This window comes from Nelumbo lutea, chromosome 5 (genome assembly GCF_056320005.1).
Source record: "Nelumbo lutea isolate HS-2025 chromosome 5, American lotus-T2T, whole genome shotgun sequence".
NCBI classification, from domain to species: domain Eukaryota; kingdom Viridiplantae; phylum Streptophyta; class Magnoliopsida; order Proteales; family Nelumbonaceae; genus Nelumbo; species Nelumbo lutea.
The window spans coordinates 18,233,734-18,297,141 of NC_142688.1; the positions used below are offsets into that span (position 1 = coordinate 18,233,734).

Genomic DNA, 63,408 nt, shown 5'->3' on the forward strand with positions numbered 1-63,408 from the left:
TCCGGCCCGAATAGAGCTAACTTCGCTGGTTCGCTGATTTGCTAACGTTTTCGGTCCACCCGGCCCGAATCTCGCTCGCTCTTGCAACTAGGACTTCAGACAGGGAATGAATGAATGATGTCTTAACTCGAAAAGCAAGCCACTAGTTCAGGATCTGCTACAAAAATGTTGTGTACAATAGGCTACGCATCCCAATCACAAATAAGCACGTCAGCAACATCCGAGCCCACGGGCCACGTTGTCTACACACTACAAAAAGTTACTCTCGCTAGTAAATAGGTTGACCCCACGGAGTAACGGTCGGGTCTTACGAACGGTCGTATCAAATTTCAAATTTGAAAATGCCATCTAAGATATTAGGAGGAAAAGGAAAAGGGATTTTCTCAGCTTTACCGTCTTGCTGTCTTCTTCAAACAGAACAACTCAGTAGTATTGCCTGAAAAGAGCTCCGCCATTCTAGATCTCGTCTTTACAACCACTCCAAGCCTCGGTTATCATGGAAGAAATTCAATTCAATACTTTTCATCACGACCTGGAAGCCCCAATTTCGACTTCTTCGCTCTCTAGGGTTTATGACTGGGATCAGGATCTACCAAAGATCAACTCCCCGTTTGTCAATGCCGGTTGCAGCCTTGAACACGAAGGTCCTTTACTGGAAAACGATGATGTAGTTTCAGTAGATTCAGTGCTCTGTCTTTGGGGTTCTAGACTGGTTTCTTCGGGGTTTGTGCGGGCGAATTGCGCAGGTTAGTGTAATGTTTCTTCTTCTTAGTATGAACGTGCATTTTCAATTCTTGAACTTCCATCTTGATTTCATTCCAGTTATGGTAACCATTTTCTCAGTATGTAATTATTTTATCTGAACAAGTCAAATATTGGATTTGTTAGTTTGAACTGTTGTAATTCTCATATGAGGCGTTCTTTAATACTGTTTAAAGGTATCCATTTTCTTGATTTTATCGTCGAAGCTAATTTGAATTGGTTGTTGTACATTTTGAGGATTCCTGGTTGGCTTTATTAATTGTCTTCCATGTTACTCGCACCCAAGCATTTGACTGATTGCATTTGGTGCTTGTCCTAGTACGATTGGAGGGTTTCACTGATTAAAGGATGATAAAACTTGTACTTAATAGTTTCTGTTCTATTCGGTTCAGATTCCATGGGGCTTTCAAGTGTTCATTGACCCTTCTCTTGTACCAGAGGATCTTGTGATGTTTGTGAATTGTGGCGGAGGCACTTTACGGGAAGCAGATGCCACTATGAGATTCGAGCCTGATATCTGTTTCGAAGGAGGGGATGTTTTAAGAACAGATGAAAGCATACTTGACGGTGGGGATTATCCGTCCATTTACCAGTCAGCACGGTTTGGTAACTTCTGTTACCGGTTTGACAATCTCCTCCCTGGAGATTATTTCGTTGATCTTCATTTTGTGGAGATCATAAACACAAATGGACCTAAAGGGATGAGGGTCTTTAATGTCTTTCTTCAGGAAGAGAAGGCAAGAGAAATCTCCATGAAGCAAAATATTTTACTATGATTAATTTTATCTTAATTAATCTTTTTTTTTTTAGTTCTCATATGTTCCATCTTGTTTATATACAATTGCCAGGTTCTATCTGAACTCGATATTTACTCAATTGTTGGAGCCAAAAAACCATTGATGTTGATTGACGCCAGGGTCTCTGTTGGGGAGGATGGGGTACTTGTAATCAGGTTTGAAGAGGTCAATGGAAGTCCTGTGGTTAGTGGGATCTGCATTAGAAGAGTACCTAAGTTACCAGGTACTCTTTACCTGTTTAATTCATTGTCAAGATAGATCTAATAGTTGCAAAGAAAACTAATTTGTGCTGTTCTGGTTCTTGAATCCAGCTCCAGAGGTGAAATCCAAACATCTCATCTGTAAAAACTGTTCTACTGAGATAGAAATTTCTTCAGTTCCGGTTAGTAATCAACTTAAAATTCAGAATAGATTCATGCAAGAAAAAGGATGCACCCGATTGTTGTTCATTCAGTTCATTATTGCTGGACTTTGCAGAATAAAGTCATGCAAATGAAATCCACTATCAAGTATGAGAAGAAAATTCAAGAGCTGACTACACAGTGTCAGCGCAAGACAGATGAATGCTATGAGGCTTGGATGTCCCTGACAGCAGCAAATGAGCAGCTACAGAAGGTCAGGATGGAACTTGATGATAAGACGTTCCAAACTCACTCTCTGGGTAAGATGAAATCAAATAATGCAAGCCTTCCACTAAAGAAAATGCTTGATATCTGTTAACTAGGGGATTACATTACCTTTCAAAAAGAATACAAAATCCAATATAAGATTGGTCTAACAGAATGCTCATACCCATCACCCAATGAAATCCCGTGTGGTAAATTCTATTGGTTATTTGCCATAATTTTTTGGATGTATAGTTGAAATATGAAACATCCATGGAAAAAATCTCTTTATAAGTGAACCTTATATTCCGGGTGAATTCTTTCTTCTCAGAATATCTCATCAGTGGATCCACTGAATGGCAAAATCCTTTGCTATTTGCCCAATTGGTAGCTTCTGTTTCCTATTTCATGAAAAATTGAGCTCCTGGACGTGCTTTGTATTTTTATTAGATCAAGCTATGGAGAAACAAGAAGCAAAGCTAAGGGATATTTCTAGTAGGTATGAGCGAGATAAAAAGTTCTGGGTTGCAGCAGTTAATGATTTAGAAGAAAAAATAAAGGTAAAAGGATTTTCCTTTATGAATGCAAATATATTGTTTGATTAGCTCAGGAATTCACTTTCTCTTGTGGCACATTAGAAAGACAAATATATTGTTTTTTGCAGGTTATGAGACAAGAGCATTCTCAGCTCTCTCATGAAGCACACAAGTGTGCTGATTCAATTCCTGAACTGAATAAAATGGTATTTGCAGTTCAGGCCTTGGGTAAGTTTGATTCTGTTCTTTATTTTGAAATATTTATCTAAGTTTATGCTTCTTATGAATTATGGCTATATGTTAAATTCCTTTACAGTCGCACAGTGTGAGGATCTTAAAATGAAATACAGTGAAGAGCAGGCGAAGAGGAAAAAGCTCTATAACCAAGTCCAGGAAGCAAAAGGCATGCGTTTTTTCATTGTTCAAATAACTTAATTGATTATCTGTTTAATGCCATGCTTGAGAATTGGAGTGACTCAACTTCTTTGTTTCACTATACTGTTATATTCCAGGGAATATAAGGGTCTTTTGTAGGTGTCGTCCATTAAACAAGGAAGAGATATCCTCAGGATGTGCTTCAGTGGTTGACTTCGATGCAGCCAAGGATGGAGATCTTGGGATACTGACAGGAGGCTCCACAAAGAAGACCTTCAAATTTGACAGAGTATACACCCCAAAGGATGGCCAAGGTATTTGCACATTGTGATTTTACCAGTGAATGTAAAATGACCTGGAAAAATAGTAATTGACTGTGGTTATGTTTTGATGAAACAGCTGATGTGTCCGCAGATGCTTCACCATTGGTGATTTCAGTTTTAGATGGCTATAATGTCTGCATTTTTGCATATGGACAGACAGGAACAGGAAAAACTTTCACAATGGAGGGTACTGAGCATAACCGAGGAGTCAACTATCGCACTCTAGAGAAGTTGTTCAAAACTGCCAAGGAAAGACGTGAAACTTTCACATATAATATTTCTGTTAGTGTGCTTGAAGTCTACAATGAGCAGATTAGAGACCTGCTTGCTACATCACCAACACAGAAGAGGTAAGGTTTAGTCCTTTTTTTATAAGGATAATGACTGCAATAATGTGTGAAAAGAAGGGCAAAGCCCTTATGCAAATGAAAAAAAAAATGCATGGCCTTTGACTATGATTCACACATATTGATGCAAATTGTGATATGAACCAGAGATGATGCTATGCCACCATTTTTTTAATTGACTGGAAAATATAAAAGAAGAGAATGTGCTGAGCTCTTCTTCTTCCATAGGCTATTCTCCAATTAAATGGTTATGCATGAATGGGTAATGAAATGGTGACTGTAGTCACCAAATGCAGGAAATCTTGACAAAATGCTGTCATGCTTTATAAGATAATCAAGGTGGAACAGGATGGTGGAATACTGACAGCAGAGGAGCATAATAATAAGCACGAGTTTCTTATAGCTCTCTGCCTTCAATACAAATACTGACTCAGCAAGAAATAGTGTTGCATTATGATACCTTCAATGCAAATGCTGATGAATGCTCAACTGATTTCAAGTGTTTTGTGCCTTAGAGAAGTAATCCGCGTTCTTGGATTGAGGAAAGAAAATGACTTGCCTTGAGTGAAAAATATACTAACCAAAGCAATTGCTTGTCTAAATTTGGTTTTGCGTTGTTGTATCTAGATTGGAGATAAGACAAGCTTCAGAAGGGGTTCATCATATTCCAGGACTAGTGGAAGCAAAAGTTGAGAACATTAAGGAGGTCTGGGACGTACTACAGGCTGGAAGCAATGCTAGAGTTGTTGGATCAAACAACATAAATGAGCATAGCAGTAGATCTCACTGGTTAGTGGCAATATCAGCTCCCTGTTCAATTTTGCATTACCATGAAATGGTTCCTTTTGCTTAGTTCATTTTCTTTGATTTCCTATCAGCATGCTATGTATAATGGTAAAAGCAAAGAATTTGATAAATGGAGAATGTACCAAGAGCAAGCTTTGGCTCATTGATTTGGCGGGGAGTGAGAGGCTCGCAAAGACAGAGGTACAAGGTGAGCGGCTTAAGGAAGCTCAAAACATCAACAGGTCACTTTCGGCTCTTGGAGATGTCATAAGTGCTCTTGCAATGAAAAGCAGCCACATTCCATACAGGTCTGCAATGGTCTTGCCTATCTAGACTAAATCCAGGTTCCTGACTTTGTATTGTATCCTGATTCATTCTTGTGGATTTTGCAGGAACTCAAAGCTGACACATCTTCTTCAAGATTCACTAGGTAATACATTTGTATTAGCTATATCATTGCTAGTTAATCCAAGTCCCTTGTGGATTTTGTATTAGCTATACCATTGCTGGTTAATCCAAGTCCCTTGTCCACAGGAGTCATCTTTGACATGCCTTTGTTGCTGATGCTCATGTAATTTAGAATGGCTGAGTCATTCTCCATTTCTGCTCTACAATGCAGCATGCTCTCTCTCCATCTTACTTTGTCCATTTTTCGCATCCATTACTTTGTGTAAATCAGCTCTTGATTCTATGCAGGAGGTGATTCCAAAACCTTGATGTTTGTACAAATCAGCCCTTCAGAACTTGACTTAGGTGAGACCCTGAGTTCCTTAAATTTTGCAACTCGAGTTCGGGGAATTGAGTTGGGCCCTGTAAAGAAGCAGGTTGACACAAGTGAGCTTCAAAAAATGAAAATGCTGGTATGTTTAACCCCAATAAGTTAGAACATTTTTTAAGGGAAAATTCCCGATACTTTTGGCCTAGTGCCACTTTGGTCCCCGAACTTTAAAATGCGACAATTCAGTACCCAAACTTTCAAAACGTGTCAATCCAGTACCTACCGTTAATCAGCTGTTAACCAACTGTTAAATGGTATTTGAAAAAGACACAAATGCCCTTCAAATGTCATTTAATTTTCTTTATCAACCATCCAAATGTTGACAAAAAATTAACAATCCCATATCCTTGCTTCTTCCATTCAAGAAAGTTGGAGTCACGTCTCGGTTGGCATTTTAGACCCCAACTTTCCTGAATAAAAGAGTCAAGAATTTAGGACTGTTAATTTTTTGTCAATGTTTTGATGGTTGATAAAGAAAATTAGATGATACTCAAAAGGCACTTGTGTCTTTTTTCAAATGTCATTTAATGGCTGGTTAACGGTATGCACTGGATTGACATGTTTTGAAGGTTCGGGGACCAAAAATGGCACTAAGGGTACTAATTGTGAATTTTCCCATTTTTAATTTAGTAAGTTCTCCTCTCTAATTTAGTATTTCCTCTCTGATAAATTTAATCCATCCTAACTTCTTTCTCTTGTTTTTTCCACTTTTCCTTGAAAGCTTGACAAAGCAAGGCAGGAATGCAAATCCAGAGATGAATCCATAAGGAAGTTAGAAGAGAACTTCCAAAGCTTAGAAAGTAAGGTCAAGGGCAAAGATCAGATTTCTAAAAACCAACAAGAAAAGGTAAAAGAACTTGAAGGCCAACTTGAACTGAAGACTGAATTACAGAGCCAGTTGGAGAAGCAAAACTGGCAACTGGCAGAGAAACTGAAGGGGAAGGAAGAAAGTTGTACGGTCCTTCAACAAAAGGTCGCTCTTCATTTCACTTTGTTCATTTCCTATACCAACTGCTGATGTTTTTTTTCCTAATACCTGAATTATGTTTTGTTTTTTAAGGTCAAGGTGGTTTAATTCGTTTATTTCCTATACCAACCCTGATTTTTTTTTTCTAATACCTGAATTCTGTTTTGTTTATTAAGGTTAAGGAACTTGAAATCAAGCTGGAAGAGAGAGAAAAAGATTACCTGGAATCCATGACTCTCCAACAGAAGGTCGCTGCCACAAACAAAAATTTCTCCATTTCATCCACAAGAAAGAAAAAAGTGTCTAGAGTTCCTTGTGCAACAGAGACAAATGTTATATGTGCTCATGAAACATATTGATCTCCTCTATGTCAGTTCAGTTGTTTGTCTTTGTTGCACCTGGTTGTAAAATGATTGTAATTATCTATAAATCAGCTATCTCAACAATCCAACTCATAAATTTTGAGAGCAAAAAAAGATACTACTCCATTGATTCAAAAAGAAATCATTATTTCTCAAACAAAAAGCCCAGCATAACATATAAAATAAAAAAGAAAAAAAAATCTGGGAAAAGAAACTACTACAAACTTCTAACTGCTTTCTATGTGTTGATTTAGGTCAAGGAGCTTGAAAACAAGCTCAAAGAGAGAGCACAACAGTCTGAGTCGGAGTCTTTTATCCTTCAACAAAAGGTTGGGCATCAAAGTTGTCTTTCACTGTTTAACCAGCAATTGTATCTTATGGGTACTAACTTCCTCCCTCTTTTGTTAATATTTCACAGGTAAAGGAGCTTGAGAGCAAGCTGAGAGACAGAGAAAACAATTCAGAGTCTTTATTCCTTACTCAAAAGGTCTTTCCTTTTAAAATTATTGTCATTGTAGTATTTGCCTTGGGCTGACAATTGTAGCAGAGTACAAACATGCAGAAAAAAGGAAAGAAAATGGAAAGAATGTTGCAAAGTCTGCATAGTTTTAGGATTTGACCAGAGAAATAACTTCTCCTTGTATGCAAATGCCACTTCTTATACACGATTACATTTTATTGCAGGTGAAGGATCTAGAGGAGAAGCTGAGATCACGGGAAAATGAATCACAGTCCATGCTACATTCACCCAAGTCAAGAGATAGCCCAGATGAAGGAAAATCCTGTTCAAGGGAAGAATCTATCAGTGAAAGTGATTCCCATATTCTAAGGAGTTCCAATTCAATCCACCGCCCCATCAGTCAGGAATCTATTTTACTAAGGGGGGCTGACTCCCTCCGTGAGCTAAGAAGGAAAAGAGAGGTCAGGAATGGTGAGATTGAGAACAATTATGTTGTACCCATTCCTTCACTCGAGAAGAGGATGCTTGCAACTGAGGCCAAGAATGTTAGGCAAATTAACCCCACTAAAGCATTTGCAAGGATTACGAAAACAACAAAGCCAGTTGTTACCCAGAAGCTCTTCACTCAGAACAGAATCAACAGAGATCAGGTTCAAGGAATCAAGGAGAGGGATAGGACAAGAGGTTGGTCAAGATAGTAAAGCGGAAAACCAGTGTTCTTTTCCTCTGTTTAGGAATTCTTTGTAATGATATTATATGCCCTTTCTATTGATAAATATACACTGTACTGTGAGTGTATCTGAGGCTGCAAATGAATAGATTGGCCATTTTATTATTGATGGCAATCTCAAACTGTATGTAGAATAGATGAAAATCACTGATTTGAAGGATCATGGAATTCTTTGTAATGATATTATATGCCCTTTCTATTGATAAATATACACTGTACTGTGAGTGTATCTGAGGCTGCAAATGAATAGATTGGCCATTTTATTATTGATGGTAATCTCAAACTGTATGTAGAATAGATGAAAATCACTGATTTGAAGGATCATTTCATTATAATGAAAATTATGCACAACATTTGCTGAAGATCTTACATTACATTGGCTGAGTTACAAATATCACATTTTTTTTTCTCAATGCAAGTTTAATTCTCCTTAACAATTTTCAAGCGTTTGACGGAAAAGCGATCTGCACAAATTCCCAAGCTTCATTTGTTTATTTGAGTTTATTAGGAGAGAGAGAGATCAGTGCCTCACTTAAATAAAGCATATCAAACCGTTCATCTAGGATATTTGAGATTTGAGATCCATGTTCAACTCATGACAACATCCCAGATGGAGTTGCTTGGGTACCTTGATTTCCCGACACCTAGGGATAATCTTGGATAACACAGATGCTCTACTCTGCATCTGGCAGAGTAGAAACTGAGGATTTCCTCTTGGTTTCTATCAAAAAAAAAAAAAAAAAACTGAGGATTGTCATAGACAGGGGTAACACAGACGGGTTTCCTATGACCATCTTTATCAATTTTTAGCTCTGGGACATTTTGAACATGTTCCTTCTCTGTCTCCAAAACATCCAAGGTATCTGTCCGTCTGTCTGTCTGTCTGGTGGCCCACATAAATCCTGAGTGGATTTGGATGGCGATAGCTAATGGGTTGTGGCTGCAGTCTTTACTCCGTAGAGCCAAATGAACGAAATAGAAAATAAGGATGCTTTTTCCATTTGCTCAATCCAAGCCACCCATTGCCATTGGCAATGGCTTTGAAAACCGGACCGGATCAGACTATCTGACCAATTGACCCAAGAGCTGTTGATTTGGTCAGTGACTCGCTGGATCAGGGTGGCTGAACCATTAATCCTTCATTCTAGATAATGGTTTTTGGTCATATTTTATTTTATTTTTTAAGTTAAAACGGACTATCTATTAAATTGGACAATTGGACTGTTCAACCCAAGAATTGGTCCTCAGAACAGTTTTGGGTTTGGTCCAGTTTTTAAAACCTTGGTGTTGGGACTAGTGACTTGGGATGAATCGGATATTGCTTGGCCTGATTCGCTAAGACCCAATATGATGAGATTATATAAATATAAATATATATAATTTATTTTTAGTATTATAAAATTATATTAATTTTATATAAATTTATTGATATTTTAATCACAATTCAAAATAAAACAAAAACGAAGTTGTTTTGATTGATTGAACTCGGAAAATAGTGCAGAAAAAATAAAACTTTCAACTGATGACGGTGGATTTGCCATTATGGATGGCAATGGGTAGGGCATCTAATTAAATTTCCTTCAACTTGGTTTTATTTCAAAAAACAAAACTAGATTCCAGAACATATTTTTTAGTTTTAATTTTGGAAACAAAAAACACATATACAATTGTTGTTGCTCTAGAAACAGTTGTTTGGAACTATTTGTTTGAATCCTGGCCCCGGAGCTAGAATTTAAGCATCTGTTTGGTATTGTTGCCGTTGCTTCAGAAAACGATATCACATCAGTATTACATTGGAAAAAATAGTGCTCCAGGAAACTGTAGTTTGTTTGGAATTATTTTTCCATAAAAAATGATGCTCCAAACCACACCTTGAATATCGGGAAAGTATGGCTTTGAGTAACGCTAAATGTGATAATTTCTGGAAGTACAATTCGTTGCTACGAATAGGAATGAGAGGTGGTAGTGATGTGGCACTAGATAATGGGTATCAATGCTGAAAACGTTTCCCGAAGTATTGGTGCCAAACAGAAAAAGTTGATATTATTCCATAAAACATTCTACTCGACAACAACAATTCTAAACAAAAAAAAATAAAAAACACTATTTTCTGATAAAACGGTGCTCCCAACCCACACATCTGCAAACGGTAATGCAGCATCGGTGCCAATTGCCAATTTGCCAAACATATACTAGAGAATCTCTCTCTCCATTTTATTTCGTACCTGGTACATTGTTCTCATCAACTCTTCGCCGGAATGGCCAGAATACAGAACACCGATCGAACCACTATGCCACCGGATCCTATTAGCTATTACTATCGTTTTTTATTGTTAAGAATTCAATGATGGGGTGTGAATGTGATCGGACAGGTTTTATCCGGTGGCAGAGCGAAATTGACCTGAAAGTTGCCACGTGGAAAGATTTAGGTTCACTTTCACTAGCTCAGCAGATCCCACTTAGCAAGCATAAAAAGCTAATGATGGGGCGTGATAGGACAGTTTTCCCAGGTGGCAAAGCATCTTGAGCCGAAACTTGCCACGTGGATAGTTTTAATTTCATTTTCACCGGCTCAGCAGCTCCCACTTGGCAAGCATAAAAAAAAGTAGGATTCCAAACATGTTGGATTCAAAGTTCAAACAAAGGAACCGCCCTCTTGAAATGATTATGGAAGGAAACAAACAAGACTTCTTAAAAAGCGATGAAAATAAATGTTAAATTATGCCACCTCCCACCAACAAGGTCCAGGTTGTTTGACCCATTACTGTTCATGTGACCCCACTATCCGTCAATCTGGACCACTCGATCGGTGGACAATCTGTTCGATGAGTAAAAATCCCAACATGGTTCTCTCTCTCTCTCTCTCTCTCTCTCTCTCTCTCTCAAGTCTGGTATATTTATTTGATGAGCCATGAGCCCACAAGGACTCAGAGTGGGGCCATCCGCAAGGTGGGAATGGTTATGATGAAGAGAAAGACAACGTGGGATGAGAGTTGAGGGATGAACCTATGAAGGCGATCACAACCGATCAAAACTTCAAAACCAAGAGCCAGTGTCATGAGCTTCTCGCAGAGTGGCAGTCGACCATTGAAATTTGACAGTGAACCAGGTCATCCTGCTCACCAAAAGCTTTCTAGCTCCCTGAGTTACTCACGTAAATCACGCGTTCATGTTCTCTCTCTCTCTCTCTCTCTCTCTTATTTTTATTTAGTTTGTTCCGAAAAAGAAGCAGAAAAAACCCTTGTAAATTTTATTGAAAACCCACTTCAGAAAAAAAAAATTCATTACTCGAATCCTAGAGAGGAGAGAGAGAGAGAGAGAGAGGAGTAAAGGAATGGCAGAAAAAGAATGGTAGGGTGGTTAAGCAAGCAAGGAAGGAAGGGAGTACAGGAGTACCATGGGAGTCTTTTATAAGTCCACGGAAGCAAATGTTATGGGAATATTGCAGTGGACAGAGTGGCCAAGAGAGATAGAAACAAAGAGTATGGTGGAAGCTGTAATTGTATCTCTGTTAGAATAACAAGCCTTTTGCAGTGATGTAGGTGACACTCGGTAGGGTGGCTTTGTACTGCCTTTCCCCTGTACTAAAAGTAGTTGTAGTAGTGAAACAACTGAAGCTAAAGTGGGCTCCCCACAGAGAGAAAGAGAGAGAATCCACAGTGATATATCTGTTAGATAATGAGAAAAACACTGTCATGATAGTTGATCAGTACTAAATAACAACAGTTTTTCCAGCCGATGAATAAAAGACAACAAACAAGAGAAAAAAAAATTAAAAGAGAATATGTCTCACCATATCTATATGTCTTCTTTTCTTCTTTGAAAGTTGAAGCTTGAAACTGGAAAGAAGAATATCTGGGGTTCATTCCTGATATTTTCTGGTTTGCTGATTGTTTGTATAACATAACAAGATCCATTTTCTGCTATAAATAAACAAACAATGAGATGGGACTTGAATATCAGATTGACTACATAAGCAGAATTCAGAAACAACAAACGCTATCAACAGTGGGAAACCAAAGGAGCATTATGTATATCAATCCCATCTCATCTTTTGTAAATAGAGTGAGACCCAAAAGTAAAGAATGACAGAGAAGGAAAATCAGTTTTGTCTCTCTCACACACACACACACTCTCTCTCTCCAAGGTCCTCTGAAGTAAAGGCTTAAAAGAAAGGAAACCTGTTTGCCAAACAATGGAAAGGAACCTTAAGATACCGCATCTCCCTCCTCTCACCATCTCTCTCATTCTAATGTATGTTGACGGGCTAGCATTCAATACACTTTCAAACCACCACTTTTTCAGACACCACCGATTCCACCAAATCATACTGTTCTGAAACTAATTATTACGAAAAGCCCTAGGCAGAGAGGCAGAGAGAGAGGCTGGGTGTTCCTTGGCAGGGCTAGGCAAACCTCACCCAGTAGCTGGTGGCTACTGCATACTGTTATGTTGCAGCAATCCAGCAGAGGAGGCTAAGAGCCTGAGACTCAGGTCTGGAGACTGACTGAACATGAAACAAATCAAAGATATGGCATCAAGCCTATTTAATAAGAGTCTCAAATCCATTACAGATCCCAAGGAAGAGGTTTAGAACGAGCGAGCGAAACAGAATTTCAAATTCATAAAGTACCCAGAAATATAAAATATAGAAAATTGTGTATCAAGACCACCTTCACCAATCACCAATCACCACCCACGTGATAACAAACCACATGAATCCATTAACACCCGTAATAGATAGATGGGGAGTTAGATATTACAGATTTCAAAGAAATATCGAGGTGTGTCTATTTTCTTCTTTAATGAATCAAAGACCATTAGCTGCTTTTCTTTTTATTGCTAACTTGCTAACATAAATTCATAAACAACCAACCTTGCTCCTGTATGATCATGCGCCTTTGTATAGGAACAGAAAATTAGAAGAAGAAAACAAGAAACATAAAAGAAAATAGACAAAAACGAGAACAACTAAACATGAACAACCACAATTATCCATCATTCTTTGTCCAAAATAAATGATGATAATAATAATATAATATGATCTACCATTTTCTGCTCCCCTAGCTTAATTAGTCATCATGTTAAGCTGCAGAAAAATAAGGCAAGAAATCCGGAAAGAGAAAACCAAATGGACAAAGAAGAACAGCAAGGAGAAAAGAATATTAACCAAGATAGGTTTTGTCATTTTCTCTATTATCTGGTATTCTCTTTTTGTTTTGTTTCCTGAACAATATAAACCCTTTTCTCCTGATCAAACTAAGGTAACCCACTGTATTGATGTAAATCCGTCCATGCTTGAGTTCCGTTCCAGCTGCTGCTCGTATTAACGTTACTGTTTGCGGCAGTGGTGGTGGTGGCTGTTTGGGTGTAAGAGTTATCGAAGAACCACTCGGTGGTTGTGGTAGCAGAACCACTCACGCCACTTTTTGTTGGATTTCTAACGCCAGAAACCTCCGGTTTTGAGACGTCCAGGTTCTGAAACGAAATGGGTTGTGGTTTCTGCGCCTGGTTTTCGAGTAGGGCTGTAGGAAGAGAAGAAACAACGCTTTCTTTCTGATTTTCTCCACCAAAAAGCATGGCCAGCCTCTGCTGCTGCAACTTCCAGTGAAGATCTTGATTGATAGAACTCAAAGACTCGATGGAAGATGCAAGGCTACTGTGAACATTCATCGAACCATTCTCCTGAATTCCCCCACTGAACTTAAAACCCCCACTCTCTCCTTGTCTACTAACTGAGGGAACATGGTAATTAAAACCCATCAAAGACCCAGAATTTGCCGCCACCTCATCGATATTGAAACAAGAAGGATTGGTGGCTGCTGCCGTTGTTGCTGCAGTAGATGAGATATCTCCATATGAAAGAAACTGGTTATTATAAGCACCGCCTGCGGTTGAAGAATGGAATCTAGAGAAAGGAAGGCCGCTACCTAGCTGAAAATCCATGGCAACTGGTGAGAGCCCATGAAAGAACTTCAGTCCACCTGTGTCAGACGATGCAGCGGAGTCCTTGGTATCGCCGGAGAGTCTTGAACCTGATTTCGTTCTTTTGTTTTTCCGGCAACCCCCGCCGATCGGAACGTTGCGCAAGGCACCTCCTTTGGTCCAGTACCTTCTACATGTCTTGCAGAAGTGTCTTGGCTGAGTGAGACTGTAGTTGTTGTAGTAGCAGAATTTGGTGTTAGGAGAATCGCATCGTGGGCATTTCAACGGTTGCTCGGGTGGCCTTAGTGATGCAGTCTTGCGGCTTCCAGTGTTCTGGTTATCGTCGTTGGTCGGCGGATTTGCCGGAATATTATCTGGAGAGATCATGCCTCCTACTATAGAGAGGGGGAGGGGGGAGACTAAGGGGGGAATGGAACAAGGACCAAAAAATGAGGCAAGGGTGTGTTGTTGTTCGGGAAGTTGAGTACTTCAGTTTCCTCTTCAAGAAGCAATCAAGAGACCCAATTCAATAGTTTCATGCATGGGGTTGAGAGATGGTAGATTCTGCTTGTGATCTTCATCAAAGAGGGGACTCGGAAATGAAAAATATAAATTCCACTTGAGATAGAGAGTTCGGATTGATCGGATAAATAAACATCAGAGAGAGAGAGAGAGATTGCCAGAAAATATAGTGGCTATGTATATATATTAGAGAGAGAGAGAGAGGGAGAGAGAGAGAATAGAAAGTTGTTGATCTGATCCTAAACTGGCAGAATGGAGAGATCGAGAATGACAAAAAAGCAAAGTGAAGCATGGGTAGGTGTTTCATGATGTGTGACGGATCATAAATGCTTGCACCTCCACTATTTTTTTTTCATAAGAAGGTCTAAGGGCATGCTCATAAACAATTAATTATGCCCATCTTATTCTTAGAACATAATTAAAAGGGTAATTAACTTCCAGCTTCATTAATTAATTTCCAGTTTTCTTTCTTCTGTTTTTACCTAGGTTTTGCATGTGGACATTATTAATGCTTCCAAAGCATGGATGCAACAATTAATGCATGGATGGATTCATACATAACTTAGTACATGGTTATGCTTGGATGGATATCAGATTGGATTATTGGAAGCAGAATACTAAAGCCAGGAGGCCCAGGACAGCAGTGACAGAGATAGTGGATGTTAGAGAGAGAGAGAGAGAGGGGTCAGTGAGGCAACAGCAGCAGTGGGGCTGCCAGTGGCTGCAGCCTTGTCTATTACTCCCCATGTTAAGCCCCTTTAAACGAAGGGGAGCCCCCCCCCCCCCCCCCCCAAGTTGAAAGGAAGCCCCACTGCCCTAATAACAATTACAAATAGGTGGGAAAAGCAATCTTTTCCTGATAGTGTTTTCTTTTTTTCTTTTTCTTATATATAATAGCTTAATGTTTGATTAATGAACTCTGCATATATACTTATATTACATGAGTCAGTCTCAGTCTCAGACTGAGGAGAGGAAGGTACGTTTAGATATGCCCCCATAAAACTGCAAGGATAAAAGCTATCATTTCTCACCTCATCATTTCTAAAATTGGATTTGACGGTCCTGATGATTCCTTATCTTATTTTTTCTCTTTGATCGTTTGAGTGAAAATTTTGGGAATCGGACACCTTATTTATTATTTCTCTGATTTATGGGCAAGACAACAAGAAGAGGGTGAGCCGGTGAGGTGACCCATGAAAAAGACTGTCTGGGAAATGCTTAAAAAAAACGATTGGAATATAACAACCTGGGGAATTGATGGAACGGACATGGGCAGCAGCGCAGTGCAATAAACGGGTCTGACCTGAATTAGATCAGCCAAAATCAGATGATCCAAGAGGTTGGGGTTGGGATGTTTGTTTGATGTGATGGGTGGATGTGGATCAATACCCGATTATGATTTTAAATTGTGTGGGTATTTTTAGAATCCAAATCCGCTTCTTATATCCCAACGTGGTTGATATGAACCATCTAAGCTCCTTGTGGAATCCATGTAAAATTTTGCACCGGTTCAATTTTGTTGGCATTTGAATGGAATATAAATCAAGATAAATTTAAAACTTCAGTCCCGATTAATCGGTGTTTAAATGGAACGAAATTTAAAGACTCATTTAAAATAAAGTTTTACATCAATTATCGACACAAGTCAAAATCTTTTTATAGTTCAGTATGAAATTTCATCGAGGCTTTACACCGCTTCCAAACGCAGCCTAAAGGATAGGGTCCCCCTAGAATTCAAATTGACTTTGTATGATCATCAGGAGCTCTGTATATATATAGCCCACTTTGAATTGATGTTTTACCAAAGTGATCCAACTATATAGAAAGCAGCAGTGTTTGTCATATGTGTATAAAGCTCCAATACAAGGTGAGTGAGGTATAGGGTGGTGTGGAGTAGGTAGAAGGTCCACTATACATTGATTACAAAAAGTGAGAAAATGGAGCTAGCACAGTTACCTCAGCCCTAGTTATTATGCAACCAGTACTTACTATAAGATAAAAGATACTTTAGTCAAGGGTCTAGAGGCTCAATCCACTCCAATCTCCATGTTCAAAGATTGGACACTGGAGGGAACAGAGAAAGAGTGCATATTCAACCTGATTAGGTCAGATTGATGTCTACCCTAGCTTAATGCATCAGAATTCAGGTAACCAGATTGTGTGGTACCACTCCGTCGTCAAGACATAATCACAACTTTAGCTGTAGTGGCTGAACTGAATCACTTATTGTTTTGCCTTTTAATGAATAATAAATCATTAAGCTGAGCCAAAGGTTCCAAACATCTCCTGATGAGTGAAGGAATTAGAACCCACATGAACATGAGAAAAGACAAGAAGAAATGTAGCAAGGAGTGTGGTGTTGAGTGTTGAGAAAGAGTTTAATTGTTGGTTGCTGCACCGCCAAGCCAAGGTGGTTGGGTTGGGTTTCTGAGGCAATCGAATCGAGGTTGGTTAGAAGTAGAACTGACGCGGCACGGGCTGAGAGAAACTGCAGCGGCGAGAAATAACAGGCGAACGGCAATTAAGCTGCTACCCAACACTCACACAAACTTGATACAGGGTGAAGGTAGGGGGCTCGTGAGAGGACTGGCTTTGGCTGGATTCCCGTGAACTCAGAAACCCAAAATCCTCCAATGTCCGGAATCCGGATACTCCACTCCAGTAGGCTATCTAACACCTATACGCCTCACTCATTCACGTGCCCCTCAAACAAACCGGAAAAAAAAATGTAGGACCCACAATTTAGATGCCAATCCCACGGTTTCCAAGGGACTCATGTGATGTTGATGAACACGTCACCCACTCGGGTGTTAGGTCTGATCTGAGGACAAGATAGGTTGTTGATTCAATTCTGTTCTGTCCTTTAATTACCATGACGCCCTTCGGTGTTGCTGCCTAATTTCAGTCCTATAACAATGGTATTTCGGTCATTTGGAGAAAATTCATGGTTGACGAAGGAAGAGAAAAGAACAGAAAGAAACCCTACTTACACTGCTAAGCCTAAAACCCCGAGGAGGAGGAGGAGGAGGAGGAGGAGGAAGGTGGCAGCGGACTGCTGTTGGCGACACGTAGGAGGCGTTTTGGCCACGTGGGCTGGATGAGTCTGAAACACTATCGACTCTCGCTCTGTCAATAATTGAATTAACGGCATTGATTCATTCATTCATTCATTCTTGTCGTTGCTTCTGCCTTCTTCAGTTGCTGCCTTTCTGCGGAATTCGCATCTGCGACTGCTCTTCCTCTCTGTACGTACGAAGAGAACACACAGCAGCCAACTAGTAGAAGAAGATCAAGAAATGTGTAGAGAGAGGAGAGAGAGAGAGGGAGAAGATGTATGTGCGCGTACGGATCGCGTGGTTTATGTGGAGGATAGGAAGAAGCAGAGCTCGCTCTTCTATGAGTAAGAGAGGCTATTCTGGTCATTTCGGGCTCTTCCCTCTTGTCGCTATCTACCACGTACATACGGTATTCTATGCTCCCGACTCCACACCGATCCTTTCTGGGGCTTTTGTTCGAAGTGTCGCTCTCTCTTTCAGTCTCTCTCTCTCTCTCTCTCTCTCTCTCTCTCCCCAAGTCTGTGTGTCGTATGCATATCCAGAGAGCTTCCCCTTCCCCCTAAAGCGCGCTTCTGTCCCACTCGGCGCTAACCCAGTTCCTGAATTCTGGACTCTGGACCCTGAACCCACCCATTTTCTTCTCTTTGAGTCCTGACCAATGACCAGCCATACTGATTACTGGCACTCTGAATCAGGCTGATCATCGTAGAGGACACCTTGGACATGGGACGACTGCCCCCCGTCCCAAAGGCCAAAGGCCAAAGGCAGCTGGTAGCTGCAGTCTGAGGGGGAGGGGGAGGGGTCCTCAGAACTTGCCACGTGTTCTCACCGGCGACTTGAATCAGAGCATCAGGATCCGATATTACTACACAAACAAAATCAGCAAGCATCTGATGGCTTTAGAATCTTTGGCTGCCTGAGAAATGCATATTGTTCTTTTTAAGGCTTAAGCTGTCTGACTCATGAAGGGGAGTTGTAATAATGCGTCAAATATTATACATTATGGCATTATGCTTCCCTCCATGTTCCATCATGATTTTCAGCTCCATGAATAGTCAAGCCGGGCCCTATTGAATAGTAGGCCCTGATCGTCCAAGCTTTTGAGGCCCAGACCACTTTACAGGTGTTTTGGGCCCCAGACCCAAGGAATATTTGGTCTTTTTTACAATTTGTTTCTTCTGTCTTTGTCTGATCTATTTCTCTTTGGTGCACTTACAGGTGCCACAACGAAGGGGGTGGGCGCCCTCTGAGGTGGCCTATCATATGAGGTTCCACCAAACATAGAGCATTTAAGCTCAGTTTGAAAGGAGCGCAAATACATGGTTTCATTTTTGTTCATTATGGGTTTTATTAAAAAAAAAAAAACTATGAAGGGCAAAATTGACTGCGAGAAGGTAGTTTTGGAATTAAGAAAAATTATAGAAGTCATGTGACATTGCATGCGAATGGTTTATAATGGCAAGCTAACGGTAGAGGAGAATTTTGTCCAATGCCAGAACTTAAGGATCATTAAATCATTTTTCTAACAGTTGGATAAATTTTTATCCATTTGTTAAACGATAGAAGGGTACTTCCAAGTATTTAACCCTATATGAAAATATCTTTTAACAGAGATTTGGGATCAAATCCCGCTGAAGGTTAAGGGGGAGGATGGACTGCCCCTCCCGGGTTGTGTAGCTCCATGAAAAAAATGAACATTCTAAGTTCAAACCAACCACACTTTTTGTTTTGAAATTTCAGTTAGGACCTCGGCTGGGACACTGGATCTGCTACAAACTAGACGTGTACAATGGGTCGTTGACGTGTTTACTTTTGACTGGGTTTGATAGTCGATCGTGCACGTCTTGTTTGTAATGGTAGCAGACTCTGAGACCTGAATCAGAGATTCAGATAGTGAGGTGATACTCAATTTGGAAGCTCAAGGAAGACAACCCCTCTTTTTTCTCGGTTGTCCTTTACCCGACCACACGAAAAAGGGATTGAAAAGTATTGGAAGGTAACGATACTACGATGGAGTGAACCCGATTGTCACGTGACCAAACAGCAAAAAATTAAAAAAAAAAAAACAAAAACAAAACCAAAAAGAAAAAGAAAAGCACTGAGATCATTCAATACATGCCAATTGTGTGAAATAAGACGGTATAAAGCAAAGCAGACGCAGAGTCGTTACTCCCGTACTTCCAGGAACACCACAGAGATTACCTCTCTCTCTGACATACTACAAGAAGTTCCAACACCCACTTAGAATAACCTGCCAACAAAAAATAAGTTCCAACACCCACTTAGAATAACCTGCCAACAAAAAATAAGTACCAACACCCTACCAAAGACACCACCTTGATCTGAAACCGCACATCTCACCATTAAGGCACAAAACGAGATGATTTTTCTCGTTTGCATTTCTGCGAAATTCAGGCATCAATCTCTGGAATTAAAAATCAGGATAAAAGGCAGAAAATAGACTGCAGAGTAAACCAAAAGCATGGCAGAAAAAAGGAGAATGGACTCAAACTCAACAGTACAAAAAAAAAAAAAAAATAGAATTAACACTTCATCCCAAGTCCCAAAGGGTCGATCAAATCAAGGAGTGGTAGCGAGGCAGCGAACAATTCGCTGAACAGAATATCAGTAGATGTAGATCATCACTGGACGTGAAATTGGAGTCTGATCCCATTCGCTAGCCAGTGTCGTACATCGCAATAGACCAATTATAAAGTATTGTCATATACCTCACCCAATGTCTGCTGAGTACTGACCATTCTTCTATACATGTGTACTTGAACAAATAGACCAATTGCCTAAATTCTTTCATTTTCTTCTTACAGTGTAAACTTCTTTTCGAGTATATAAATGAAAAAGAAATCGAGTGTCGGCGCGACGGTATGCACAACTTCCACATTATAACTATAAAAATATCAAAAAGAAAATATGAAAATCAGAGTGAGAATGATGATAAGAAGGATGAAAAGATGAATTGGCAAATACAAAACTGCCACAGGCATTTTCTCGAGAAAACATAAAATAAAAACTGTACAGTAAATTAACATTTATCAACTCTGGTTCTCTTCCCACTTTCAAATTTTGCCCTTCTTTTGCCTCCCTCTCCCTTTTTCTCTTTAAACACAATTATTTACATGATTATGTTTGACGTGAGTGGTTTCAACCAAAACCAAAACCTTCATTGGCCTCATGAATTGCAAGGAGTAGTCTCTCCTCCAGATGTTGTTTAGATGGATACTCTGGTAGATCCAGCTGGTTGAAACTGCATTTGATGAAACAAAAAAAGTACGGAGAGAGTTAAGACTTTGTGCATGGCATTGAATTAAATACCTAGAGAGAGAGAGAGAGAGAGAGAGAGAGAGAGAAGGCCTGGTTGTGCATAAGCGTACCATGTATGAGCAGAAGGCAAGTGATCAGGGCTCCCATAAGCTTTATGAATCTGAAATCTTTGTGAGCCTGAAATTCCTTGCAATGCACTGAAACCTTCCAAAGGTACCTGCAGGAATTGGTCAGAGTAACCAGTGAGGACACTTGATGATGCAGAAAAACTATATATATGATAAATAATTTAACATATCAAACAAAAATAAGAAAAGGTCAGTTAAAGATGTAAGAATTCATTTGATAAAAGTGAAATAATTAAAGAATAAAGTAAATATAAGATCAAACATTAGGAGGAAATTAGAAGCTATCTTTTTCACGAGAGAAATAAAAGCCAGACATGTCAAGACATCAATACCAGATGCTTCAGTTAAGAACAAAAATATTTATAGACCGTGATATAAAATTTGGAAAGAACAAGCTAATACAGATAAAACTTCCTTGTGAATTTAATTGCTTTAGCCCTTCTGGCACATTAGATATGCCTGAATCTCAAACCTTGCACCATCCTCGGGCTAACAAATTATGCATGCATACGAACATATTACCTGGTAGAACTTGTACGTAAAAGGGAAAGACATTACCTAGAGAAAGAAATGGATAATTGATCATTTGCAATAGTTACAGCAAGTCACTTGTTTACTCTAATGATTTTTTCCAGATAAGAGTTTCTATTTCATATTGTCTATAATTCCCTATTTATCCTTTTCAGATCTTTCTTCACAGCCCAAGTTCATCACTGTACACCCAGCCTTGCTTGATTAAAAGTTGTGGTATTTAATTGGGCTTTCCAAAGATAGCTTTCAAAGCCCAAAAGTTCAAAACTTCCACAAACATGAAGATAAGGGCTCAGAAAGCTTGTTTATTGTCTTCGGTCTCACAACAATGGAAAATGGTCAAAGGGTGTCTTCAAGTGGTCTTGTAAATCACAATCAGATAAGTTAGAATGATTTTCAGGTTTTAGAATGGAAGCTTGAAACAAGAAATTGGACGGAGTTACTATTGAAGCTTCAATAGAAAAAATATACTTTCAAAAAACATTCTACCAAATCACAAAAGCTCTTTTTTAGGCATTATGCATTTTCAAAAGCCCAGTCACAACATAACGTAACAGGGCCTATGTCTTGTATAATCTTTGCACACATCAGTTATCATATCATGCTTCCTAAGTACTAAGAACTATTCTTTACTTGTATATACATAGAAAAGTTTCATTTTAAAGGACAATCTCAAAGTTGTAGTGGGCTGAAACGAATCATTAAGATGGACCACAAATAGACCTTCCTTTTTAAAGGCTCATATAATTAGGGAAACAACCTCCAATGCAAAAAAGAACGGACTGTATAAGGCTGACAGTGACCGGTAAAGTTATCACAGGCCAATCCAGGACTCGACACGTGACCCAATTACAAAAGCTTTTTCCATGTATACATATTTATGTTTGAATGAGTTCAAACCTTTAAATTTCAAAGGTAGATTAATACGAAAAAAGGCAGAGCGGTCAAAGTTAAAAAACAAAACACACACACGCACACAAAGATGGGGACTAAATGCATAAAGGTACCTTTGAGGTGCCAGTCACAAACTGCAGGAGACGGGCTTTATCCTCCTTGCTGAAACCTTGGACGACTTCCCAAAACCATTGAATGACAGGAGATGCAGCACTGTATCCAGAATACTCAGTATTTGCTCTCATGTCATCCACTGAAATAGCATTAAGTACAAAATTTAATTAGTAGTGATTTTTAGTTGTAGAGCAGCTTTGGCAAACATATCAGAAGTCCTGAAAATGTCATCAAAACAAGCAAGCAACTCACAATCAATATCCGGAAGCCCACTAATCAATAACTCCAATTCCTTGTCATTAAAGATAGATATCAAATCACGTGGAATCAACTCATTGAAGCCTTCCAAAAATGCATTTATTTGAGGACGAATAGCAGTGGTCAACCGATGCTCAGCAACAAGATCAACATATTCATGCTTATTATCCTCAGTAACTCTAATGTTTCGTCCTCCAGGGATCAGCTCATAGTCAGTTACCTGAATTTCATTACCAAGGGTAAGTTTGGACAACAAAGTATTTAATACCCAATTTATTACGTAAATGATGGGAGCCCTCACCTCTGTTCTCTCATACAATATTAACTTTTCCTCATCCGCATCCATGCTAAAAGTAAGGTCCAAAATGTCACTTATGTCATTCTGCAAAGAATGAAAAATATAAGATTAGAACTATTTAATTTTGATCTAGACATGCATGGGACGCTACTTTCTCCCGGGCAGCATACCTCAAGCATCCACTTCAGATTTTTAAAGTAATCAGGATCTATAGCTTCAATGTCATGATAAGTTACTTTAACCCCTAGGATATGCTTGTAGAAGGACCGGGTGAAATGGACATCCAGAAGTTGTCCGTCAAACAATGCTTTTCCAACCTAGCAAAAGAAATGGACCAAAGAACTTAGATGTATATCATCATGTACTGAATGCGAGAAAAATAAAGAGAAGATACATTACCACCCGCCCAACGAACTTGAAGTATGAAAGGTGCTCAGTTTGGTAGACAGAATTAGGATTTGGCTGAAATGTTGATTCATTGCCCACGGTTGTAAAAAGTAGTGCTCCCTTGTCAAATATAACCCTGGACAACAACTGATACCATTCCCTTGTAAGCCCACCAGCATCAATACCTTCCTCACCTTGGAAATGAACAGTTAATCTTCCCTTCAGATCTTGAGTCGAGCGCATCCTCAATTGGTTATAAGAATCTTCAAGAATGTATGCTCTTCTCACCGATATTCTCAAAGGACTATGATGATGATCATGCTGATGCTTTATTTTTGAACGGAAATGGGCTCGTTTGTTGTCAAAATCAATGAAACGTGGAACTTTAAGCATAAGAGAGAACGACTTTTCTAGCAACCCCGGATTTTGCCTGATGAATGCATTTAACAACTTTCTATGCTTTTCTGTGAATTTGACAAAAGCTAAATGTTTCTCATCAACTTTTGTAAGGGAACCCAAAGCCTTCTGTTGTGCAGCAGAAGTGCTTGCATCTTCAATGTCAGAATTTGCAGCAATGCTGAAGTCTTGAACTGTGACTGACTGCCCAGGGTGCAACTTTTCACATGTCACAAAGAAAGATTCTATGTATGGCAATATGTTTTGGGTACCTGCTGGAAGTGGAGGTATTACACCTGTAGTTATTGGTGTTAGAGTTCTAGATGCAGTGGACAAATCGGGAGCAGAATCGGAGTAGCTCTCTATTTTGCTTATGCATGTGCTCAACTCCAACCATAAGGGCTCCAAAGCAGCATTTATCTCCAATACCTGAGAAAGGGCATCATTATGCTCTCTTTCAGGAATAACTTGATGATCTTTCTCTTTCTCATGGAGTGACGCAACAAGAGAGCTTAATGCCTGGAGAACCCTCAGTATAGCAGTTCCATCAGTAGAATTTGTACTCAGGAGTGCTTTCTCTGCTTCTCCAAAGGTGTGCAGTTCGTCCATTGCAGATCTGGTCAAGTTTTGGATAGAATCTGCTAACTCAGTAATAAATAGATGGCAATGAGTTGGAGTAATGGCCACCAATTTCTTTAATACCTCAGCCACAAGAACATAAGCATTATCTGACAAACTGCAGATTGGAAAATGGGTTAGACCAGAACCAGAATGATAAGTGATAATGAAGGACGAAATGCTATCGGCAACACTCCCCAAAAAAGTAAAGTGAAAATAAACCACACGGCAAACAGAAAAAAAAAAAAAAGCAGAAGACAGTAAGGTTGAAACTTTGTTATCCACAGACTTGATATTGTGAGATGGAGAAATATTGTACCAAAAATAAAGCTCTCCTGACAAGACAAACAAACTGAACCAGAACTCGTGCTACAGTTTCAATGTTCACTATCAATGAACTAACAGCAATAACAGAGAGGGAGAAAAAACATCCAAAACTAAAGAATACAGGTATACTTTTTATACACTAAGGTGATGATGCCCAACAGACTAGGATGCACCAAGACATGATCCAGGAATGGGAGACCAATTTCAGTGGATATATAGTGCACTAAAACCTCAAGGCTTTTCATGATACAGCAGCAATATAAGGTAATACAAATTCATCATGTTACTCATTATGTAACCCATTTCCCATTGGCTCCATACGAGCATTATGGCAGTATGTGCAATGCACCTAAAGTAGCTATTTAATCAAATATTGTTTCTTATTCAACCAAAAAACAAATAAAATAAAATTCAAATAACCTAAGATGGACAAATGAAAAATAAGACAACAATGCAACTATTCTTGGTAAGTTTCATCATACCCCTCACGTGCAAGCAGAGAACATAGAAGTCTAAGTTCTGCTTGGGGCAAGCAGAGTAGTGCAGTTTGAACATCAAATTCATTATGTACAGAAGAAATTGCCGGTTTAGAGTGTTCATCAGCCTTGGAAAATTTGACATCACCAGAAGAAGATCCACCAGCTTCACCATCAGGAATTGCAGCCTGAGGACCAGATTGTTGTCTGGCAGGGGATAGCTCAGACTTGCTGGATAAGCTGGATGTGTTTTCAGCATTATCAATAACAACCTCCAATACATTTAGCAACTGCAACAGGCAACAATACAAAATAGGTTAGTATTTCAACAAGAACTTAAGTAAAACAGTTGGGTTCCTAAGTTCCACTCTAGAGGAAATATTACCTGTTCTAGATGAGCTATACTCCTCAGATAGAGTGGCTGGTTTAATAGACTCAAAAGCAAGACAATGGAATAATCCCCTTTTTGCTGTGCCTTTTTTCCAACTTCCTCAATAATCATCACAGCTTTTCCACGACCCTGATCAGAACTCTCAAACTTTTGTGTGGACGGACGTGTAATCTCAAGCTGAAGCAAAAGCTTTGCCACAGAGGGATGGTGCCGAGCCAAGTATGTCAGAGTTTCAAGAATACGTCGGGACACAAGTGGAGGAACTCCTAGCAGCAGATACAACAACCCAGTATGCATTTCATCAGTTATCACTACATTTTTTTGAGAAAAGTTAACCAAGATTCATTAAGAGAAAAAGAGGTACATGAGAAGCTGTAGAAAGCAGGGGAAGAACCCCTACAAGTTACAAAGGAGTTACTTGAAAATAAAAGATAAAACAAATTTTAAAAGAACTATTTTCATTTTGTTATCGGTAAAAGGTTTCTATAAAATATTAAATATATCCGGCATACTAAGAACAAACAAAACAAGTAGAACCTTGAAAACCATATAATAAAGAACCAGTTAGCTTTCTTTTATTTTATGTTTTGATCATTTTAGCTTTTCTTTCTTTAGTCTTAGGTCTTTTTTTTTTATATCTTCTGAAGGGCTACACAACGAGGGTAGCCCATCCCCCAACCCAGGTGCAGGCAGGATTCAATCCCAAGTCTCAGCTACAACCAGCAGTCAGGCTAACAGCCAAGCAGAGCATTGACAGGATGGAGATCAACAAGAGAAAACTAGAATGGGGCATTCCAGGACTGGGGAACATTTTTTTAATTTGCTTTACATTTCAACTATATGACTGTTGAGGTATATTCTCTTCAACATTTTCTTTTTTTTTTTTTTTGTTTGAAATAAGTGTTAACTGATTGTATTAATAAAAGGATAGGTACATGAGGAGATGTACAGACTACAAAAAAAAAAAAACAGAAAAAAGAAATTACAAAGGTGTATTCTTTCACTGTGCAGATTTTCCTTTAAGGTACCCGCGATTTAGCCAAACTACCAGCTTAGTATTTAGTTCTCTGGGAATCCAGATTAGATTTACAGATAAGGTGTTCAAAATGTCTCTGGCCTCAGACAGGTAATGAGCTAGTCTCCAAGGGCCTCCCTCCTTCAACACTTTCTCATGAAGTAAAATTATACCGTATATGATCAAAAGAATGGTAACGCCCCACATACTAAGGAACAATAATTGGCATGAAACAGATGAGTTGAACCTTTTTCAACCATCATCAACTCCATCAACTATTACAAAATTAAACAGCATAAGAAAGGTCAGGATAAGCCTTACCATCCAAAAACTGAGGACGCGAATACATAACGTAATTCTGACAAGCATACAGTCTATAAGATGGTTCTGGAGCACCATTTAAATGACTGATAGGCTTCCGTGTATCAAGCATCAACATGTCCATCAGAAGTTGCACCAGATTGGTTCTAGTTTCAGCATGAGCACATAGGTTGAGGAGAAGTCTCTGTAATTGGCCCTTGTACAGGGGCTGCAAAAGCATATACGTATCAGAATGCCAATCTTATACATATAATAAATATACATGCATAGAAGATAAACTTGACTAACCAAATAAATACCTGAACCACTCGAAGCAGTCGAATCATTGCCTTCAAAGCTTCTTTATCCACTAGAGGAGCCCCATCAGCTTCTAATAGTTTACCTCCAAGAGATCTGCGTGAAGCAATGCTCATGCCAGCTCTGTCCAAGGTGGATCCAATACCTTCACCCCGTCTAGAAGACTCCCCTCTTCTGTTCCTTGAATACATGCCAAAAAGATTACGGCTATGATAACGATGTGCAAATCTTTCACGTAGCATATTAGCCTCAGCAACAAGAGCAGGTGTTAAATTGGCTAGAATAGCATCAGAAGAAGTTAATAGGACCTGGAAATGAAAAAAAAATAATATGAATTAGGATGAATGGATGAGTTTTCTAAAAACATAAACATAATAACTTAATGAATTTGAAACCTCTTCTCTTAAATCTGAAGGGAATGTAGCAATTATTGAGACAGCATCCATCTCAACTGGTTGGCCTTCCAATTCTTGTGATTGATGAAGTCTCTGAGCTTGTTGTTGTGCTAAAACTTCTGCACGGATATCTGGGGGGAGAGCTGCAAGAAATTCAGGATCAATATCTCCAACAGATTGAGGCTCAGAGTTTGATGGTTGTGCAGCTTGACCCTGTTGAGCCGAAAGAACCTCAGCCCTCAAATCCTCAGGAAGAGCATCCAGGAATGCAGGATCAATTGCTCCAGAATCAGATGCTGTGTTGACTTGCTGCTCCTCAGTTGGACCACTCTGGTCTTCTCCTTGGCTAGGATTTTCTGATACTTCACTAACACTCTGAAGAGATGCATCTCTGCTGCTTACTGGCACAGCATTGCTTGATATGCCTGATGATAAATTTGTTCTTCTTGTTCGAGTTGGCTGCAAATCACCCGAAGGCATTCTTTCAGAAGCTTGCCGTTCTCCACCATCATCATGACCATCAACACTTCCAATTTCTACATCTAGACTCCGTAGGCTTTCCCCTAACGTTGCTCCACTTCCACCACTCTCCTGGCTCACTGCCTCAACATCCCTTACAACTGCATCACTGCGTTCATACTGCATGTCAACAACTTGAGTTTGTGTAGCTGATGCCTCTGTTACTTGGAAACTGTCAGCTGCTGGCCTCACATCAGCATTGCCACCTCCATCCAATGCAACAGGGGAAGCAACAGTAATGCTTCCATTGTTCACTCTGCTTTCTAAAGGTGTATCAGACCTTACTCCTGCTTCTGATTCGTGTGGCTGACTGGCCTCCCCTTTGCCCTGAGGTTCCTTCGTAGTTATATTTTGATCAGAAGGTTTCTCAGGAGCTGGACGTCTAAGCCGAGAAACAAGCAACTCCTCAAGCCCTTGGGGTATTGCGGGTGCAGTTGAGCCACTGCGTTGTTGGCTATCATCTACCCACATATTGAAGCGATGTCCATGTCGTCCATTTCTCAGTGACCGGAAAATGGTATCTAACCGTGATGAAGCATTTTCTAAAGTCCTATCTGAGAAGAGGGCATTAGCCATATTCTCTGGAAATTATACAAGAGAAAATGAAAGTTAAAAGTCAAAACAATCACAATTTATCAGATCATGATAGATATTGAACTACAAAATGACACGTCAATTTGACCAAAAGAAACAACCTGATTGTCTAAAAGATGATGGATTCAGCATGGAAGAAGGTTCAATCAGGAGAGGATGCTGAGAAGGAGCCCCATGGTCACTAGTTCTTCCTAGAAGATTATAGATAGATGTTGTACGCCCTTGCCGCCGAGAACCAAAAACTTCAACAGGCATCACATGGAGGGTGTCATTGGGAAAACTGTTTTCTCTACCAAAAACTTCAATATGATCAAAAACATTTATTCCATTGATGCCCTCCTCTAGCCTGAGAATCACACCCTCGTCGTCATCATCATCATCTTCTTCATCCTCTTCTTCCAATACATCCTCATCAAACTCATCCTCATCAATTTCATGATCATCCTGATCTGTGTCAGGATGAGACATGTGATGAACTTCATCTTCTTCCAAATCATTATGTTCATCATCCTCATCCTCATCTTCCTCTCCGTCATCCCCAGACATATCCTCATCATCATCTTCATCAACAAGATTGTCTTGCACATTGTGAGGCATGTCAAATCTTATCCCCACTGATTCCAAACCATTTTCAAGACCACCAGCTTCCTCAGAAATTTCATGCATAAAATCATCTTCAGTTCCAGGAGCAGAACCTCCATCGAGATCACGGTCATGCTCCATATCATCTGTGACAGACTCTGAACTGCCAGAAGTTTGGACTGCAGTAAAGGGTTCAACATTATCAACCGCAACTTCAATGTGATCAGGCTGGGATGTGGTTTCCAAGGACTGGAACTGATCACCATTATTATCTGTTCTTCCAGGTGGATTCTGATCGGATGGCTTTTCTGAGTGCTCACCCTTCCCAGAATTGAGATCGGCAGAATTGACATGTTCCTTAGTTACTGACTCTAGAGCTTTCACGATGCCAGTAACAACCTTAGGTGAGTCAGCATGATCTAGGTCCAAGACTCGAAGCATTCCAGTCAATGATCTAACCAACCCAACATCTATAAAAGTTGCAGAAGCTTCTGCTGAAATATATGAACCAGTAGGTGATCGAGCAACTAGGACATCATTGAGAAGATCAACAAAAGCATGGATATTACTGTCAGGTTGCCTGAATCCATTAGATGAATCAACAAAGTCATTTAATACATTGCTGATCTCAGTAAGAACTCTTCTACGCCCTTCAGTGGAACGAATACAAGATGCCACCAAGAACTGGCTAGCCCTGGTGGCTAGTTTCTGCCTCCAGTCACCATCTAATTTCTTTTCCTTTTTGTGGCTTCCAGAATATGGAAGAAATTTGTGAAGAATGTGATGAAATATTCCTCCACTATAGTTTCCAGCGGAACCCCTTTGAGGAGGAGCTCTGCAGCTACTAATCTCAGCATCTCTTCGGAGTAGAATATGTATAGATGAAGAATACGTCAATAATATCTCAGTCAATAGCTTTAAAATGAATACAGTTTTTGCAAGAGATGCAGAAGCCTCCTGACCATTGGTTTCACTCTCTTCAGAAGAAGTGGCAATTGCCTTTCCTTTCCCTTTAGTCGCAGCACCATCAATGTCCATGTCTGTTGAAGATGACCCGTCTATCACACCTTTTTGAGGGGGCACAAAAGTTATAACAGAATCCAAGAGGAGCTCAATAACACTTACAAAACTCTGTGGAGATTTTCTGTGAGCTTTGGCATTCTTGGAATTTGAATCCGCATGTTTGCAATGCCCACTTCCAGGAGCAATTAAACTCATATCACCAGATATAGTCTTTCCATCAGCCATCTGTTGCTTGTCTTTCTCTTTATCCTTGCATTTTTCTTTGTCCCGATCTTTCAACAAAACAACATAAGGTCTTTCACCTACCATCTCAATTTGGCAGATAGACTGGGCAGCTTGAAGAAAAACAACTGGATCTCTAGAAATGACAGAAGCCAAATTTAGAAGAAAATTGCGGGGAGTAAGCCTTCCATTAGAATGCCTACTTGTTGCAGCCACTAGGCTGTGGCGTATCTCAGATTCCATTGCTTGTTGTAGGGTCTGAGGATCTTCAAGAATATGGCGAATAATGGTAGCAGCAACATTATCAAAACCAGAAAAGAGACTACTTGTTGGTAAAGATAGCAAAGAAGGCACACCCCCAGCTTCAAGAAAATTCACAGCAACAGAATGAGTTCTTGTGAGTGTAGCACATAACTGAAGAACAATATGCATTGTCTCAGAAGGAAGCTGGCTCTTAATGCATCTACAAGCAATCTCAATCAGTTGCTTCTGGTCATGTACTTCTATATAACGTGGAGACAGCCCCAATGCAGATTGTAAATTGCTTGGCTTCTCCTCATCCACAGTAACAGAATTTTGTTGGCTACTAATTTCATCCTTCTTCAACTGTTCTGAAATTTCAGAATTTAATTTTTGATCCACCTGCAACAGCTGATCAATTGCAAGAAAAGCTGATGTCACCCACTTTGGCACTTCAATTTTTCCTCTATAGTGCAAACTAGGGTCCCAGTGAGAAAGCAAACTCGAAGCAATCGTTACCAGGCCATTCTGGGAGGCAATTCCTCGTGCTGCTGCATCATCATGAAGAACTAACGCAAGAACATGAAAAAGAGCAGATAGCATATTAGGGTTACCACCATCAGAAACTGAACCGCAAAGTTTCACATTATCGATAATGAAGGAGATAACTTTGTGCCTGCATTCACCATCATCTTGTGAGCATATCATCACAAGCAAGTCCCTAACTGGAAATGCTACAGGTTCCTTCATCTGCAGAAGCCTGGCACATGTTGCTAACAACTCCTCAACAGGAGGAAGCTGAACTGTTTGTTCTTCTTGATCTGCACCACTTGCATCTGCAGCATCTTCGTTTGCTGGTGTTCCAGAATTCCCCAGGGACATGGCAAGAGCACGTGCCAATTCATCATCCTCTTGGACTTCCTCTGGATGTGAAAACAACCACTCCATTGCCATCTCCACACTGTTTGTTCCCACTTGCCTCAGAGCTTCTTCTGCCCTAGACCTGGAAAAGCCCATCTCAACAATTGTTGAAATAGCTGATTCATTTGGAGGAGGACCAGTTATACGAGCCCCACCATTGCCATTGACATTTTTCACTTCAACACCAGAATATATGTGCCTCATGATAGCAATAATAGTTGTAATGAACTCATAACTGCACTCAGTAAACTGAGGATGGGTCCAAATAGGAAGCACAGTTTTCAGTACCATAGATTGGAGAATCTTTACAAAAGTCTCAGCATCTCGAGGAGAAGTAACATTTCCATTTGTAAGAGGTTGTGTAAGCAAATGTTTGGTAGAAGATAAGATGAGAGATGATGTCACCAGGTGGTCCATAAGTGTACCATAGCTAGCCAAAGGACCATATATCCATGTGTGATCTGTTTCTTCCTTCTCATCTTGTTTTAGGTTCCCATCATCAGTGTCCATTGGAGATGCAGGAGGTCTATTAACAGCAAAAAGCAATTGACTTGTAGCCTCAAAAGTGGTCAACACTGCTTGAACAACCCCATGACCATAAAAACAGTTCAACAAAATTGGATTGCAGGAATCTGGCCTATCGAGCAAAATGCCATCAATGAATTCAATTACTTTGCCGAAGTAGCGACACTTTGTTGATACAGATACCTCTGATCTACAAGGATCTAGATGACCCTCAAAGTTCAAGTGCTCTAATGAAATGGAGGCAAAAGTAGAAACTACAGATTTTGAAGCAGGGGACAAAGTCAAAGAATCATCCCGTCGACGAGAAGGAAGCAACATTACTTTTCCCAACTCCAGAAAGAGGTGGCTGATGTGGAAAGAAAGTGATCTCATCATATCACAGCAGGATGAATAGTAGGATTTCTGGTTATCACTTTCCATTTTGCTAGCAGCATCAGAAGAACCAGTTCGATGCAATTGGTTACCTGAACCAAAGCGCAGATTAGAGGGTCCATCCTCACCAAATCTCTGCTGGACACCAGTTGCACGACCAAGATCACGGTACAGATTTATAAGATCAAAAAACTGAGACTCGACACTCCAGCCCGATGTCCTTCTTCTCAATAATGGATCAAGGAACTGCCTAAATGAGTTGAATCTTTGCTCTTCAGTTTCATTTGAATTCCCATCTGATTTTTGTGACTCAGTGGTAGAAACGGAACCAGAACCCTCCATCTCAACCTTTGCATCTTCAAGCAAAGCAATTTGCCATAGAACTTCCCGGTGGATACGCCCAATATCTTCCAGAACATCCTTGCTTTCATTTCCAAGTTCCATTAGCAATGCAGTCACCCAACGGTTGTCCTTAGAAGCAGCAAGAAATAGGAGAAATTCAATGACAAAAAGTGAAGGAAAGATCCCATTATCTGGTGTAGTCCTAGGGTCCAACAAAAATGAACAAGAAGACAAGCTAAATCCAGTTAAAGCCTTCTTCAAATGGTCCCTCAATGAAGAAGAAAATGAATGTGCCAATGCAGCAGAATGATGTTGCGTGAAACCCTTAAAAACCACAGTGCTATGCAAAGCAATAGACATTCCTTCAGATGACTGTGCAATACTAGGTCGCAGAAGAAGCTTCATCAAAGCTTCAATGCCCTTCTTCTCCACAAATAACCTACAAGCTTCAGAATTTTCCATTGTTCTGTGAACCAGTACCATCACATGAAAGATACATAGTTGAACGAACCGCTCATTGCTGATACCATCAGCAGCTGAATCCATTGCACTAACCAGACAGGCATGCCCTTCATGATCTTTTTCCTCAGAATCAGTCTCCATTGCAGTACTCCCATCCACTTTCCCCAGTAATCCTGAGCATGTATCATCCCCTAATAAAGCAATCTTATCAATAATTTCAATTATTATATCAACACCAGTGGTTCTCAATGAAGACACATGGCGCAAAAGCTCCTCCACAGCATTTGCCAAAGGGACAACACCTTCATTCATTGCTATCACATATTTCCTGGTGGTGAAAATGTCCACAAGGAACCGCAAAGCCATAGTTTCCTTAACTGCTTCCAGACCTTTTGCATTAAGACATATCGCACCAAGACCACTAGGAACACATGTAAGAGCTTTTGAAGAAGGGAGTATTCCAGCGACTACTGAAGATAAAAAGGCATCAGGAAGACCCATTTCATGTAAGGAATTGAAACAAGTAGGGTCCTTGTGGATGATTTCACTCATTACAGTTACTGCTGAGAAATATATATCACCTCCAAACCTCTCTACATTGCCAAAAATTAGTAACAAAGAGGCAGGTAAAGAACTGTCTTGAGTGTTTTGAGACCTTGAAGAATTTGCAGGTGCATAGGTAGCAGAACCTAGTGCCTTTAGTAAAGCTTTGATGAGCCGCTTCTGGGAGTACAATTGATCATCATATCTTGAATAATCACCAATAACCATAGAGTTTTCATCTGCAACAGCCAGACCAATAACCCTATGCACTTCTGTCTGCAATCTCTGAGACAGGAGATCTACACCCCCCAGATCTTTCAACAAGGAAACAGCTGCATTACTGTAATCCATGAGCTTTTGTAGAGTTTTTACAGCAAAACATACGAGATGCATATGAGTAGAATTTACATCCTGCAGTAGAGGCAATAGTGTGGGAACCATCCCTGATCCTCTTATAGAACTCCCAGAACTTGAAGAAGATATAACATGAAGAAGGTAGAACTGCAGAAGTGCTTCAACAAAAGATAGAGAAGAAGGATCATTGGAGTTATTCAATGACAAGACAGCTTTCTGGAGCACATTTAGAAGAATCATACGGTTCCCCCCAGCAGAAATGATGCTTGATCCACTCAATATCCTTGCTCTCTCATGGGATGATGAATAAGCAGCTAATTGTGCCCCCAGTGCAAGCATAGCAAGTGTTCTAATAGTTCCAGAAATGGCTTCCTCAGACCGCACAATCCTGATTAACTCGTTAGTATATTCTGGCTCATTTGAGAAAAAAGATACAAGTTCATCATGAGCATCATTAGACTGAACAAGCGCAATGAAAGCAAGAAGAGAAATCCTGCTGTACAGCCTGCAGGTTCTTGGAGAACGAAAGGCCCGGGCATATCTAATACGGGTCAGCAAAGGGAACCTGTGCTCTGGAGGTACAATGTATTGGTCAATGCACTGTTTCAGAAGCTGCAAGTCATCCTCCTTCCTCATATGTAAATCTGGAATATTTATAACTTGCAAGTCGGAAGCTTTTGCCGCCGAACTGCTTTCCTCAGCACTCTGAGCATTTACCCCATGAAATTCATAATAAAGGGTTGAACCTAACCGATAGTGAGACTTGTCAGATTCGCTCTCTACATCAGATGGGAATAAACATAAACCTTCATCTTGGATTCTCTCATTGGCCATGACACATGAATATAAACCCAAGCCTTCTTCTTTGCTTCCCCATCCCTGCGCTAGAGCAAGGAGATAGCTGTTTATTGAGCCACATCCAATCAACTTTCCACTCACATGCAACTTTGAGGGATTGATTTTAACTAGTGCAGAAAGAGTCTCCAACGTAGCTATGACAATTTCAGGATCGGTTGATGCAAGAAGGTGCTTGAAATGCTGACAAGAAAAAGAATAATACAGTGATATCAGGAAAAAAATACAGTTGCAAATACTTGATGAAAATAACAAAGTACCTGACTCTTACAAAGGATCATCAAAAGTGCATGTGCAAAAGCAGAAAAAAATGGACTCTTTTTAAGTAGTAGAAACAGAAGCTTGTTATTCAATCATTATCCAGCGTACCTCTAGACCACTAAATGAACTCTTGTTATGGCAGTTTTCCAATATTATTTGCATCACTCTTAAAATTTGCAGGACTGCATGCTTCGGAAGTGGGTCGTCATCCTCTGGAATATTATCCAGTAAGAGATCTTTCCTACAAGAGATATATGTCTTGAAATATGTGTCAAAATGTAGAAAAAGAGGCCTCCAATGGTGAAAATTTCCCTGAGAGAAGCCCAAAAATAAGTGAGAAAGGAAGAAATAAGGCACTTGATAATCACTGGATAAGTATTGTGTTATCATCACCTTATTGTATTCCCATCGAAATCCTGAAAGAGGTATCGCAATATCATGTAATGGACTCTTAATAACTTTGTCAATGAATGCTTTAATTTTAGGAGGCTGCAATTATATGTACAGTAATTAGCACTATATCTTTATTATATCAAATCAGATGAAACAATTCATTGAACAATAATGCTTAGCAGAGAAGATACCAATTACAAAATGTATATACTTAGAAGACAAGTTAAAAACATTTAAACCACTACCAATGAACAGATCTGCTTCCTATGATGCCAATCAACAACAAACATGAACATACACAAGGTAATGTATCTTTTATATATAAATGCAACAAGCATTTATGTATGTTCATTTTAGGTTTTCAAACATACTTGTTTTAGTCTGTTAGTTTCCCAAGGTTATAGACAGAACAAATCACTTTTTTATGCAAAGATCCTTGTTTCTCCATTAAGTTCTTCAGGAATTTTAGTTGGAATATTTTCATATTTTACCAAAATAATGTGTTTTTATGAAATGGGTATAATATTTCAATCAGAAAAATCAATACTTGCTGACTCAAGCATGTAAATTTCACTTTAGTTGCCTTGAAAATGGAAGTGTTCTGATGGAATTAATTAGAACCTTGGTGGAAAACTAAAACCTTTCTCTTTTTTCAAGGCAGATTGTTATAAAATCACAAGTATGACCCTTCTGACCAAGTAAGGGACCACAAACCACACCACCATTCTATGTAAAACAATTATTTGATACATCTTTCCCGTTTAGCCAACCATTATAGATACAGATGTGTTTCCTGGACTTGGAACCTGTTCAACATGATAGCATTTCATGTATATGAAAAATAAATAAAGATCTACCCAATGAGCTTAGTTAATCTAGTGGATTGTTCTGAATGGTGTTTGCCTCAAGGCAATAGTTAAAACCACATAAGAGCTCGTTGTTAAAATTTGACACTACTTCAGAAAATTTACAATATTTTCAACTTTAGAGCATGTATTAGTTCTCAAGGATGAAAGGGCCAAGTAAAATTAAAAAAAAAAAAAAGGTGTTTCTTGAGATAAGAAACAAAAACTATTAATCACATACAGTTTGAAAGACAAGTGATTTCTAATAATGAGTAGCGAATATGTCTTTCTGTTAAGTAGGCAAGCAACACTTTAATGGATATAATTGAGGAATACACCTTACACAAGGAGCATGTTTTTCACACACAGACATTTGGGGCCTTGAGAGGGGTGAACTGGATAAGGAGGGCCTAAGTTTTGGCACTTATAAAGTCTAACATGTATATAATGCTAAAAAATAAATCAACAATAACATGTCAATTTTTTTATTCCCTTACCAAGTCAACATTGGATGGCATTACAAAACATAGAAAAGCACATTAAAACACCCCAAAACAATTAATATACATATTCAATTGCTCATTGAGTTGTCCTTGTATACATAAATATAATGCACATAATATTTACTATGAATAAGAAAAGAAAGGTACAAGCACCAGTTCACCAATTTCTTTGTGGCAAGAGGGTAATGCTGAAGACCCCGAAAAGGTAACAAGCGCAAGTACAACTAAGGAAACCACTGATAAAGTGCCAACAACCCCATATGCTCTTCTAACATCTTCCCTAGATATATCATGAGTCGTGATCAGTGTTTTAAAAGTGCAAGGCGCATTTTGCACTGCAAGACACCTAGGATTTTTTGAAACAAGGCACAAAAGAATGCCAAAAAATCCAAAATTGCAAAAAATTAAAAAATATCAATTAAAAATATAAACTAGTATCTCAAATTAAAACAAATGTTTAAGAAAAAACTAGTATCTCAAATTAAAATAAATGTTTAAGAAAAAAACTAGTATCTCAAATTAAAATACATAAACATAACATGTAAAATATATTCAAGTATGTGAAAACCAATCACTTTATTTTTTCCCAATTGCATTATTTCAAATGGCTAATGTGATGTTAAAAAATTTGCATTCCTGGTTCTATGAACCACCTTTTGTACCGAGCCCATTGAGGCAAGCCCAAACAATTCCACCAAAGCTCTGAAAACCCCCTGTTTGCAAATGCTGTTCATTCATTCATCCTAATAAAACGCATTTTCAAAAGACAATTAACATTATAAAATCAGTTTTTGTAAGGATTAAGTATTTAAGACCCTAGGCTTAAAAAAACAAAATGTGCAAGTTTCAAAAGGTGCATGCCTGGGCTGAAGTACAAGGCACACACCTATGCACAATACCGCATGTGAGGCCTCAGTAAGGCATATACCTTAAAATACACCTCACCTGTCCGCCTAGGCACACCTGAGGCACGTCTTTTAAATAACTAGTCGCAACCCACTATTTTACGAACAGTTCTGTGTAACAATGGAGGACATGTCCAATTCTTGAGGACACACACCTAGGCACTCTCTTAAATGGAGGACATATCCAATTCTTGAGGACACTTCTATGTAATAATTCCTTTCTATCCCCTGGCTTATTGGACATAAATGAACAGATAATGTGCAAGATTAATGTCATCTTTCGTACCAAACTTTACTCACTAACAAAGACAACATTTATTGTGGGTATATAATATTAGAATTCAGGAAATATAAACTATTTTAATAGTATATACTTCTCCATAAACATGTCCATGAGTCCAAGTTTTCTAATCTTTCTCAATTGGACTCTTGGACAAATGTTGGATTTTGACTCCCATGTCCATGCCCATGCAGTACTGAATTCCATACAAGACTTCAGAAGCAAAAACAAACACTTTTTATAGTTTTTTTTTCTTTGGCTTAATGGGCTACACAATGGAGGGTAGCTCATCCCCTCCCTTTAACCCCCCAACCTTGGTGGCAGCAGCCCCTGCATCCTAAAGATCTCTTATAACTATCATTTGCTTCATAAGTTTGCAATAAAATAATCATCATTCACCAAAAATCAAAACATCATGATGCCTTACCAATCTCAAAAATGTAAAGTCTTAACCTAGTAACCTACTATATAACATACAGAAAAGAAATGTACAGAATCCTTGCCTACCATATAATATATATATAAAAAGCAGACAAGGACCATAAAACTTAAAACCATCCTATTAGAAAAGTGAAGGCCCTGTTTTCTAGAGTGAAGAACTTATTCAGATGGATCCCAAGGTCTGCTAATTTGATGCTGGATTGCCTGTCTCAGAGCAGATTAACTCTTGGGGAACTAATTTTACCCCTGCTGCATACACTCGTATTGATTTATTTTTGGCTTTTTTTATGGATAACTGAAATTGCCGGCATTGCATTTTTCTTTTGTTTTCCCAGGCAGCAATTTACCCTTGAGGATTTTTTTCTCAAATTCTAACACATTTTTATGTGTTGTTATCAATCCAAATAAAGGAAGTTAATGATTACCACCAATCCTCACAGAGTAGAGGGTTAGCTGCATGCTACTATTCAGCTAAAGAAAAAACTAACTCAACTTAACCATGCCTTGCCCCAAGTTCTATTAAATATAAGCCGGTACTGTGGTAATAGAAAATCCTTTATTCTATGCATCATTCCGTATCAATGTTCACCCTTCTTCAATGATTTTCCTAGACTACAAATTCAAATACAAAGGCATCCAGAAAGTATATCCATTCCCACTCAATTAAATGATCCCTGTGGCCATCATCCCCTCTATAATCAGAGTAAGAAGTCCCATCAACAAGGTATTGGTCATTAAAATTACTGGTTGAGGACCTCGGCAATAGAAATGAATGAATTTACTCAATGTACCATTTAGCAATTATCTAACCAATCAAGAGATTCAAGATAAAAGCAAATGTTAAAATTTTCAATGATCATCTTGTTGAACTGAAATTGGCTAGATGAAAACCATTATAAAACATTATTTTAAGTAAAAATTCCATCACTGCAGACTTAAGCCCTTATACCAAGATTGTACACCTCTTTAATGTGCATGTGTTTACTTTGCCCACTTTGATGTAAAGCACCATACTAAAGCTATTTGTTATAACTTCTGACAAAAAGCAATTAGGATCTCACTGATCCCACTGCATAGAATATAATATCAAGGAATATGGGTGTGGAAAAAAATGGAAAGCCGATGCTCATAGCCTAGGAGAACCTCATGTTTCTCTAGAACAAATTGACAGGGCACCGAAAGACACTCGTTTCTTTCTATTCCAAACAATTATCAATGGTACTCTTGAGCAAAATCCAATTAAAATGTCAGGAACTTTATGGGAGCACTAGGGGCTGACTTTTATAGGGCTCATATTGTCAAGCTGGATCCTTTTTTTTTTGGCCTAGTAGGATATAGGGTTTTGTCTTGTTCATTTGCCTTTGTGATCTCTGAAGAAGAGAAGACAACCATAAAATGCTAAATTGTTCCATTCCATTACACTTACTCATTCTCCAGTTTTTTTTTTCTAAATTAGATTGAATAAATAACTTATTAACAAGGTCTTTTATCGGTACTTATTTTAATAGCAAATCATTGCTCGCTGATCAAATAGCAAATAAGAACATCTAATCATCTAATGAAATCGCTCGATTCAATGTCCCCCGCTACATAAGTGTTAAACAATTCATGATTGATGCGAAAGAGGGTCTTGCGCCTGAAAACAACGAAGTTAACAAAGACAAGTAACTAAAACTACTCACTAATATCCAAGATAAAAATAAATAAAGAAAGAAAGATAAAATAGATGAAGGAAACAAGCTTAGCTGAAACACTGGTGAAATTTGTCCAAGCGGCGCGACAAGTAAAACATAAAAACATATATTTTGAACTTCCACTATTTTCTCGGTTGTTCCAACAAACCCTAGAGAAGATATTCAACAGATTCGCATGCAAGAAAATGATGAACTCAAGAATCGAAACTGACCGGCTCGGAGTCAAGTTTAAGAGAAGGACCGACTGCTCCTTCACCCGATAAGAGATGCCGCAGCCGCAACGGCAAGCTCGATCTTAGGGTTGCCATTTCAACACAACTTCTCTACTTCCAGAGACTGCGAGATTAAAACAAATAACAAAAATAATCAGTTCTGGTTAGATAGATAAAACAAAACCACTGAGGGTGAAATAACTTCCTTCAATTGAATAAAATTTTGAAAAACACAAATTAATCATTAACAGAGACTGACAGTGAGAAGAGAGGGCATATACTTGAGAGAAGAAATAGAGAAGTACGATGGATGATGCATACACATCCGATGATTCGAGCACACGAAGAAACACGAGAGAGGAAAGATAAAGGGACAAAGATAGAGAGAGAACGAGGGTGAGAGAGAGATGGAGGGATAAAGAGAGAGAGAGAGGGAGAGAGGGAGAGAAGAGAGACGAAACCCCGGAACAGAAAGAAGGGGTCTCCTTTTTAACCCCCGTAAGGAAGAAGAAAACGTATTTATAGGCGCACAAACACAGGGAGAGGGAGAGAGAGGTCTCCTACAGTCCTACTCCTACTAAAGGCCGAAAGCTTGAAAAGTAAAATCAACAAATATTGATAAATAAAATATAGCAAAATTTGTGGATTTTCTAGACGAGTTGTCTATTCAAGGGAAGACTGGAGAGTCCATTGCAAATTACACGTGGCAAATGCTGACATGGAATAAGCAAATTAGACGTGGCTGAATAATGTTCTGATCGCTAGCTCACCAGTCCACGTGGATAAAAAGAATGGAAGGTCAGTGAATAAAAACCTACCGACTTGGATACAGGACGACCCTTTTTTATCGAATTGGACAAAAGGAAGAGGTTTTGTGACAGTTCGTATGGGCCACGTCTCAGCCATCTGCCCTGAACTACAACAGCTCCGTTGCTTTATGAATGTAGGTTTTGCCACGTGAGAAGATGGAAGTCATTTAGAAGAATAAAACCTTCCGAGTGATGGATAGACTGATAGACAGCTCATCTAGCAAAGCCCTCGCCAGCAATAAAAATCTACTCGAAATCTTGGGTGTGAACATGGGACCGAAAAATAGGTAGACTGGGCTGGGCCAACCGAGCACAAAACAAGACACATTGCCCGGCCCACTAACATCACCCTCTAGGCCTCTAGTGTGACTGTGAGATTGGTTCTAGGATATGCCGCCCACGAGTTGCTCACACTTCCTTACCCACGAGACATTACAGCTATGCGTCCGAAACTTCTCTCTTGTTATTCATGGAAAGCTATTGCCAATGAAGGGGAAATCAGTTCATTGCAAGGGAATGTGCCAATGGTGTGACCAACATCACACAAACATATCACTTTGGAAAAGATGTGGGAATAATTTGTCGGTAATATATCCAGAATAGTGAGATTGTGAGTCCAACATCACACAAACATATCACTTTGGAAAAGACCCAATCTGCTCACAACAAAAAGAAATGTTCCAAGAGGTTCCAATATAATCTGCATCCACATATTCATAGCACGGTGGGTTATAGTCTTGTGGTGGATCCCAATTTCATGGTGAGATGTGCAGATACAAATATGTTGGAAGTGAGTTGGAACAGCTTTTATTAGAAGTACATTTATCCCACCTTAGCTTGAAGATCAAGCAATCAATATGAAATTCTCTCTCTGTGAAGAAGCTGAAAATTGGTTTGTTCGCCTGAAATTCAATTACTCTACCATGCATTCACGTCCAACTAAAGTTGTCATTTGGATAAGTTTTTGCTTTGGAGCTTTGGGTCATACTCAAGGTTTAAAATGTTGAAGCTCGCTGCACTCTTTTTTATTGGAAATTGGCTCAGAGGGAACGGTCCAAGGCTGGTTTACCCCCTGAATCAGGCCACACCCCGATACAACCCTTGTAGGGGTATATCGCGAAGCCACCGATGTGATACAATACACCCGATACGGGCATATTGTATCAAAATTTTGAACCTTGGTCATATTAAACAAAATGAGCAGAAAAGAACCTTTGGTGGCAGTAATTTTAAAAATATAGCAATATAATAAAACCAAAAAACACTAGTAAACCCCCAAGCTTTAAAAGCACAAATCCTGCTTATCCAAATGCAATCTAAATTTCCGCATGGAATCAGCAGAAAAAAAAAAAAAAAAAAAAAAAACTCTTTCTATCAATTGGGAAGAAGCAGTACATTGGTTCTGTCACATAAAATGCTGTCGCACTGATTTATAAATCACCAAACTGGAAAGAAAAAACCCCTGTTTGGATGATATCTTAGAAGAGAATAGGGAATTTAGAGGTGGAACCGTTTGCTTTGTAGAAATGAAAAGGGGAATTGATCTCCAACAGCACGGAATTTAGATTGATGGTTGTCGACTAAAACCACCGGTGACATAATCTCTGTCATCCGTAGCTATATATATATATATATTCTTAACCGTTGACATCAACAAACAAATTGGTTGAAATAACGGAGAATAAGGAACAATGAGAGATGAAACAGACTTGAGAAAGAGATAAGGATTTACCAGATAGATGGCTTAGGCAATTTCAACCACATACAACGATAACGTGGTCCAAATCTATTAGTTGAGAAGCTTCCAATAGATTGACAGTGTTCTCATTTTCATTGTCCATTTCACGGTAGTGTCTTGTGAATATGAATGTGGGAAGAATTTGTCCGTAAGAGATCCGGAGTGCTATTTCACCTCATTAGTTCTCTCTCTCTGGTATAAATATTTGCTAGCTAGTGTGGCAGCCATTTTTATTTTGAAAAAAAAACAAAATCACACATCATAGTCATCATTCATGCTTTATCCCAAATACGTGGGGTCAGCTACAGTAATCTTATTTCGCCGATTCATTTTATTTAAAATCATATCCACTGTTAAATTAAATATTTGATTTAAATCATTTTTTACCACTCTTTTTAATATATAAATTGCTTATTCCAACTTTCATGATTGGATTTTGTCACATATTGGAACTACTTGTAGGTTTCCATAGCTAACTTTAATTGCACTGACACAAATATATATGCATATGTTTGGTTTGGTTCAGCTAGGTGGATGTCATACATCTAACCATCTTATCTGTTTTATTTACTAAATTACTATGAACATTATTTTTTTATTATTCTTCAAGTTGATAAATTATGGAGAAATTTTGATAATCTGAATGAAACTGTTAAACCAACAAATAAAATGTCAAATTATATAACTTGCTTTCAACATACAAACAGAGGATAAAGTTGATAAGTATAGAATATGAAATAAGCTATTACTAGGTGAACGCATATGAACTACAGTTTAATTACTATATATTATATAGATGTATTAATGGCATTTTTAAGAAAAATCTGAAATTAAGTTCAACAAGGTTCATTATTTGATCAGCTTAAGTGAAGAAGGGTTTTTACTGTTCAACCCACCCTTAGAAATCCTAGGTCCACCGTACAGTTGGGATAGGTGACAGCTTGGAATTAATGCCAATTCACAGGTGGGTATGAGTGTTACAGGTGGAGGTGTTTATAATTTTTAATTGTTGTAGGTTTGCAGTTTACTTTAGAACTCGGAGGTGCGGAGTGCAATTTATTTATCCCTAAGGCTGTGTTTGGTTTGAAGGGAAAGGTAGGAAAACCTTTACAAACATTGTATAAGTTTCCCTACCTTTCCCTACTTTTTTCCTTCAAACCAAACATAGCCTAAGTGAAATGTTAAAGGTATGTTTGATTTGAATGGAAAATCTATGCAGTATAGGTTCCTTACCTTTTCCATTCAAACACAGCCTAAAGTTCCATTGTGCCAAATTTTAAGTGCAATTGTGTTTTAAATTTTGTTATTAAAACCATAAATTACTCTCTCACACGCACACAGAGGGGTCTACAAAAAGGTTTGCCCAAATGGAACATGGCCAAATTCAATTTCCATTTACTCCACCTACAGGTATAACTCGACTGGGTTGGATCAGGCTGAGGGTGGGTCGAGGCTCAACCCCAGTTTATCGATTCAGGCTCAAAACTTAGCTTAACCTTTTATGGTAGATCCCACTCTCATGGTGAGATGCATGGTGCCGGATCATGTTAGTAGGGTGTTGGGACGTGTTTTATCAGCAGGGGATGCCACTTGAGGGTAATATAGAAAAATCATGAGAATTAAACAGAAAACAATAGCAAAATAGAAGGTATATATCCCCTTTAACGTGATAACAATGATTAAAAAAATTGTAAAAAAGCATTAATAGGTCATATTTGCTGATATTTGATTACAGGAAATTCCTCTCAAACAAAACAATGAGGCCTGATTTGGAAAGTGTAACCAAACATTGCGATGAGAAATGAAGGGAAAGGAAGAAAACCTATATAAACCTTGCATAGTTATTTTCACCAGTTTTTTTCTTTAATGTGTTTTTCTCCTCTTTTTTATAAATTATAATGTTTTGGGATGCTAAAGTTTTGATTCCAGCATTTCCAATTCAGTATTGTTTAGTAATTAAACACACTGTATGCTCCATGACATCAATCGAAAGTTCCAACTTGAAAAAAAAAAAGGAAGAGATCGAGATTCTGCTCTCTTTTTCAAACCTAATTTACATCAATCCTACGCAAATTTGTCTGATCCGATGATTAAAGTGTCAACCACGTAAGAAAGAACCGTAGGTCTATTAATCAAAAGCAGGAAAAGAAAAGAAATTGCCGTCAAAAGCCACCAGTACTCATCCGGGTTACTTCAAAAGTGTTGAATTTTTTATTTTGGGGAAAATACTAAACTTTCCTTAAACTTTCTGTTTCTCATTTTATTTTCTATCAAACCAAATATAGCCAAATTCCCACATGTGGATTCCAATCAAACAGCCCATAAAATAATGTTTGGTGAAACCCTAAGAAAGCCTAAACTAGACATAACTGTCTTAAAGCTAAAAAACATGGATTTATGCTAAACTTCTTTAATTTAGTGTCTATTTGGGAGGATTTTCATGCAGCAACTTAGGCCACGTTCTCATTTTGATAAATTACTTACCCAGGTAATTGTTTTCTAAGAAAGATTTATTTGGGTAAGTGCATTTACCCATGTTCTTTTATTTCCCATGTAAATAAGGCAATGATCATTTTATCCATAAAAATCTGGTAAACAACCTATCTAACACTTGTGCCTTTCCCTTTTCCCTTTCTTTCCCTCTCTCTTGGACTCTCACTCTCCCAGACCCCCACTCTCCTAGTCCCAATTCTCTTATAGTCTTCTTCGTTCTTCCCCAATGGATTGATGGGCGATGGCCTTCAGCGCTCTACCCTCTGACCGAATCACTGATGACCTCCGACATTGGCAAACCCTCCTGCTTTGGTGACACTGGCGATCCCTCTTGCTTTCACAACAACCTAACACCTGATGCGCCTTTCTCTTTTCCCTTTTTTCCTTCTCTCTATGAGCTCTCTCTCTCTCTCTCTCTCTCAAACTCTCACTCTCTTAGACTCCCACTCTCCTAGTTCTCTTCTTCGTTCTTTCCCAACAGAGCAACGACCTTTGGTGCTCCTCCCTCTAACCAAATCACCAACTGCCTTCGACACTAGTGATCCCTCCTGCTTCGGTGACACTCTCTCAAACTCCCACTCTCCCCGTGACCTTGTCTCCCAATTCCATTTTTTGTTTATTTTGAGGGCAAAAAAAATAAAAAACCGAAAAACCGAACCACGATTAATCGATTATATCAGTTCGGTTAAATGTAAAAATCGAACAAGTCGATTTGGTCCAAAAAATCACCCCACGGTTTAGTTAACCGAACCGTGAGCACCCCTAAAGGGTATTACTTACTCGAAAATAAACTTTCCCTGGTTTCCACATAAATATGAAAAAAGAACATGGGCTTTTTGTCAATGGGAATCAAAATCCCATTGACCAACTTTCCCCCTCTAAAAATCCAGAAAAGAACGCCCCCCTTATGGCTAGGGGTAATCATGAAAAACCAGAAAATCGACAAACTGAATCGAATCTAACCGATCGACATACATATATTTTTATATTATATATGTATATATTTTATATTATCTATATATGCATTATATAAATATATATATATATATATATTTATTTATATTTATAACACATAATATATTATTTATTATTTATAATATAATACTTTAAATGCATTTATAATTGTTTATTATATATATATTATAAAAATAAAACAAAAAACAAAAAATTGATAAACCTAATTAATGGTTAACCAAACTGATCAACCTCGATTTGTTTTGGATGACTGGTTTTCTAAAAACCAATACTACCGGTTCAGTTTGGAAATTAGGCCCATGAACTGGTTCAGTTAATCAAACCGTGGGCACCCCTACTTATATTTGCAATGTGGGTCCCACCCCAACAGCCAAATAGCCAATAAGCCATGTTTGGTTGAAACCCTGAAAAAGCTAAAAACGTCTGTCTAAAAGCTAAAAACGCGATTTCCCCTAAAGCTTCTTCAATCAAAGCTTCGGCCCTCTCAAATGGGCCCTAAATCTATGACAATATCAACAGAGGTACATGTCAGCTGTACCAAACTGCTCGACTATGCTAGGCGGCCGTGCAACTTTGGAGCCACCCAAAACACTTCTAAAGCAATGGACGCTTTATTCAAAAGCTTCAACTTGCGGGGATCACACGGAATATGTGCAGACTAGTTACTTCTACACGTCGATGCGTCTCTTCTTCGTCATTTCCTTCTGATTTGATCTTTTCCACTTGATTTCTTTATAGTCATTACTGTTGCTTTGTATTATTACAGTGACGCTTCAGGACATGCAGGAGAGAGGCAAAGCAGACTCAGAGGCTGCAATTTGTGTTGTATGAATATGCTGACTAGGTTCATGACAGAAAACCACAAACAAACATCGAGATGAATGATGGGTCCAGAAGACCCATTAAATTTGTGTAGAGTTTTTCTACTGGAAAGAAGAGAAGTACAGGGAGAAGTGCAATTTGTTACAGAAAATCGAGCTTAAAGGGAGACTTCTCCTAGTGTGAACTCGTTAAATTTGATTCCTAATGATATATGGATAAATCAACCAACGCCATACCAGATCAGATAGGGCCATTCATGTACCTGAAAACAGAAACCATGTTGAGCTACTTACTGTGTTGTTTTATATACCTCATAATATGTACTGGAGCACAGCATGTGCTCATCCTCCAACTTTGTTCAGAAGGGTGAACATGGCCTTTAAGAGCAGAACAGCCATGAAAAAAGTTGGTGTAGCTCTTTATTCTTCAGATCCCAACCTGTCACAGCAAACCTGGGTTAAAGAGTTGAGTTGTGGGCCGTGGTTTTGTTTAATGGAAAATAAGAGAGAAACAGAGAGTTGATAGGCTTATAATCACCAAAAGCCTACTGATCATACTGGAAAGAAGGGACACTTTTATCATTAACAAAGTTTGTGATGCAAAGTAGAATGATTTGATAGCCTCTTCATTGCCAAATCTCAAACTCAAAAGGCCTACAAGGAACACTTCAGAAAGGTAAGAGATGAGCTAATACTATAGCAAGCATTAATGAGAAAGCATTTATCAGATATTCAGCTTACACTGTTTGATATTGATAATTCCTGAATATAAGTTCTAAAATGATCATCTGAAGTTTCCAGTACAGAATTATAATTTCCCAACTCCAGTACAAAATTATAGCTCCAAATGCTAGATTTACAATTCATACTTGTATGTGATTTATCAACTCCTGGTGAACAATAATAATGATAATTAGAGAAGATGTTCGTGCATTGATTTCCACAGGGATATTATATATATATGCTATAAAACTTACATGAACGATGAATCAATATCTAGAGAACTAACAAATACACTGGCAAGATCATCTTCAATAGCAGAATAAGAATTGAAAGATTGATCTGCTCCTTCCAGTTGATTTCCTCCCTCGTCCAGATAGTGCTTTAGTCTCTGCCTGCACAACCTTAACCGACTCTCTAGGAGGCTTCTCTCTGATTCATGTTTCAATACAATCCAGCGCAGAGATTGGATTACTTCCTGATCATAGAGCTGCTTTTGCTCTGCCAATCTACGGTACTGATGGGCCTGGATTTCTATTGTACTCTTTTCATTTTGAAGACGCAGAATCATCGCCATCGCCTCTTCAGTTGCAGTCGCAGCTGCCATCCTTTCTTTCTCAAGTTCCAAATAAGCAGCATCTGCACGTTCCCTTTGGATTCTGATTGCTTTTCTTAAAGCCACTATATCCTCTTCATCATCTTCCTCACAACCTTCTCCTTCTCTTACATCTTCTTCTTCTTCTTCTTCTTCTTCTTCCTCCTCCTTGACTTCATCCTTTGAGGACTTTGTTACTGTAATATTATTACTATTAAAGAATTTTAAAAGCTTGATGTTTTCGTCTATATGCTCTAATGCGGATGGACTCAAATCCTTCAAAAATCTACACAAATCGTGTTTGCAAGTCACAGGCTTTGGATGACATACTCCATTAACATCACTTCCTGCACAAAACCCATTTTTTAAATCATCTGATTTTCCGGTAAATTCACAGATAAATCGAACTAAACCTCTGAAATAGCACCTAAGTTGCAAGATCTTCATTCCCAGACTAAACAACATAAACAATACCAGCATATTACAAAACTCTCTAAAACACCCAAATATCCAAGACCCATATCCAGAATTCGTGTTTTGAAATGAAAAATTCAAACATGAGGGATGTTCCATCGTTAGAAAAGCCGACTGCTCAAAATGAATCACTTGTTGATATAGCAATCAAAAGCAGAGTCGCTGATAAAAAGGTAAGCAGTTAAAAAATATCAGCACGTAGGTCTTCTGGGTTAGTGGGTATTCTGTGTTTGAATTGCTCCAGCACATTATAGAAACAGCGAACCAACCAAGGCTTCCAGCATCCAACCAGTATTTTCAAGCTTGTCAGGTTTCTGTTTTGTTTCACTCCTGTTACTAATAAAGAACATAGATAACTTACCTTGTCAATCGATCGATCGATGATGGATCGGGAGGGAGGGGGGGAGAGGAAGTGAGATATTGCAGGGTAGTTAGACTAGTGAGTGATAGTCGTGTGGTCTTGGCTGGTTTTAGATATTGGAAACCGTAAAAGTAGTACGAAAATCCAGGCAGAAAGCAGTTTTTTAGAGTTGCGGAGTTAACTGAAAGTAAAGGCTGATTAGTGAATAGTGATTACTAATTGATTGATGCTATCAACTCTCGAATCCCAATATAAAAACATCAATTATCTAATTATCTTCACGCTAATCGCTGTTGGGTGGGAATCACAATACCACCACTCGATGGTAGGTCCCATGCCTTCTCTTCATAATCTCGAGTCTCGGGACTAACCGCTTAGTCTACGAATTAAATAGATACAATTGATGAAATAAGATTTGACCCGAGCTCTTGACCACCCAACACGTGGCAGAAGCAACATTTCGGCATGGCATAATATTTGAGTCATGAGTTCCAAGAGAAGGAATTAGTCGTCTGATCTCCCCTAAAGGAACCCAAACTCCCTCTTTGATCCTGAGTCTTACGAGGAGAGCAAGGGGCAACAACCCGAACTGACCTGCCCCAGGGCAGTTCGGGCCACACCTCTACCCGAACTCAAGACTTCACCTTGCACACCACTCCAGCACTTCGGCTCCAGGCTGCCAAACTGAATAACCGTACCTGACACCAAAGGAGTTCGTATCCTGAGGCAGCGCACCTGATTGACTTAGGATCTGACGTTTGACAGCCGCACTTCAATGGCCACCTGCCACCGCCACCTCCAGTCACAGAGACGGTTCCGACAAAGAGAGCAGTGGCAGTTGTCTACCCCAGCAGAGGTGATGACACCTGAACTGGCAGAAGTGCAAAGGTAATGATACCCGACCTAACAGGAGCTTGGGAGTGAGTGCACGAAGTGGTTATAAAAGGCTCTCTTCCCCCCTAAAAGGAGGTATGTGATAACTTTACGCCATCTGGTTTATTATCTTGCATTTGAGAAGATACTAACTTGAGTTTCGGAGCACTCTCATCGGGTTCCTCCCCGGAGATACTCGCTTTATTCCCCGTTTTCAAGCACCTTCCGCTCCAACAAGAGGCAAGATCGTCGACAGATAGGACCGGCTGGATTGCGCTCCATCAACTATGTTTTATTGATTACAGTTTTATTTTGTTTACTATGTTTTATTTTATTTTTTTTTTAGTTTTTAAATAAAAATGTCACAAAATCCTTAAGAAGATGGCGAGGAAGAAAGAATAGGTTGACTAGTACAATTGCATTTTACCATATTAGTAAGGTTTTACTATGGTGTCATTTGGCAATTCATTTTAAAAAGATCCTTATAGCGCAAATGAAAAGGCATGTTAGCCTTTTGGGGGGTCGTGTCTTTAAAACTATAAACCGGTTCGATCTATTGAGCTTTTAAAAATGCATTTAGAGATTGTTTATCACGCAAAAAGAGTAGGTTTGTGTTTGGAACTATGGGCATTTATTGAATAAATGCTATTACATAGGCGCCATTTCAACATTCCCCCCGTTATATGAGTCTGTATGCATAAGGACTTGCAAAATTAAACTTTGGTTTATGTGCATGTCTACAGTTGAGGGAAGCTTCATTTTAGTGCTTATCCTGATAGATAGACGTTTATTTGTTGTTTTGCTGATGTAGCATCTAATGGCGCCTAACTGTCAATAAATAGGTTCATCGTTGCTTTTCTTGGTTTTCCAAATAAATCAAGTACAAAGCATTTAGTCAATAAATGTCCATAGTTCTAAACACATACTATAGAGCTTCTTTTGAAGCTTTCCGAAATTTGGCGTTTTGGGTCTTTATGTGCATGCATCTTCTCATCTTTCCATCTTTTGGTTACCAAAAGGAAAAAAAATACCCATTTTAGGTCTTTTTAGCTTGCCAAAGCCCAAAAGACACACGAAAAGACTTTGCATTCCTATGGTATCCAAAAAAAAAAAAAAAAGAAACTTGTAACCAATTAATTGGCATCATGAAAGTGACAACCAATCGTGTGGTATTATCAAAATACTTTTGATTGGTCAAAGTCCTTCCTGAATCATGTCTTTAAGGCAATATAGATTTTCTCTACTATTAAATGTGTACATGCATTGCATGTGACAGTTTCAAATAGCAATATAGTATCTTTTATCATAACCTATCAATCAAAGCATGGTGTGTTGGTGGACTTAAATGTTGCATTTCATTTCAACTATTGATAAATACACTTCTATTTGCCATGTTTATTTCTGTTTAATATTATAAAAATATAATGTATGAAATGTGTACAAATTTTTGTATTTTTTATGATTTATATTTCTATTTTTTGAATTTTATTATATATTTATGATATCGTGTGTTGACCCATTTGACTTGGAAGAAAAATGAGATCATTTTCTAATAGCCTTAAATATTCTATTCCGTTTTCATAATTAATTATAGAAATAATTAATTTTATTACATTTTATCCTCGTTTAATGTGAATAATATTTGTAATAATTTATATATGTTGATTTTTTCTATAACTTTTCTTTATTTTTGTAATTCTTGTATTAATGTTCATTTATTTATATTTTTAATTATGACATCATTCGTTGACCAATTGTATCCAAATGATTGGACTACTGATCACTACTTTGATGAAAACCTATTTTGTTTTCAAGCTAGTTTATTTTTATTTCATTTTTCACCATTAATAAAAATAATTATTATTTATGCATTTATTAATATTTAATATGATGGATACATAATATTAAAAATGTACCTGGATGCATTCTACCAAAATTCTATATTGTTAATAAACTTTTTCTCTCACTATGCTTTTGAAATTTTTATTACATAATCATTGGCATCATGGGTTAACCCATTTGATTAGTAGGATAATGGTCTAATTTTTTGGTTGGTTTTAAATTTTGTATTTCATTTCCATCATCAATAAACATACTTTTAATATAGGATATTAGAGATACGATAAAAAAAAATTATAGAATTTTTTGTATTTTATATTTTTATTTATTTTTAAGCTTTTATTATTTACTTATGATACCATGGGCTGACCCATTTGACATGGATGATTGAAATACTTACCCCCCACTGAGATAATTGTTTTCATGTTGATTTTAAACATCTAGGTTTTGTACTATTAATAATATTGGATATAAATTTAATTAGTATAATTTATTGGTAGGGAACAAAAATGTCAAAAATATCTAGAAAAGAGATTAGGACTTAAACATCTTGACTACAGGACTTAATGAGAGGAAACTAAATGATATTAATAATAGTAGTTCAATTTATGTTTTTGCCCTCACAATTAAAATGACCAAATTCAAAATTAGGGGTGTTTTTATCAAGAAAAAAATCAACAAAACTCATTTAGTTAATATACCTTAAATATAGGATTTAATGAGAGGGAATGAAAATCAATACCTTGACTAAATATAAGACTTAATGAGGGAGAATAAAATGAACTTAAAAGTAATAGTTCAGATTATATTTTTCTCCACAATATAGACCTCACTCCCACTTTTAGTTCTCTCTCTCTCTCTATATATATATATAAACTATAAAAATATTATATAAATTTACATATGAAAGCTATAAGCCTTGAGCCTGGCCCGGCCTAGCCCTTGTTACAAGTGCAAAGCCCTACACATGATCAATCCTACTTGTTAGCCTGAAATTTACCATTACACCAAGCAATGGCTAGAGCTTACTTAGAAAGGTATTTCAAAAGTACAGCCACTTTTCATATAAAAATGAAGGGTTGTATTGTAATTATAAAACAAACATTATACCAATCAATCAAATGGTTAGAGCTTACTTAGGAAGGCATTTCAAAAGTACAGCCACTTTTCCATTAGTATATTTGTTTTCCAAGAAAGTAGGTTCATAGGTTTCATAAAAGTGAGTGAAAAGATTTGCATTTTTAGTTTTTTAGTTAGAGGCCATCTAACTAATGACTCATTAGGGAGACATTCAAGATATCCACAATTGCGCATTGAATATTTTATTAAAAACAAAATCACACGCATTGGCGAACATGGTCTTGATGTTTTCATTTCTAAAAAAAATAAAATAAAATTGAAACCACTTATTTTGACAAATAACCCTTAATTTGAATTGGAATATGTTATTCACATATCATTCTTTACACCAACCTTACAGCCACATCCCACCATGTATTAGGAGTATCTCTTTATAAATATTAAATACAAGTATTGGAGATGCAACCAAAACATGCTGTGAGGTCGTTGAGAGGAGCAGACCCGAACTCCTCTAGTGTTATAATTTTGGGTGCAATTAGCCCTAATTGGGAAATGGAATATTACAACCTAAATAAAACAAAAAAAGAAAAGAAAAAAAAATCGAATGATCAGGATTCTTCATCTCATCAGATAAGTCGGATTAATTGTAAAAAGTGCAGAGTCCAATGCAACCAGTGTTTCAAAACTTGGCACCACCCGTTCGGCCCCTTGTAAAGTCAATCAATTATTAATTGATGGGCCCCGATCTTTACTTTTGTTTTTTTCCTGACATCCATACTATGGCTAGCAATATTATTAATGTAAATACTAAATAGCCCAGGATATCTTAGAATTTTCAGAGCTTCAATGCTTCATACGTGGCTTTGTCATATAGTTAGTAATGTGCATATAATATATGCATTTTTACATACATTTATGAATTTTTACATATAATAAAAAAAATCACTCGAATGGGTAATTTTCATAAAATAATATATAATAGGTGAATAATTCGATTTTTTTCAAATGGAATTAAAAATTACAAGTTTTTTATTTAAAATTATAAATATGATTTTGAACTAAATACACATTCATTTTCAACTGATTTTCTTTTAACTCTGCATATATATTTGATCAATTTTTTAATCATATTTCCATTATTGGAATCAAATTGTTTATGGACTTCATTTTTTTTTTCTTATTGTTCTTTATCTGTATACAAATTTAATCAGAGTTTTGTTTCCAGACTCACGAACTGGGTGCCACGTGGCAAACACCATAAAATGAAATTTGATGCAATAGCATAAAAACCGTTGTTTAGCGTTTGTGGTTTAGTGGGTGGAGAGGCACAGAATCTCACCGCACCTTACCACCATCCAGCGAGGGCCAATCAGAAACCAATGAGTGACTTGACCTTTCGTCTCTTAGTACTTTTTAGGGGCTGAAAAGGAAAAACAATTACCTATATTTGGGTAAAAGATTTAAACCTCCCTTTAATTTTTATATAAATATTAAAACCTCGCCTTTTTATTTGTAAAATGGACTAAAAGTTCCCCTCTTGGGTGAGCTCAGATTGTAAAATGTGTTCTTTCAATTTATTTTTACAATCCGTGGACGGATGACTGGTTCACATTAATAATTTAATATAATATTTGTTTTCTTATGTTCTAAGATGTTATCATCTTAAATTGATGAGTGAGTTTAAAGATCCATTTGTAAAACACCCAAATTCTAGTTTTGTAAAGTTCTATCCTCTATGGATTAAATCTTGTTTGCATCGTCAAATTTTGCAATGGTTTTAACATTGATCGGAAATACTATAAAATAACAATGGAGAGATATGGATGAAATCAGCCGCGGCCAAAGTGGTATATCTGCTAGCAAGTTCCTTAGTCACTCTGCCTAGAACCCTGTCAATTCTAGTGCAATGAACTTGGCCTCCACTATTGAGTTTGTATTGCACGACTGCTTTACCGATTTTCACGATACTGCTCATCCACCTAGAATAAACACATATCCACTGGTGGAAATACTATCTTTTGAATCTGAAATCTAATTTGCATCAGTAAAGCCTTTTAAAACATGAGAAAAACCTAAGTAATGCAATCCAAAATTGATGGTTCCTTTTAAATATTTTAATAATCTTACTAAAACTTTCCAATGTTCATTTCTGGGATTATGAGTATGTTGACTTAATTTTCCCACAACTATAGTTATGTCTGGTCTTGTACAGTTCATTAAGTATGATACATATCCAGTTATACTTGCATACTTCTTTTGTGAAACAGGTTATCTTACACGTTTCTTTAAGTAAATACTACAATCAATAGGTGTTTTAACCGGTTTACAGTCATAGTGTCCAAATTTCCTAAGAATACTTTCTATATAATGTGATTGGGAGAGAATAAAATTTTCTTGTTCTTTATGGATTTTAATTCCCAAGATTACATCAACCTCACCCAAGTCTTTGGTATCAAATTTGGATATTATAAATTGTTTTGTTTCTTTTTCTACCTATAGACTAGTTTCCATTATTAGTATATCATCAACATATAGATAGATCATGACTCATTTATTATTTTCAAATTTGCTATAAACACATTATCAGAATCATTTCTGCTATATCTATCAGTTACTAATACATTATCAAAATTTTCATGCCATTGTTTGTGAGCTTGTTTTAAGCCATACAAATGCTTAATTAGTTTACATACTTCATTTTCTTGTCCTAGCATTATGAAGCTTTCAGGTTGCCTAATATAAATTTATTCCTCTAATTCCCCATTTAAGAAAGTTGTTTTCACTTCCATTTAATGAACTGTTAATTTGTAAATGGATGCTATAACAAACAAAACCCTAATTGTTATTAATCTTACAATCGGGGAGTAGGTGTCAAAGAAGTTCATACATTTTTTTTTTCTCTAAACCCCTTAGCAACTAACCTGACCTTGAATTTATCTATTGTGCCTTCTGGTTTTAGTTTTTTCTTAAAAATCCATTTACAATCTAGTGCTTTAGTTCCAGGTGGGAGATCTACAAGTTTCCAAGTGTGATTAGTGACTAAGGAGTCTTTCACTTTTTATGGATTCTTTCCAAAATACTACATCAGGTGAAATTACAGCTTACTTATAGGTTACTGTGTCATTGTCCACCAGAAATGTGAACATTCTATCACCCAGAAATGTGAGCATTCACTAGTTCTTGGTTTTTAACTTGGTTTTGGGAATGTTTCCTATTTAATGTTTCTTTCCTCCAAGGGAAGATGTGCTCAAAGAACTCTGCTTCTCGGGATCTATTATTGTATTACTTTTGACAATATTTTCAATTGTTTTAATTCCAATCAATAAGCCGCATTGTTTTGTGCATAACTTATGAACACACAGTCACATATTTTTTGTCCTAATTTATTTCTTTTATGTTCAGGTATTCCAACCTTTGCTAGGCAACCCCAAACCCTTAGATAGTTCAAACTAGGTTTTCCGTTATGCCAAAGTTCAAAGGGAATCTGTCATTTCTTCTCAGGTGGTATTTTATTATATAAGTGACAAGCTGTTAGGATTGTTTCCCCCTACAAATTCAGATGTGCACTTGAACTAATTAGCATTGCATTCATCATTTATTTTAGTGTTCTGTTAAGTCTTTTTGCAACTCCATTAGATTCCGGTTGATAGGGAGCTGTGGTTTTATGTATGATTCCATTTTCTTTAAAGAATTTTCTAATGGTTTGTTCATCATACTCAGTTCCTTTACCTGCTGTAAGTCTTTTTATTTTATTTTCTAATTGATTTTCTACTTCAGTTTTGTAGTTTATAAAAGTTTGATCAGCCACATCTTTTGATTTAAGTAGAACTATGCTTGGATATCTAGAGAAGTCATCTGTAAATGTTATATAGTATCTTTTTCCTCCTCTAGTTTCATAATATTTAAGGTCTCCTAGATCACTATGTATAAGTTGTAACAATTCAGTTTCTCTTTGTACACTTTTATGAGGTTTCTTAGTAAATTTTGCTTTTACACATAATTGGCATTTTTCATTTGTAAAATTAATAGGAACATTCAAAACTCATAATTTATATAAGAGTTTTAAATAAGGAGCACTATGATGTCCTAATCTAACATGCCAAATATCAAAAGATTCAATAATATAAGCAGAAGAAGTAGTTTTATTCATAATAATATTAGAGATATTCAGTACAAATAATCCACCAGCATTGTACCATTTTCCAATAAATACATTATTTTTAGTCAACACGGCCTTGTCTACTTCAAATGTGAGTTTTAGTCCTACTTTGTCGAGGAGTGCTCCCGATACCAAGTTCTGTCGGATCTCCGGCACATGCAGTACATCATTCAGCATTAGGATTTTTCCCGAAGTTAGTTTTAGGAGCAATTCCTTTGCCGATGATATTCAAACTCATAGAAGGAATTGCAATTTCCACAGATGTTCTTGGTAGCACCAGTGTCCAATACCCACTCCTTCGGCTTATCAGCTAAGTTTACGTTAGTTACCACTGCTGCCATAACATCCTCAGTCAAATTGACTTTCGGGTTCCCAGAGTCCTTCTTATGGTACTGACAATCCTTATTGTAATGTCCGGGTTTGCCACATACATAGCAATTCCCTTTCTTTTGTTGTTTCTTGAATTTTTGATTATTTTTCACATGTAAGTTCTTTTTGAATTTTGTAGTCTTTTCCTCCACCAGATTGGTTTGGAAAAATGGTTCTCATCTTTCTTTCTGTTCTTTTCTTCAATCTTAATTTGGATCACTACTTGGTCCAAAGTAGTGTCTTTCCTCTTGTTTTTTATACTGGTCTTGAAATCATTCCATGTATGTGGCAGTTTCTCTATGAGAGAACTGACAATGAATTCATCTGGCAGTACCATGCCTTCTTTTGCTAATTCCCTCACAAGAACCTGGAACTCATCTATTTGAGTAGATACATCCATGTCTTCTTTCATAGTGAAGTGTAGGAAGTTGGCAATTACATATTTCTTGTTTCCAGTATTTTCTAAAGCATACTTAGTGTCCAAAGCATTCAAGATTTCATAGGCAGAATTGTAGGAAGAATAAACATTGTATAGTTCATTGGACAAGCAGTTTAGGATATGGTTGGTGCAAAGGTGGTCGGTTGTAGTCCAATGTTCTGCAACAACAGGACGGGCTGGTTCCTCCATGTTTAATGGGTTTGGTTCAGTCAAAGCGAAAGCTACCCCTAACTGTTTTAAGGCAAACAACAGGCGTTGATTGTAGTTGGTTCCATTGAAGGGTTCAATTTTAGAGAAATTAGGAATTGTTGACAGTATTCAGTTCCTCATGAAGGAGTTAGCTGAGATAGATTCCATAAATACGGTTTTAAGAATGTTGAAAAATAGTAAAGAGAGAGCAAATGGAACTTATCGGTAATCGCTTTCCTTTGCCAATGTTGTAGTGATTTGAAGTTGTTGCAGGAACTCGAAACTGAAAATTGTAGGAAGATGGAGGGTTGAGTCATGCCACTTGGTCACTCTCCTTAAAATCGTATTTGCCCCCTACGGTGCAGCTGGGTGATCGCAAATCAGTCGTCAAGATAAAACAGCCCACAAGCCACTGGTAGGCGTGCACTCGCTTACCAGACCTCTGCGAACCATTAAAGATTGATGCTCAGATTTCTCAAAGAAAACAAAGTCGAAAATGGTGTGTCTTCTTGACTGGGTCGGCTAGCACTCATTTTATAGAGTGCTCTCAAACCCGAATGGACATAGATGTGTCCTTTCAAATAAGAGCCTCTTCAGTGCATCACGTGTACACGCGCACCCACACCCGCACCCCGCCCCGGATTTAGTTTTGGATTTGGATTTCGACGCGCACATGTGAAAAGCACCACCAACCCCCCCTCACATGCATGGAATATCTATAGTCATTTCCTCCTATGGGTCCCTACCCATAGAGTGAGCAAAACTACAAATATACTCTACTCCCACTTCTTTCCCAAGCAATGTGGGACAAGGAGTCGTTCAAGAGAGGAAATGACAAAAATAAAAGAGGGAGGAGAGAGATTTTTGTAAATTTGAGTCTCCCTCCTACACGCTTTCACTTACATCTCTCTAATTCAAGGTGGATTCACAACATTTGCAGTAATACGTTGAAGGTCATCATTTACAGTTTTAGCCCCGCATTTGTCACAAAAGTGATTTCCTATCATCTAATGGTTTAAAGCTGACAAAAAAAATTTGGTAAGTTCGTAGAGTTAGGGGTGCAAATGGATCGGATCATGATAATTCTTATATTATATATTTATAAATATAAATATATATAATATATATGTTATTTATTTATTTATATTATATTTTATAATTTTGTTATATTATTTATTTTTATAAAAACATGTATATATATGATGAAAATAATTAAAAAACATTTATATTTATATTTTTTACTTTATTTAAATTAGTATATTTTAATTTTCTTTTAATAATTTATTAATTTTTAAAGAAAGCAGGTTGAATTAGATCAGATCCGAAGATCCAACTTATTGATAGGATTCGAATTCAAATCGAGTCCTATCAGATTTGATCGGATTGGATTTGATATGAATAATATTGGATCAAATTCAAGTATACCCTGATTCGAATATGATCTGATCTGTTTACATCCTTTAATTAAGTAGTACGTGTTTGGATTGAGAAAGAAATAAAAATGCTGAGAGAAATAAAAATTGAACTTTTAAGGCATGTTACAATAAGGGCTTTGTAAACCTGTTGGATGGTGGTTCAAAATTCTCTATCTATGAATCCAAACAAGGAATTTCATTGCAGTTAGATAAAGGCACCCTTATTGTAGCCTCGTTGTTACTACTTGACTTCTCATTGGAATGCCGAAAGTAATTTTGTTGTTTCTTCTGCTTTGTGAATTACGGGGGATGGTAATTCCAAATCCTCTTATTCTATTGGTATTGGGTATCACATTAGTAAGCTTGGGTACAATGGAAAGACATGAATATACTTGGATATATTAGGAAAACTGATATTAATCTCACAAATATATTAATAATATTGAATTTAAGATTCAAATAATTATGAATAAGTTATAAATATATAATTTAATAATTTATATAAAGAAATACACTACAATCATCAATACTAAGAGTCCACAATATGTAGATATCATACATTAGCCTTACTAATGATACATCAAACAATGCTTGATCTTTCAATATACTAAAATAATTTTATTTAAGACATAAAATAAAATACTTTACAATTTTTGTAATTTTCTTTTTCTTTTTGAAAAAATGCATACATCTAATAAAGACCACAAAACTAAGCACGGATGTACATATTTCTTACAATTGAAATCCCAAACATCAATTGAGGATGTATGCTTTTCTACAAAAAAAAAGGAACAAAAACAATTGAATAATAAAATAAAATTACCTTCTTCTTATTCTTTTATATACTTTTTCCCTCTTTGGTTTTATAGGTTAGGAGTGAAAACAATCCCAATTGTGCTTAAGACAAACAACATAATGATAAAGTTGTGAAAAATTTTAAAGAAATTGGTTAAAAAAATAAAAAAGCAAAGATTCCACCAATTGGTGTATCATATCTATGCATATGCACCGATACATCACAATACATTGAGATGCATTCGATACAAGATTGTCATGGGTGGAATTTTTTGCAAATGTGCCTAATCCACCTTTGCCATATACCCACCACTGTGGATATGGATACGATATGTCTTGTATTAGGTAGGGGTGCTCACGGTTCAGGTAGCCGAGTTGTGGGTTATATTATCCAAACATAATTGGTACTACAGGTTTTTGGAAAACCAATAATTGAAATTGAATTGAAACCAATCAGTTAATCGATTGATCAATCAGTTAATTGCCGGTTTAGTTCATCGATTTCTGTGCTTTGATATTTATAATATATATTATAAATAACAAATAATATATATATATATATATATTCATTTATAATATATAGATAGTACAAATATAATATATATATGTATATCAGTCAGTTTGATTAACCACAAATTTGTTATATTGGTTAACCAGGAGCCAAATATATTGGTGTCCCCCAAAACTTTATGTTAAAAGTTAAAACCATTATTTATATAGTTGGTAAGTGGAGGCAAGGTCCTTGGCCACCCAAAACTTGAAAGTCTCACTATAATGTTAAGGATCTCTCTCTCTCTCTCTCTCTCTCTTCAAACTCTCAAAATTAAAAAATTTTGTATAGACCCAAACCTTCTGATCCCATTTCTCTCCAAACCCTACCTCTTCTATCCCTATTTCATTTTCTTGTTTTAATTTGGCTCCTCCACTCTGCCAAACCTTCATGTCAAATCGTGTCTACATTTTGAACCGAGCAGGAAACCCAAGACCCACATATAATGGATCCTCTCTCTCTCTCTCTCTCTTTTATTTATTTATTTATTTTTAAATGCTACGTTACAAGGGGTTTTAAGAAGAAATGTTGCTCCAGGGATAGACGGAAGCCTGGAATATATCTAACCTTTTGGGCTTCAAAGTTCAAACACGTTGCCGCGTAGGAGTCTGGAGACTCGTGACTCCCTGGACCCTTCAGAGTTCAGACTCCATAATCCATGAATTTACGTGAATTCAGATCACCTGCTAACAAAGTACATTCCAGCAAACATTTATACATAGCAGGTCTCAGTCTCATGGTGAGATGTGCGGTGGTGTTAGATGTTGGCAGAAGATCCCAACCCGATTTACTACCCAATACATTAGTCGTTTAGTTGGGACCCATTTAAAGGTGGGGCAGTTTAGGTGGCAAGTTATGTGTCTCCACACCCATCAATGGCTACTCTGTTCACACAGACCCAAGACGCTCCCGATAATTAAACAAGAAACACTGTGCTATATAAAGCACAAGAAAAGAAATTCTTGTGAGGTTAGATCCCAATTTTGCCTGAAAAAGAGAGAAGGCAACAATTCTATAATGAGTACAGAAAAGATCGGGTCTTTAGTAAATTACCCAAGATCATATTGTTGTTCATTTGGTTTGACAGTTTTGACTTATCGTCTCGTGAACTGTAATTTTAGTTTGAATGATCCTTGGAACCACCTCCTATATTGGGTGTTGGTCCCCATTTAGAATTTTCCACCTGCAGAGAAGGGGGTTTCCTTCCACCTACCTATTTGTATAGAATCCTTTAAAAACGTTACTTCTTTGTCTCTTTGTCTCAGCTAGGGCTTTAGGCAATCTAGAAGCAGAAGCATACGAGAATAGGAAGTTTAGCTAGGGCACCGGTTTGACCGTCGAGTCAAGTGGGTCAGACAGTGCCACATCATCATATATAAATTTAAGCGCTCTCTCTCTCTCTATATATATATATGTGTGTGTGTGTGTGTGAAATACATATTGACTATCGAGTTAAGTGGGTTAGACTGTGCCACATCATCATCTATGTATTTAAGGTCTCTCTCCCTGTGTGTGTGTGTACAAATACATATTTTATCAATAAATAATGTATAATTATGTCTTAGATATGTTATATGTATTATTTTATATTTAACTTATATTCTTTAGTTCAATTTTATTTTTTATTTATAAAAATATTAAAATTGCGATTTAAGGCCAAAAAAAGGGATTTTTTCGCAAAAATAGTAGGGCAAGGCGCCTACAATGCATTGGGACACAGGTTTCAAAAAGTTACTCAAAAGAAAAAACCCTTATCGAACATCAGAGTGCAAAATTATGGCCTCCAAAAGTTTGCATGCATTGAGTGTGCAACCCACAACCCAATGATTGGGTCGAACAGGTTGGTGGTTGAACCGTTCATCGGCATCTGGGTCAAATGGTTTTTGATCGACTCACGGTTTTAACAGAACCATACTCAGAATCATGACCAGGTGATGGTTCGAATAATTCAATCAGTCGGGTCAACCACGGGGTGAAAACACTTACTGCAAGTGAGAACTGAGGCCCTCAACCTGAGCCCGATCACTCAATGTCCAAGCTTTTATTCCCTTAAATCACCAATGTCTACAGAATGTAGGGAAGAGCTAATTTTAAAATAATTTGGAAGTTAGTTTGCCCATTTTCTGCCTAAGCACCAAGTTTATCATATATTGTAAGATGATGCATGCAT

At 37.7% G+C, this 63,408-nt stretch overlaps 4 protein-coding genes across 10 annotated transcripts; 1 reads left to right on the forward strand and 3 right to left on the reverse strand.

Moving 5' to 3' along the window:
- Positions 1–304: 304 nt before the first annotated feature.
- Positions 305–8,104, forward strand: LOC148850710 (Di-glucose binding protein with Kinesin motor domain-containing protein). 2 transcript variants are annotated; one of them, XM_088942707.1, is made up of 19 exons: positions 305–746; positions 1,201–1,499; positions 1,611–1,782; positions 1,871–1,941; positions 2,037–2,220; positions 2,615–2,724; positions 2,829–2,928; positions 3,017–3,103; positions 3,213–3,389; positions 3,475–3,748; positions 4,373–4,534; positions 4,624–4,839; positions 4,924–4,961; positions 5,228–5,391; positions 6,031–6,282; positions 6,453–6,524; positions 6,893–6,967; positions 7,057–7,125; positions 7,323–8,104. In XM_088942707.1, exons 1-19 carry the CDS (start codon positions 497–499, stop codon positions 7,794–7,796), a joined length of 3,246 nt encoding a protein of 1,081 aa, XP_088798833.1. In that variant the 5' UTR covers positions 305–496; the 3' UTR covers positions 7,797–8,104. The 2 variants fall into 2 exon arrangements, with proteins under 2 accessions (XP_088798833.1, XP_088798834.1); XM_088942708.1 differs by lacking the exon at positions 7,057–7,125 and having other exon boundaries at positions 356–746.
- A 2,358-nt stretch (positions 8,105–10,462) lies between these two features.
- Positions 10,463–14,425, reverse strand: LOC148850711 (dof zinc finger protein DOF5.7-like). 2 transcript variants are annotated; one of them, XM_088943665.1, is made up of 3 exons: positions 13,102–14,423; positions 11,622–11,748; positions 10,463–11,496 (listed from the first exon to the last, which is right to left on the reverse strand). In XM_088943665.1, exons 1-2 carry the CDS (start codon positions 14,138–14,140, stop codon positions 11,627–11,629), a joined length of 1,161 nt encoding a protein of 386 aa, XP_088799791.1. In that variant the 5' UTR covers positions 14,141–14,423; the 3' UTR covers positions 10,463–11,496; positions 11,622–11,626. The 2 variants fall into 2 exon arrangements, with proteins under 2 accessions (XP_088799791.1, XP_088799792.1); XM_088943666.1 differs by lacking the exons at positions 10,463–11,496; positions 11,622–11,748 and having other exon boundaries at positions 12,771–14,425.
- Positions 14,426–20,278: 5,853 nt separating this feature from the next.
- LOC148850712 (E3 ubiquitin-protein ligase UPL2-like) lies at positions 20,279–41,036 on the reverse strand. Its single transcript, XM_088945145.1, has 17 exons — positions 40,826–41,036; positions 40,545–40,668; positions 35,665–35,760; positions 35,380–35,583; positions 28,671–35,193; positions 27,457–28,556; positions 27,064–27,369; positions 26,765–26,972; positions 25,423–25,694; positions 25,044–25,327; positions 23,233–24,352; positions 23,004–23,150; positions 22,837–22,917; positions 22,530–22,755; positions 22,273–22,416; positions 20,721–20,823; positions 20,279–20,593 (listed from the first exon to the last, which is right to left on the reverse strand). Exons 2-17 carry the CDS (start codon positions 40,638–40,640, stop codon positions 20,491–20,493), a joined length of 11,013 nt encoding a protein of 3,670 aa, XP_088801271.1. The 5' UTR covers positions 40,641–40,668; positions 40,826–41,036; the 3' UTR covers positions 20,279–20,490.
- A 6,174-nt stretch (positions 41,037–47,210) lies between these two features.
- On the reverse strand, positions 47,211–49,599 carry LOC148850713 (protein FLOURY 1-like). 5 transcript variants are annotated; one of them, XR_016099690.1, is made up of 4 exons: positions 48,358–49,599; positions 48,122–48,270; positions 47,939–48,034; positions 47,213–47,819 (listed from the first exon to the last, which is right to left on the reverse strand). XR_016099690.1 is itself a non-coding variant. In XM_088947017.1 (2 exons), exons 1-2 carry the CDS (start codon positions 49,266–49,268, stop codon positions 48,264–48,266), a joined length of 918 nt encoding a protein of 305 aa, XP_088803143.1. In that variant the 5' UTR covers positions 49,269–49,599; the 3' UTR covers positions 48,104–48,263. The 5 variants fall into 5 exon arrangements, 1 of the variants encoding a protein (XP_088803143.1); XR_016099689.1 differs by having other exon boundaries at positions 47,211–48,034; XR_016099688.1 differs by lacking the exon at positions 48,122–48,270 and having other exon boundaries at positions 47,214–47,819.
- Positions 49,600–63,408: the final 13,809 nt, after the last annotated feature.

Coding starts and splice junctions, on each gene's coding strand:
- LOC148850710 (XM_088942707.1), top strand. CDS start 497: ATGGAAGAAATTCAATTCAATACTTTTCATCACGACCTGGAAGCCCCA. Junction 4,535..4,623: donor CATAGCAGTAGATCTCACTG/GTTAGTGGCAAT, acceptor ATTTCCTATCAG/CATGCTATGTATAATGGTAA. Junction 7,126..7,322: donor CTTTATTCCTTACTCAAAAG/GTCTTTCCTTTT, acceptor ATTTTATTGCAG/GTGAAGGATCTAGAGGAGAA.
- LOC148850711 (XM_088943665.1), bottom strand. CDS start 14,140: ATGATCTCTCCAGATAATATTCCGGCAAATCCGCCGACCAACGACGAT. Junction 11,749..13,101: donor GACGGATTTACATCAATACA/GTGGGTTACCTT, acceptor TATTTATAGCAG/AAAATGGATCTTGTTATGTT.
- LOC148850712 (XM_088945145.1), bottom strand. CDS start 40,640: ATGGCAACCCTAAGATCGAGCTTGCCGTTGCGGCTGCGGCATCTCTTA. Junction 26,973..27,063: donor GACTGCTTCGAGTGGTTCAG/GTATTTATTTGG, acceptor ATGCTTTTGCAG/CCCCTGTACAAGGGCCAATT. Junction 23,151..23,232: donor TCAAGTTCGTTGGGCGGGTG/GTAATGTATCTT, acceptor TTCTTTTGCTAG/GTTGGAAAAGCATTGTTTGA.
- LOC148850713 (XM_088947017.1), bottom strand. CDS start 49,268: ATGGAACATCCCTCATGTTTGAATTTTTCATTTCAAAACACGAATTCT.